General features: G+C 52.9%; 5 protein-coding genes across 5 annotated transcripts; all 5 read left to right on the forward strand.

The window, feature by feature from the left end:
* Positions 1-34,466: 34,466 nt before the first annotated feature.
* On the forward strand, positions 34,467-36,971 carry LOC307049687 (germ cell-less protein-like 1; the record flags this gene model as incomplete). The annotated part of the gene is given in 5 exon segments (XM_079699204.1): positions 34,467-34,577; positions 34,700-35,104; positions 35,644-35,730; positions 35,734-36,562; positions 36,565-36,971. Coding segments are annotated over 5 exon segments (1,839 nt in total).
* A 7,218-nt stretch (positions 36,972-44,189) lies between these two features.
* Positions 44,190-46,954, forward strand: LOC307049688 (germ cell-less protein-like 1; the record flags this gene model as incomplete). The annotated part of the gene is given in 4 exon segments (XM_079699205.1): positions 44,190-44,558; positions 44,931-45,086; positions 45,626-45,712; positions 45,716-46,954. Coding segments are annotated over 4 exon segments (1,851 nt in total).
* Positions 46,955-50,815: 3,861 nt separating this feature from the next.
* On the forward strand, positions 50,816-53,609 carry LOC307049689 (germ cell-less protein-like 1; the record flags this gene model as incomplete). Its single annotated transcript, XM_079699206.1, is given in 5 exon segments — positions 50,816-51,214; positions 51,587-51,742; positions 52,282-52,368; positions 52,372-53,200; positions 53,203-53,609. Coding segments are annotated over 5 exon segments (1,878 nt in total).
* Positions 53,610-53,814: 205 nt separating this feature from the next.
* LOC307049690 (germ cell-less protein-like 1) lies at positions 53,815-55,449 on the forward strand (the record flags this gene model as incomplete). The annotated part of the gene is given in 4 exon segments (XM_079699207.1): positions 53,815-53,823; positions 53,945-54,031; positions 54,035-55,069; positions 55,351-55,449. Coding segments are annotated over 4 exon segments (1,230 nt in total).
* Positions 55,450-55,478: 29 nt separating this feature from the next.
* On the forward strand, positions 55,479-57,112 carry LOC307049691 (germ cell-less protein-like 1; the record flags this gene model as incomplete). The annotated part of the gene is given in 5 exon segments (XM_079699208.1): positions 55,479-55,487; positions 55,609-55,695; positions 55,699-56,490; positions 56,577-56,732; positions 57,014-57,112. Coding segments are annotated over 5 exon segments (1,143 nt in total).
* Positions 57,113-70,336: the final 13,224 nt, after the last annotated feature.

A 70,336-nucleotide genomic window follows, 5' to 3' on the forward strand; every position in this document is an offset into this window, starting at 1 on the left:
GGATGCGTGTGCACAGAGGAAAGGCCAAGTAAGGACAAGGAAGATGAAAGCCATCTTCAAGCCAAGGGAAGAGACCTCAGAGGAAACCAGCCCTGCCGACACCTTGATCTTGGACTTCCAGCCAAACTTCATAGCCAGAACTATGAGAAAATAATTTTCTGTTGTTTAACTTACCAACATGTGGTATTTTATTCTGGCAGCCCTAGCAGACTAATACAGGGTACAAGGAGAAAGACATTTCACATGGCTGGAGAATAAAGAAATTCTTCCTGAAGTCTTTCAAAAACCTATGAACATAGTTGACTAAAAGAGATGTGGCTTCAGTGCTCGAAAGATTTGCAACCACGGTGCTGGCTGAGGGTCACGGGGCAGAAGAGCCTTTGAGACAGAGATGAGAAATTTCACAGATGTGTGTGTATGTGTGTGTGTGCATGTGCATTTGTGGGGCAGTGCATTACAAGAACAAAGGCATGGAGACAGGAGAGCATGGGGTGGGTCAGGGGGCAATGAGAGGTTGGGATTGGTAGGGATGAATAACAGGATTAGGCTGGGGTCACGTTGTGGATACTGCTCCAGTGTGTGCCCATACTTCTTCAGGGCTTGATGAAGATAAGGGATGTGGGAGCCACTGTTTCCCCAGAAGTTACCTGAAGGGGAGGATGCACTGATGGGCGGTCATCTTAGTAGTGACAGTGGGTCTAGACCCCACCTGTGAGATACAGACAGGACAAATCACTGGAGGCCGTTAGGAGCATCAACAAGGAAGGGGTCTGGCACCCCCAAAGGGCATGGGAAACTTAGCAGAGGTTGGCTCCTTGCAAAGAGGACTTGAGCTTGGGGGTGGTTCCTTAGGAAGGAGCAAAGTCGGGGAGATAAACTAATGGAACCAATATCTCCTGAGCAGATTCTGGGTCCCAAATACTCTATAGGCCCTTGATAGGCCCATGATCTCAGCTCCTTCTCACAATGACCCAGTGAGAAGAGTGCCCTTACCCCTACGTTGCAGATGAGGAAACAGGCTCAGAGAGGGCAGTCACATGCCCAAGTTAGAGACTGAGCTATACAACCTAAATGTCCCTGCCTTGCGCCCCTACCCAACCCTGCCTCTGCAGTCATGTTTGCAAGGACAGATTGCCTGGCCAGTGGAGCCACCTGCCCAGTTCTGGTTGACAAGTTTCTCCCCACCCCTGTGGTATGAACAGGCATTGTTCTCCCAGTCAGAGGAGTTTCTCTACCATCTAGGTCTCCCTGGGTTCTCAAGGCCACAAGACCAGCAATCACAGATTCAAAGGAAGCATTTTGGTCCAGGGAAAGCCTCAGGGCTCAGAGACCTATAAGGTTAGGGTTAGGGTTAGGGTTAAGGTTAGGGGGACGGGACAAGTGTGCTTATCATGTTCTCTGAACTCTAGCAGAGGCTGACCTTTCAGAGCACAACTGATGAACTGGAGGATGATTCTTTTCAGCCAGGACCCGTCCAAGCAGAGACAAAGAACAAATTTCACGTGCCCTGCAGCCTGGCGCATAGCACTTTAACCTTCAGCGGCAGGAGGCCTGGGGGAAATTATTTCACTTATTGGTGCTTACGATGCACCCCATGCTCTGCACATACAATCTTGTAGCTTAGAAGCACTAAGGTCAGCTTAGCAGGAGGGCGAAAGCCTTGTCGCATGGGCCAGCGTGTGACACCCCCAGAGACCTGTTGGGTGGACAGAACGTGTGGCGGTTCTCCTGGCTTGTCCCCCGTGACTGTGCTGACAGCATCGCTGGGACAGTTTGAGCACCTGGCGAGGGACAGAACAGCTGAGTTCCCCACGTCATCACTGCCCCTGCCAAGCCTCTTGGATGGTTTCTGCTTTTCTGGCAATTTCAAGCCTTCTCCCCAAGGGCTCAGTGGTTGCCTCTCTCCATTCTGTGAGCATTTTGACTGTGAATTCAGCACAAAATCAAAGGCTTTTCTCCTGGATTTTTCTCCTTTCTTTACTAGGAAATGTTCTGTTTCATTAGAGTAGATTTGAGCAATTGGTCCTCCTCCACCAGAAAGATTTTGTGTGCCCAATGATCCCGCTGGGCCAACTCTCCAGATAGCCCTTATTTTCTGAGCTAGTGGTTCATCGGGGGTGGATTCAAGGGAATGTATTAGTGTGGAACCGCGTCTATTAGTCTTTGTCTCTCAAATCAGTCGGCTCCTCTCCCGCTGGTCTAGATCACAGCCCTATTAACTTCCCAGATACAGCATCCAAGCCTCCTCCTCTCCATCCTTCCCTGTCACTCACCTGGAAAGGCTCGGTGAGCCTGGAGCAGGCAGGATGGGAAAGGCTGCTGCAGAAGTTGGGAGTAAGTGTGTGAAGGGGCCCAGGGTACCACGGGAAAGGGGAGGATAAAACGAGGACCAAGAAGGCTGAGGGGAGGGCCTGGAAGGTATCAGACGAGCCAATTTTCTGAGAACCTGTTACAAGTCAGACACCGCCCTGAGCGTTTCAAGCTCAACATCACAGGCAGGGAGATCCTTCTAAAACATAACTCTGACCTCACTACTCCTCTGCTTAAAACTCTTCGAGGACACTTTGGAACCCATAGAATAAAGGTCCAAATGGCTTCTTATGCCACTGAAGATGCCCCAGCTCTGGACCCTGCCTGGTTTTTGACCATCCGCCCCTCCCTTCTTACTGCATGCAGTTATCCCTGATTGCACACACAGACTGACACTGGCAGTTCCCCAAAGATCCTCTCGCCGCTCTGAGCATCCACGAGATGCTGAGCCCTTTAGCCAGGATGCCCTTCCATGTCTTCATCTGTCAGATAATGCCTATTTGCTCTTTAAGTGTCTCCTCCTATGGGGGCATCCTCTCTTCTCCCCCAGGCTGGGACAATCGCTCTTTGTCTGGATTCTCACATGCCCCATCACAAGTCCCATCCTACACACATTCCCCACATGATAATAATTTGTCTTCTCCACTTGGAGGTGAGCTCCTTGAGGGCTGAACCTGGGTCTTTCAGCCCTGATCCCCAGAACCTTGCATGGTGCTGAGCATGTGGCTGGCCCTCTGAAAATGCCTGTGTATGGATGAATGTCTGGGCCCATTTGCAAATAGGTTGGCAGCATACCAAATTCCTTTCAAAGGCAAACAGTGTCAGAAAGCTCCTCGTAACCAGTTGCTTTTTGGTTCCTATGGAGGTGGCTGGAGCACTCTGGACCATTTGAAGCCAAGAGGGTCATCAGAGGGCTTTAATGGGTACAGGCATGGAGGGACCCACATTTCCAGCAAGTCTAGGAGAGGAAACAAGAAAACCACTGGAAGATCTGGCTTCTAAGCCATTCATGCCCAGGCAACTCAAAAGGCAGCAGAACACTCCAGGCTAAGCCAGGAGTTTATTTATTCTGCCTCTCTCAAGCCAGCATCAATAATCTAATGGCTACAGAACGGCTAGCTTGCCCTTGCTCACTTGTACAAGCCCAGGGCACCCCGTGCCCCAGCATTTAGACTTTCATTCATTCACTTACCAACTCCTTCATTCCCTCAACACATAACCTACGAAGCACCAGCTCTGTGCCAGGCTCTTTGCTAGTGCCTGGCAATTCAGAGATGGGCAGAGACAGTGGACTCTCTGAAGGATGTGGTAAGCAGGTGGTCCATCCAGCATGATGAATGCCACGGTGGATTAAAATACAGAGAAGGGCTCCTCACTTGGTCAGGGGTTCATCCATCTCGGTTTCTCCATCTTGCAGTGGGGGCTTGGGGTGGTACATCTCTGGTATTCTATGCAATTCAAAGAAAACAGGGGCCTGAAATTGTCCTGGACAGCCCAAGTTAAGGCCTTCTCAGGACTCAGAGAGAGGAGATTGAGCCGGTCTGGCTGGGGCAGGCCATGTTCCCTCCATGGAGCACCAGCCCTTCTCAACAGCACCAGCCTGGTCCTTTCTCCCTTGGCTGGCTGAGGCAGCTGCTGGCCTCTGCCTAGTTTCCTGACAGGAGAGGGATGCAGAAGGCACCAGGGCTGAGAGGATCTCTGGCCTTCCTCAGAGGGGGCCTTCCCTATTCTTAACAATCTGGGCTTTGCAAGGTGGCCTTGTCTCTGTCTCTTTCCAAACATGGCCAAGGACTGGTTTATCTTCGGAGAGCACTGAATGCTCAGCTGCAATGAGGGCCATTTTTCACTCTGACACTATCCCCCCCCAGCCTTTTGCTGTGTGAGCTCATGCTTGCTGTCACTGCATCTGCTCTTCAGACCAGGGACCACCATTGGCAGTGGAAAGTCAGTCCTTCCAGGTTGCTGTATCTCCTGCCTCTGACCCAGGTAAAATCCCTCCCCCTGGCCTTTCCCCATCAGAAGGATGCAAGAGTGGCCTTTCCCCATCATAACTAATACCAACTGGCACCAGTTGGGCTTTTGAGATGGGTGAACTCCACCCTACTCCTCACTCAACACTCCCCTGCCTTCACTTGGGGTGTTCTGCCTCCTCTTCATCAGCCAGTCCTCAAGAGCAGGGAGCTGCATTTTCTCCTTCTCTTGCCTTTTGAATTGAGTTCAAAAACAGCAGACACCCAAGGAAAACAATAAATGTCACTTGATTGGCTGAAGTCAGAAGAGCTGGGAGACTTGTAATCAGAGATTGTGGAAAGGTCCTCAGTTTTTCCCACCAATGAGGACTGGAACTTGCCCTTATAGGGGTGAGCTGTGAATGAGTCAGGGACAAGCAATGCAGCCTGGAGGCTGCTGCCTGTGGCATCAGAGAGAAAGTGTGTATTAATCAGAGCTCCCTAGGGAAACAGAACCAACAGGAGATAGATAGATAGATAGGTAGATTTATTATAAGAATTGGCTTATTTGATTATGGAGCCAGACAAACCCCAAGATCTGCAGTGGCCAGCTGGAGACCCAGGAGGGCCAATGGTATAGTCCCAGTCTGAAGGCCAGCAGGCTCAAGACCCAGGAAGAGCGGATATTTCAGTTCCCATTCAAAAGCAGGAAAAAGCTCATGTCCCAGCTCAAAGGCAGTCAGGCAGGAGGAGTTCCCTGTTACTCAGTTTTTTGTTCTATTCATGCCTTCAACTGATTAGATGAGGCCCACCCACACTGGGGAGGGCAATCTGCTTTGCTCAGACTGCTGATTCAAATGCTAATCTCATCCAGAAACACCCTCACATGCACTCCTAGGAAAATGTTTGACAAAATATACAGGCACTTATGGCCCAGTCAAGGTGACACATGGAATTAACCATTACAGGGAGAATTTTGCATTGAATGTCTTTGTTTTGAGTCTCACCACTTTACAGAGTGATTAGCCATTTGATGAGGAAAGCATAGCACTGGACTGTCAGCAATTGTATCCTGGATTTGTCGCTTTCCCTCTGTGCGAACTGGGAAACTTTGTTTAACCTTCTGTGTCTAAGTTATCTCCTCAATAAAGTGGAGCTATAAATAGAAACCACGTGGTGGTATTGTGAATATTGGAAGAGTTGTGACCATGTGAAGCTCGCTTAGCACACTTAACACAGTGTCTGGTGCATAACACATGCACAAAAATTGGTGAGCTATTATTATTGATGTTATTACAAACCTCTCTCCCTTCCCCTCCCCTCCTGACTGTGAGCTAACTCAGTACAGAGAAAAGTGCATGGGGTTTGGATCCAGGGAGACCAAGCTGGCTTGCTTTCTTAGCAGCTGCACATCTTGAGAAAATCACTTATGTTCTCTATGCCTTGTGTCCCTTGTCTGTAAATGGGGATTATGTGACCTCACTAGACTGCTTCAGGGATTAGAAAAGTGTGCATACAGTGTTCAGCCCACGTAAGACACTCAACAGTCGCTGGTTCCTTCTCCACCCCTGAATGGCAGAGACTACCCCATCTTTCCTTAGCGTCCCCAGAGAGCACCTACCATGTAGTAAACATTCACAAAATAGGTTGAAGGCAGTGCCTTTGCCTGATGAGAAACATAACCCCACTTATCCCCAGCGATGCCTTCTAGAGATTGGGCACAACAGACACTAAGTATGGCATCATATCCGCACAGTCTCTGGGAGGGCAGTCAGTGCCACAAGCATTTGTCAAGCTCTTGCTGGTGCCAGGTGGAAGTGAGCTGATGGAAGGCAGGACAGACAGCTGGTGGGAGAAGAGAGAGGCCATCTCTCAACTCTGGGGGCAGATGGAAGTGGACAGACAGAATCAACTGTATTTGAGAATGATTCAGAACAAAGTGGAAGATTATTCCAGGCCCTCTAGCCCAGTTGCCTCCTGCCCTGGAGGAGAATGGGTCCCAGGTGCTGGTGCCATGACTCCGGACACTAGGTCTATTGAGGCCCATGAACCATCACCCCACTGACTAATGGCCTTCTTTATGTCAACCTGGTGTCTTCAGTCTGTAAAGTACCTGCACCTCATCACAGTCCCAAGAGGCAGGCCAGACAGGGGTAATGGCTCCCATTTTTCAGAAGAGTAAACTGAGACTGAGAGAAGTACAGGGATTTGCCCAGGGTCATACAGCTAGTAAGCAGCAGCTCTTCTCATTGTCAGGTTAGTGTTTTTTTCTCCATGAAGACAAAACTAGTGTCCTTTCCAAGTGTCCCTGGTGGCTGGCCAGGCAGAATGCGCAGCCTCACAGCTGTGTTTTGGGCTGGCAGACATCCCCAAGTGACTGGAGATGGAGGATTTCTTCAACAGCAAATTGAATCTAAGTCATTGTGACAGGAGCTGGGCATCTGACTCCAAGTCAGTCCAAGTTGTCAGGACGCATGTCTCACCCTCCAGGTCATTTCTTCCCAGCGCTTGTCAGTCACTCTGTGCCAGGTCTCCTCCCCTCCCCCCTCCTCCCCCCTCTTCCCACCCCTCCCCCCTTCCTCCTCTTTATTATCTGCCCCTTTTCTTCCATCTTATTCCATAATCTCTTTTCTTGATCGGATTGCAACACAAAGTTCATATTTTAATGGACTGTCCTTGGGATAAGGTCACCAATATTCTTAAAAACCAGTCAAGGGTCCTTTTTTTTTTTTTGGTCCCCTTTAGAGTCAGGAATTTTTAACCTGGTGCCATGAATAGTGATTGGCTGTAAAAACAACAGAGAATACGTGAAGTTATATTAAACATTTTTGTAGTTATGATTTTATGTGAATTGAGGATGAGGGTGCATAACACTCATCAAATTCTCAAAATGGTATAAACCCAGAAAGGCAAAGTCCTTTATTATGGCCTTATTGACTCTTACTTAACACACAGTGATAGCAAAGTGGTTTGATGTGGCTTTCTGGTCCATAGCAAAACAGCAGCAACTAAGCAAGGAGGCAACTGCATACAGAGCCAAACAGGCTGGCGTCTAATGAAGAGGATTTTTTGTTGTTGTTGTTGTTCAAAATGAATGCCTCTTTCCCGTTATGGAGAAGCAAAAGCTCTTGGGCTGATGGCCTTTTCCCACTGTCACATCCCAGTTCTGTCCACACAAAGAACCGTGATAAGTATGACCATTAGGAGATACCAACATGTGAGGCTAGTGGGTTTCATTACTAGAGGTCACCTCGTGACTTGAATCAAGATTCAAAATCATAAAGACTTGGGTTCAAATCTGGGCTCTACTACTTGTCAGTTGTACAATTTGGGGCAAGTTTCTTCACTCTGTGCCATTGTCCTTCCTTGAGCATAAAGTGGAGATGAGAAACTTATCACTTGGTTATAATGATTTAACGAGATTTAATGAGACAACCTAAGCCCTCACATGTTAATTCCATTCCTCACCCATGAAAACTTATTTATCTAAAGGCCAGGCTTCAGGGTCCCTTGGCTTTCTGGTACAGAAATCTGAAAGCCTCAGGGAAAAGTCTGGGCATAAACAAAATAGTTGTTACAAAACTCAAGCATTAAACCCTACTCAGAATCTTATTGGGTCCCATTTTACCCACATGTCTAACTAGCCTGATTAGTTTTTCAGCTTCTATTTGATTAGAAGTTGAATTACAATTGGATTAATAAAGGAAAAACTATTATATTCAGGTGTAAGATTGCTAAGAAAAGGCATAGAACAAAGATAAAGAACTAAATCTATACATAACACTAGAGAGGATCAGTGTATTCATTTGCTAGGGCTGTTAAAGCTAAGTACTATAAACCAAACATCTTAAACAACAGAAATGTACTATCTCAGTTCTGGAGGCCAGAAGTCCAAGATCAAAGTGTTGGCAGGGTTGGTTCCTTCTGAGGGCTGTGAGGGAAGGATCTGTTCCATGCTTCTTGTCTAGCTTCTGGTGGTTTATTAGCAGTCTTTGGCTGTAGAAGCACCATCCTGATCTCTACATTATCTCCACATGGCGTTCTCCCTATGTATGTGTCTGTCTCTGAATTTCCCCCTTTTTATAAGGACACCAGTCATATTGGATTACAGGCTCTCCCTACTCCAGCCTGACCTCATCTTAACTAATTTCATCTGCAAAGACCCCTTTTCCAAATAAGGTCACATTCTGAAGTACTGGGGGTTTGGGACTTCAACATATGAATCAGGGGGGAGCACATATTCAACCATAACAGGCAGAATACGGGAGTTACTTAGTTTAAGGGCAAGCAGCCTCTATTCCTGAAAGAAATACTAGATTCAGCCCCCAAACGATAAACGGCACTCAGAATAACAATCCCTAACTCATTACAAAGAGATAGTTTTGTTCAGCAGCTTTTATGAAAATTTCTATTAAAAATGTCTAATGTGAAGGGCTTCCCTGGTGGCGCAGTGGTTGAGAGTCCGCCTGCCGATGCAGGGGACATGGGTTCGTGCCCCAGTCTGTGAGGATCCCACATGCCGTGGAGTGGCTGGGCCCGTGAGCCATGGCCACTGAGCCTGTGCGTCCGGAGCCTGTGCTCCGCAACGGGAGAGGCCACAACAGTGAGAGGCCCGCGTACTGCAAAAAAAAAAAAGTCTAATGTGAAAGAAGCTGGGGGCTCAAATCTCACTCCTGAGGACCCACTGCTCACCAGGCTTGTGAGGGCTGCACAAATGTGGACTATATAGTCTGCATCTCAGGGGGATTCCCAACATAAGCAGACGAGGGCCCAGAAGGGCACAGCATCAGCCTTGTGGTTTTAACCTCAAGCTTTAGGAGCACTTAGTCCGTGCACCTAAAACCCTGAGTGCCACCAGGTCTCTGCTAAGCTGACCTGCAGCCATTCAGATAGGAAATGTGGTGAGCTCTTCCAGTAAGTACAGGGCTTCTGAACTAACCAGGGATGCAGGCCAGGCTCCAATCAGATGCTCGAAGGAGGTTGCCACAAGGTCGCTGGCTATCAGGAATCATTCCTCTCTAGGGAGTGTAATAACATGGATGTTATGAATCGTTTATACTGGGCAGCAAGACACGAAACAAATAACCCCTGTTATCTGCCTCACCTGGCCTGGCATTTACCTAGGGATCAGAAGCAGTCTGAAGGAGTGGGCAGAGCCCTTGGATAATCAGAAAACCCAGGTCCTAGGCCCAGCCTTCTGACTTCCTAGCAGAGTGAGCTCGGCAGGTGCTTCAACTTCTCTAAACGTCAGTTTTGTAATCTGCAAAATAGGGGTGATTTCTACGCAGGTGACTGTAAATATCAAATGGGACGATCGGTGTCCAAGTACCTTGAACACTTTAAGGTGTGAAATCCATGCACTGTGTAGAGCTGGTGAACCCCTCTCCCAGATTTCGTTGAGGGGCAGCTGCACCCATTCCCAGCTGCTGTAGGTGTCGACGGCTAACAGTGCAGACTTGGATCCTTTCTGGGGGATCCAAGATCTGGCCCTGGTTGCTGAGAGCTGCTTTGCCTAGAAATGCCTAATATCTATAGCCAAAATCTGCAGGAGTGACCCATGGCCAATGACGGGTTGATGTGGGGTGTAACTGCCCAGCCCCTGCCTCTGCAGGACAGTCTCTGGGGTGCAGCTTAAGTACCAGAGTTCCCTGTGGGATCCAGTTGAGACTAGACTCTCCCTAAACCACTTCTCCTCCTTCCATATCCCACACTCCTCACCTGCTTTCAGGTTTCTCCTGAGAATATTCCCTCTTTAAATTACTCACACAAGGATCTCCATCTCCAGCTCCATCTCTAGGGAAGCTGAGCTAAGGCAGGGTGCTGTGCAAGTGTCTCTGTGGTATTTCCATCTTGCCTTCTTTTCTCTTTCAGGGATGACACCATCCTGGTTTGACTCCAAGATCTTTGCACTTACGTCTACTCTGCCCTGAATGTTCTTCCCGTAGCTCATCAGCTGGCAGGCTCCTTGTCATTCAGCTGAAATGTCACCTGCGTGGAGATGCCTTCCTAGCTACTGATGTAAAGTGGCCATTTAAATTCCCCGCACTGCTCTCAGCACACTCTGCCTCCTGTGCATCTCTTTGTTTATTATCTCATCCCTCTCCCTTCTCCTCTGGTAAGTGAGCTTTGTTTTTCATCTCTGAGACAGCACATTTGGGCTGAGCAGTCTCTGAGGGCCCCTCTTGTCCTGGTGTTCCACTTTCTATGTGTTGAGATCAAACACGAAGCAGTTAACATTCCAATAAAAACAGCAGACAAATGATAGCATGACAGTTCCATGGCTACCTGATTGTGATTCCCACCACAGACTCCTTCCCTCCCTGGGTCTGTTTCCTCACCTGAGGTAGGGCGAGGTGACCCTCTGCTCTCCGTCCTACCTTCCCAATGACATTTAATATCTATTGTTTCTGGTACCCGGGGACACACTGCTCCTGCAGAATTGTTTGTGTCAAAGCTTCTTTGTTTTCTGTGCTCTCTTTAAAGCAGTAGCAGTTGGCTGACATGAAGGGGTGAAGATGCCTTTTTATTATTTTGGTGTGTATGCCTGGCTTCACTTTATCACCATTAGCCCTGTGTCCCTCAAACCTCGTCTGTTCCGGTCACAGATGCTGAAAAGAAACCTGTTTCTCCATGTTATCCACAGACTCATGGAACAAATAAGATATATTCCCCATACCAGGAAGCTCAGTCCACAGGGAGACTCCCCAGTGAGTGTAATTATAGCACATTGCATTCACCCATTCATTGCTGTGTTAATTCATACACTTATTTAGCAAATATTTGGTGAGAGCCTGTTATCTAGGCTCTGAGGATACAACAGTGAATGAAACAAAAATGCCACCCTCGTGGAGCTTATGTTCTCATGGTACCTGCTGTCACAGAGGTATTTCAGGGTGCTCTCCAAAACTGAAGAGTGAGCAACTAGTTCTCTCCATCCAGATAGATCTTGGAAGTCTTTCCTGAGGAGACAACATTTGGGCTGGGTTTTGAAGAATGACTAGGAGTTCCCTGGGGAAGGCAGGGGTGGCAGGGCATTGTTGTGGCTGAGCTGGAAGGCCGGTGGCAGGGAGGGCTGGGGAGGAGGCCAGAGAAATAGGCAGGCAGGACCGGATAGTGAAGGCTTTGTGAATCACACCAAGTAGCTGCCATTGACCTTGAAGGTGACGGGGAACCACTGAAGGGTTCTGAGCAAGAGAGATACACGATTCAAGCTCTGTGTTAGCCGTCTGCAGTGTGGCCAAGTGTATTCGTCTCCTACGGCAGCCGTAACAAATTGCCACCAACTGGGTGACTGAAAACAACAGAAGTGTGTTCTGTCCCAGCTCTGGAGGTCAGAAATCCAAGATCACAGTGTTGGCAAGGTGGGCTCCTCCTGAAGGGCTTGGAGAGTCTGTTCCATGCGTCTCCCTAAGCTTTTGTAGGTCAGCGGCAAACCTTAGTATGTTGTGGCTTGCAGCTGCATCACTCCCATCTCCACCTCCATCTATCTTCACTGTGTACGTCTCTCCCTGTGCCTCGTTGTCTTCACGTGGAATTCTCCTCTCTGTGACCCTTCTCCTTTTCTTATAAGGACACCAGTCATACTGGATTAGGGCTCACCCAGTATGACCTCATCTTAACTAATTTCAATAAGGTCACATTCTGAGGTACTGGGGGTTAGGACTTCAGTATATCTTTTTTGGGGGGCGGGGGGACACAATTCAACCCACAGTGTTAAGCAACTTGCCTAAGAGCTGAGAGCCAGCATGAGTATATGCTGCAGGGGTGAGGAGCGGGGATACATGTGGTAGACACCCCACTTATAACTGCACCTGAGCAGGAGTGGATGAGGGGCTTGTGGGCAGGGATGTGGGTTTGAGGTGTTTCCGTAGCACTTTATATGGGACCATCAATCGTCCATAACAATGAATGGGGGAAATAGAGGGTGGAGTTATGGGAGATTAAGTCCCACCCTCTGGTCACCCCTGGGGGCCATAGCTGCCTCTCCCATGGATGGTTCCTCCCCTCTGAGAATGCAGGTGGCCACTGGGGGCAACTTGAAGAGCATCTCTGCACTTTTAGCTTCTAAACTATGTGTGATATGGGCCCAGGACAGGCACGCCCACTCCGATGATGATGCACGCTGAGGAAAGCCACACCCACTCGCGTGGACCACACCTAATGCGGCCACCTGCTCCTCCTGAGCTGTGCCCAACCCATGCAAACTGCAGCCCTGTGCACGGCTTAAAGATTCTCTGCTGACTACAGAGTGGGGTAGTGCAGAGCCTTGGGGTCACCACCTCCCCAGGGTCCCAGAGATCCTGGTTCACAGCCAGCTCAGCTGCCCCAAGTCCATCACTTACTCTCCTGTCCCGCTTCTTCCTCTCTGAAAGGAGATGATGCTACTGTGGTTGGTCTCTGGAGAGCAGGTGTGCAGACGCCCTCAGGAAGTCACAGCTCCTTCTCATTAGGAAGGTCAGCCTTGCCTGGCGCCTTCTGGAGAGGTTCCCACAGCACCCGCCAGCCGCATTCAACAGGTCCAGATGGCCCTCGCAACCAAACGCCTCTGTAGGCCTGCTTGTAGGGAGTGAATGAAACATCAGATACACGAAAGTGTTCTGTAAACCCCAGAGCACCCTGCAGAATGTTTGCCCTCACTGTGATTGTGAAAAGCGCTAACGTTATCCACCTCTGGGAGGGTACCCGCTGGGCAGTCTGAGTGCCCAGATCCAGCTCCTGGAAGCTGCAGCCTTCCCACTTTGTTGCATCCACATGCCATCCTGGCACTGGAAAAGAATATTAAATTGGCTTCAGTGTGGCAGACTTTTAAGAGTTTTGTTCTTCTCCCTTTGATCTGCTTTTTCATTACCAGGTGTTGCTTTGGCAATGAAATTGCAACTTGCAAGCTGCTGTATCAGGAGATGGCCTCTGGAGAGACAATGGTGCTGGCTTAGGCTGAGAGCTCCTTTCACTTGTGAGGGAAGGGCTGGTTTAGAGCACGAATATTCTGGTGCCCCAGTGGCTCCCAGCTATGTGAAGCAAAATCTCTCCAGCGCCTTCCATGGCCAGGGGTCTACACTGACATTTCTGCTTGTTTTCCTGTCACTCTGCCCTTCTGAATGGGAGTTTTGTAGGACAGGCTTCCCTTTGAGGAGCTACTTTGGGGTCCCTAGGTTATTCCCTGATGCCCCACACAGCCCACACTCAAACCATTTGGTTGGGACAATCCTGCCCCAGATCCAACAACCCTGGGAGACAAACAGGGTAAACTTAGGGCCCACCCTTCACAGGAGGAAGAACCTAAGAGTCCATCTGGTGAAAACTTCAGTTCCAAGGCAGGTTTCCACTGATAGAAATTGACGGAGAGTTTCTAGTGTTTTGCCACTACAAAAAGAAAGAGTACTACAATAGTTTTTCTTGCATAAACTTCTACATTTTGTGTCATACTTAAATGGGTTTTTCTCCTCTCTGACATAAAAAAAACCCAATATATTTTTAGTACATTTATGGTATTCTTTTTTTAAATGTAAATCTTAGAAAATTTTACTTTGTTAGGAATGTAATTTTTCCCCCAGATGACCTTTCAGCAGCTTCACACTGTTTATTGAAAAATTCATTTTGCACCACTGATTTAAAATGCAACTTTTATCGTATCCTAAATTCTTGTATGTCTTTTGACCTCTTTCTTTACATTCATCTGCTTTTCTATTCATGTACCTGTACCACACTCTTTTAATGACCAATACAACTTTGAACTGGCACAATGAATACAGAGAGTGAATAAATACATTTTTAATAAATCATGTACTTATTAGATGAATAGGACAATTAGATAGCATTGTATTTTTGACTTTCAAGGCATTGGTTTGCTACATGTATATATTTCAGATACAGCATAAGTTTGTGACTATGTCATAAAAGTTAATTTTTTAAAGTATCTCAAAAAATATATAAATGTTTCTCAGTCTCCATGATCCTCTGAGATGCCCTGCTGGAAGATGGCATGATGAGAGAACACAAGGGGCTGATGCCTGAGAAACAGCCCCTAAACACAAGCCCTGTGCAACTGAAAAATGTAGCCCAACAAATGCCAGGCTCAACCAACATCCCTAGAGAAGGGATGGTTCCTACAGCTAGGACTTCATGTTCTTCATTGGTCCACCCTCGGCACTTAGTACTGGGTGTGGCACATAAGAGCTGCTCGATACATTTGTGTTGCTGAATATAATTCCTCCAGGGAAGAAGGAAATCAAGGATGAGAGATTAGGCAGGGTACCCCCTTAGCACTTCCACTAGGGAGGGAATTACTGGTAGAACTTGCTCCTTTTCTGAGGAAATGGGAGACGTGGTCCTGCCCCCTCTCCTTACTTCCAGGTGGTCTTTCTCACCTGACCTGAGGATTAAAGACAAGAGCCTAGTGATAAGTCTCAGTGTATTATGGGCAATTTTCTAGAGTGTATACGGGGAAAGTTAAAACTAGGATGGGTTATCTATTTTATATGTAGTCGTGTGTATCTGTTCATCCCAAACTCCTAATTTATCACTCCCCCCCTCTTCCCCTTTGGCAACCATAAGTTTGTTTTCTCTGTCCATGAGTCTATTTCTATAAGGGAAAAGAATCTGAAAAAGAATAGATAAATATATATGTATAACTGAATCACTTTGCTGTATACCTGAAACTAACACAACATTGTAAACCAGCTATACTTCAATCTTAAAAAAATAGGAAAAAAAACTAGGATGGGAACTGGTCTGAGTATGTTGCTTGCTGATGATCTCACCTGAGACAGGTAAAGCTTGGAGGTCACAAGATTTTGGGAAGTGGTACACAATGCTGAGAGGAAAAATGGGCTCTGGACTCAGAGATGTCTGAGTTAGAAGTCACTTTTGGCCACTTACTAGCTACGTGACCTCGACCTCTGTCTCTCAACCTCTCTTAATCTTTGCTCCTTTGCGGGAAAAATTTTATCAGTTCAATCTGCCTTCTCAGGTTATGGTCGAATGAAATAATCTCCTGTTTGTGAAAAGTTTACCTACTTAGCAGTCACTCAATAAATGCTTGTTCCATAATTCAATGAAACAGACAAGAAATCTTTATCATTCAGGGACTGATTACAAAAAGCATGGGTTTGGAGTTGGATTGACCCCAATTTACACCATATCTGCCATTTATTCACTGTATCCATCAGGATGATTGGAATGATGTCCAACTACACTGAAAAAAAATAAAGGAAATCGATTATCTGACAAAACAGGAAGTCTAGAGGGAGGGCAGGCCTTGGGAGTGGCTGGTTTAACAGCCCAACAATGTCATCAGAAACCCAGCCTCTTTCATCTCTCTGAGGAGCGCTGGCTCCACCCTAATGGGGGCTCCCTCATGCTGGCCAGACGGTTGCCAGCAGAAACTGGGGTCACATCTGGGCAACAGCATCAGCTCAGGAGAACCCCACACAAGCAGCAAGCCCAATGGCATTGCCCTTGAATGCCACGTGCTGCTTGGCTCAGAGACAATGGGACCTGGATCCAGGGATGTGGCCACCTTATCCTGAAGCACATGGGGCCAGAGGGTTACCTGGGTAAGACTGTGGTTCTATTAGGAAGGATGAAGATGGAAATGGATGCCCAAAAGTTTAATCAAGTGTCACTGAAAGCAACTTTAACCTCCCTGAAATTGTTTCCTCGTTTCTTAAAAAAAAAAAAAAAAAAGTGAATCAATCCTACAATTCCTCATGGAGTCTTTGTAATGTCTACAAGAGATCGTATATATAAAGCACTTTGCCCTAGACCTAAGATGTAGAAGGTGTTGAATAAAAAAATCTATGTTTTTATTATTATTTAGGACACTGAATTATAACTCCCAGAGCACTCACATTTCTTAATTTTCCACAGGGGGAAACTAAGGCTCACAGAGATTAAGTGTCCGTAGGCTGCACAGCTGGTAGGCTGCAGCTGACACCAGATTCCTAGACCCCTGGCTCTTGGTGCTATGATCCACGTCCTCCAGCTCCCTCTCCTTTCAAGGACCCCAGGACAGAGAGTGATGCCACCAAAGGGTAAGAGAGGGCTGCTGAAGAGGGCAGGGAAGCCACAGGGTGCCATTTCCTATTTTGTTCCCACAGAGGGTCCAGCGAGGCAGAGGCAGGGACAGCCTGACTTAGCAGCTCTGAGCATCCCTGCCCCTGAAGTCCCAGGCCACCCAGAGCTGCTTACTCAGAAGGGCTGCCCACCCCTTCCAACGCCTGTCCAAGGAAGAAAACCTCCACATAAGCATCTCACTGCTGCCTCCGTGTTTTGCTCAGGAAGTGGCCCTCAGGGAGCAAACTCCAATAAACTACCTTCGGAAAGTGCATGCTGGCGACTGGGGGAGAGGCCACCACACCTCAGGAGGACATGCTGACACTGGGCTTCCTCTGGCAGTGACAGCACCAGCCAGAAACTCCTGAGAGAGGAAGTTGATCTCATCTAATTAAAGATTCCCTTCTGAGGACTGGCTTCCTGTTTCGGGCCAAGCCTGCAATTTCAGAAACTTGACCCTTTCTTGATACCTGCAACTCTTTTCATTATCCTTCATAATCCTAGCTGAGATGTGCCACCTACAAACACTAAGGTGTGCAGGGTGGAAGAAGAACATGGGAACTCGAGTCTCAGACTTGAGATCAAATCTGCTACTTCCTAGCTGTGTGACTGCAGGCAAGTTATTTAACCTTCCTGAGCCTCAGTTTCCTTACCTCTACCATGAAGATAATAAGTCTACCTATTTCAGATGTTGCTACAGATTGAATTGTGTCATCCACCCTGCACCCTGTACCCTGCCACAAATTCATATGTTGAAGCCCTAACCTCTAATGTGGTGGTATTTGGAGTTGAGGCCTTTGGGAGATAATTACGATTAAATGAGGTCATGCAGGTGGGGCCCTCATGATGGGATTCGTGCCCTTATAAGAAGAAACACCAGAGATATCTCTCTTTCATTCTCTCTCTTTATCTCTCTCTCTCTCTCTCTCTCCCTCCCTACCCCATGTGAGCACACAGTGAGAAGGAGGCTGTCTGCCAGCCAAGAAAAGAGCCTGTAACAGATCTTGATTTTGCTGCCACCTAATCTCAGAATTCCAGCCTCCAGAACTACAAGAAAATAAATGTCAGCTGTTTAAACACTCGGTCTGTGCTATTTTGTTATGGCAGCCCTAGCAGACTGACAGGTATATATTGTTTCATGTGGTGCTTATCATTTAGTATGTGCTCATTAAATAGTAGATTTTTTTTAAAAGGAAGTTCAGTATTTGATCTTACAATTCCTATGTGTGTTAGGGATGGGGAAAATCTATTATCAATTCAACAGGTATTTATTAAATGCCTCCTATGGGCCAAGCATTATACTAGTGATTGGGACATTGTGAGCAAACAAGTGTGGACCCTAATCTCATGGAGCTTACAGTCACATGGAGGAGACAGGCATTATTCAAATAAACACCAAGATGTGTATTTTACTAGACAAATACTTACACAGCTCTTGCTATGAGCCAGGTGTCTTTTTAAGTGTTTTCCAGATGTTAACTCATCTGATCCTCAGAAAAATTCCACGGAGAAGTGTTACTAATTCCCCCATTTTACAAATGGGAAAGTGAGGCACAGGTAGATTAAGTAACTTGCCCAAGTTCACCTGAATCATATAATAAACCATTCCCAAATTCAATGGCTTAAAGCAACCTAAAAATTTAGAGTTTCTCATGAGTTGTTGGCTGAATGTTGGCTCTGACCAAGCTGGGCTCAGCTAGGTGGTGCTGCCATTGTCATGTTGTCATTCATGTGCCTATGACCAGCTATGGCTAGCTGGGTCTTGGCTCTGTTCTATGTCTCTCTCCTCTTCTGGGACCAGCAGGCCAGCCCAGGCAATATACTTACCGCTATGGCAGAAGTGCAAGGAAGCAAGTCACAGGCAGGTGACAATCTGATGGGCCCATGTTACCAGGGATGGATGCCTCCAAAGCAATAGCAAGAGAGCTGCTGCCCCCTTTACCAGCTCCGTGGTTTCTGCCCACCTTCAGGGAGTTGTGGCTATTCACCCCTTCCTGTCCCACTTGAGGAGGGGACCCTGCGAGCCAAGCCCTCTTGCACCCAGTTCCAGCCACTCGACCTGGGGACCCACCAGCCCTCTAATCAGGGACACCTGGGCCTCACAGCGGTCTGGTCTTCGCAAGTTCATGGAGGAAAATGGCCAGGCTAGACCACCTTGTTGCTAGTGAAGGGAAACAACAGGAAAACCAAAGCACGTGCTTGGGCAGAGATCCCAGAAAAGTCATCTGTCTACCCACGCAGCCCTGTAAGTCATCCCACTCTTATTACTGAACACCTCCTGCGTGAGGCCAGCTGTAGAGACACGTGTGCAAAGGGCTCTGTTCCCCGCCCCAGGAGCTCTTGATCCACAGGGTGTCATCCAAGCATTCATTCAGTCATTCATCAAACAAACACACCTGGCCCATCTCCACCGTACTGAGGACTGAGCCGTCTGAGGCCACATGAGGCAGGGGGTAGAGCAGACTGTGGTATCACACAGGCTGGGTCGTGGCTTCAGTTGTGCCACACGATGCTCGACTTCACACCGGTAAAATGAGGGCAGTACCAGTGCCTGCAGCTGGAGGTCTGGAGGTAGCGGTTGGTTGCTTGAACCTTTCATTCAGCTCCTTCCCCTCCATGATCCCTGTCCGTGAAGTGGAGTTTGCACACAGAGTACTGAGTCAGATGCCTTTATAAGGCACAGGGCTTCTTGACAAGTTTTGAAAGAAAGTGGTCAGTCCCCAGGTCAGAGTGTAAATCTTCCCTGTGTATTGAAAACTGCAGAGGCTGCAGAGTGGCCTCCCTAGCTTACCTGCCTGGTGGCTGGTAGAAAATTGGGGACCAACATGGCAGAGGCCTGGCTTTCAGCCCCTGGAGCAGGAAAGCAGATATTCTTATTCCAAGCAGACTGTGTGGCCTTGGACAAGTTACTTAACCTCTCTGAGCCTCAGCTTTTCATCACCTAAAGGAAGACGGCTATATGGGCCTCCCTGTGTAGCTGCGAAGACAAAAATAGAAGAGGTGCTATGTGGGGTGGGCCCTTGCCCCGTGCCTCCCACAAACAGGTGCTCAGCAATCCCTCCCTCCCTCTCTCGCCAGAGATGAAGTCAGACCCACAGACTCTGCCCTGACACTCTGTTCCCCTCCTGGGTCCCTCCACTCTTCCTACCGTGCCCCAGTTCTGAGCCTGCTTTCTCTGCTCTGGGCTCATTCCCTCCCGCTCAGATGTAGGCTCCTGGCAGGGGCCCTTCATCTTGTAGATGTTGTAATGAAAGCTCTAATGGCCCCGCTGGCTCCCTGGAGAGGGAACATTCACCAAATAAGAAAATGTGTATTAAGGCTGGGCTGGCGCTCTCATCATTCACCGGCATCATCTGCATTTCGCAAATGGGCTTGGGCTCAGCTCACAGTCTTAATCAGAGACGGGCGGGAACAAAGCAGACAGAGCCTTTGGGCAGCCATCTCAGAGAAGTTTAGCGTGCGGGGTGTTGATTAAAGAGCATCCCTGGGATCATCTCCCATGGGAGGGAGGGAGAGGAAGCAGGAGTGGGCAGAGGAAGAAGGAGAGATGTGATGCAGGCCCACTGAGCACCCACGCCCCTGAGCTAGGTGCTCGCTGCAGCTGAGGCATCACTGGGGGGTTGCTGGGGGCAGGCTGTCTGCAGGCAGCACACCCAGCATTTGGGCAACAAGTCCTTCCGTGAATGGGGTTCTGGGCATTGCATCTCCCAGCGCACGATCCCCCTGACCACAGTAATAACAGTCTTCAACGTCTGTACACAGAACACGTAACATCTTAGAGTGAAGTGGCTGCTATGGATTGTTCAGGGCTACTCCAAGAACACTGGGTAAAACCTGTCCTTATCTCTGCATGGCCAAATGCACTGTTCAGTATGGTAGCTTCTGCAACAAAGTTGGAGTCCTCCCCAAAGACAGATTCCCGTTCCACGCCCAGATCCACCAAGAGCTGGGATATCGGGGTGTTTCTCTCCGAAACTTTGGTTACTCAAGCCAAGTGGGGGGAGGGCTCTATCTACATGGACCCTCTCACTGCATTCCAGTGTGGGTTCTCTTGTCAGGCCAGCTTCCCCCTGGTGGTGGTAACTCCAGGCTTACACCCCATGTTTTAACTCGGGCAAAGAGAGAGGGTTTTTTCCCCAGTAGCGCGCACACCTGTTAAGTTTCATTGGCTCTGATTGGTCTGGCCCCGGTCACGTGCTCATCCCTGAACCAGTCACTGTGGGCAGGGCAGCATGCACTGCTCTGATTGGCTGGCCAGGCATGGTGCTTGGCCCACCTTTGAAGTGGAGGATGGTGGATGGATGCAGATCCGAAAAGATAAATCACGGATTAAAAATGAGGAGGGGTGGTTTCCAGAGGATATTTTGGGGGGCCGACACCAAAAAAGGAGGGAATGGATGCTGAGGAGGCAGATACAAGAGGGTGCCACTCAGTGATTGAACGTTTTCCCTGTGAAGGCAGCCTCAGAACTAGGTGTTCTCCCGGTCCCCCGTTACCCAGGCGGGTCTTCTAGGGCCGCGTTCAGGTCCTGTATGAGCCACCACGGCTCTGGTTTATCCTCACAAGCATCAGTGTTCACCGTGGGCTTCTGGAAGTTCATGCTCTTTCCTGTGAACCCCAAACTTCAAACTACAGCTGGCATTTCTGCTGTGTCTACTAGCTTTCGGTTAGGGAGTAGGTCACTGATTCTGTGGACTTGAGCCACTTTGAAGTGCTAGTTTTCACCCGCAGGTGCACGCATCCCATGAGCCTGTCCTATAGGACTTGTGATTGAGGGAACCCAATCATGCAGTCGGTAACAAAGCCATGTCCCAGGCTCAAGCAAGTGCCTTCACCTTCTGAGCCTTAGTTTCTTTACCTGAACGATTGAATGGATGGGCCCTATGTTACATCAGGTCTGAGATTCTCTGAATTAATGGGCCTCCCAGCTTCAAAGAGATGAAGCTCACATTTAATAAATAGCTGCTATGTATCAGGGACTGTCTACTATCATATGCTTTTCACAGTGGCCCTGGGAGAAAGGTATTTTATCTCCCATTTTGCAGCTAAGGAAGCTAAGACTTAGAACAGTCTAAGCAACCTGCCTTGGGTTATAGAGCCAGCCTTGAACTTGGTGTGTCTGGCTCCAGCCAAGAGAGCACAGGTCCATCTGGAGATGGGGCTCTGTCAACTCTTTTCCCAAAACCTCTCTCTCCAGCCCTTCAGTCTTTGCCCGCTAGAGAGAACTCTGGCAGGAGCTTCTAAGTGGGAGAGATTTATGCCTCCAACCCTCACAGACTGGCTCCTGTCCCTGTCTAGTGACAACCACAATCTTGGCTTTTCCATTTTCCTCCTTGAAGGCAGCCTTGTCATGTACGTTCTCTTGAACACACTCTATTGTTCTCTAGCTCTCTTTTTCACAGTAGCCCTAATCTTGGGCCTTGATAGCTGTAAAACAGTTCATGTGAGTCATGGGAGGAGCCTAAGAGATCAGGTAGTGCCAGCCCCTCCTTTTACTCTCTGTACCTGATAGCCAAGTGCTGGGGGAGAGAGCCTTCCTTATCACACAGCAGGCAGGGGGTAAATGTTCATTGACCGTTGATTGACTGTGGACTGGATCAACTGGTGTCTCCAAAAGCTGTCCTAACTCAATTCAGCCTATTGGAATACAGTTCAGTCAGGTGAGTAAGTGACCAGGCCAGGGTCCACACAGCTGGGATGTCAGAGCAGGGACAGCAGGAGGTCTTCAGGCTCCTAGCATGTAGCATTACACGAGAGGCTGCCCAAGGATCAGAATCATAATCCTCACTCCTACCCTGACATCTTGGCATTTCAGCACAAGAAAGTAATAGACAGAAGAAATGCAGCCATAGACTCCTGACTCAGAGAAGCAAAAGTCAACCCCAAGAACACTCCAGTCTTTCTTCCCAGCATTCACAGGAATGTTCCTGAAGGGAACATAGGTCAAGGGGCTGTCTATCAGAAGGCCAATCAGTTTACCTCCCATTCCCAACTTTCCCTTCTGACCTAACTGGCTTTGCTCATTTCGTTTGCAAAAATGAAGTCACGTGACCCTGACCCCACAACAGCTGATTGGACCAATCATGGAAATGACTCAAGGATGGCTCATCAACTATACTCCAATAAAAATAATTAAAAAAAAAAACCAAAAAGGATGGCTCATTGGTGGTCTGGGCTGAGCCAATTAGACCCTCCTAAGAGGAACTATGTCACAGAGATCCAATGTGGTGGCCATCCACCAAGAAGGTATGGGGGGTCTAGTTGTGTTGACATCTTGGCCAGTTGGGGTTGGCCTTTTGCCCAGCTGGGCAGAGATCATGAGTGACAGAAGATGGTCTGTGGAGAAGAGAGGAGAGGAGAGACGGGCTGAGAGAGAAGCCAAGCTGGGGGACCATGAGGACCCAGGGAGAAGGAGCTGGAGGAAGCCAGAGGACCCGCTGTGCTGCCTGCAGCTCTGTCCGATAAATATGGAAGGCGCTGAGTACATTCAGTGGCCCGTCATTGGGGCTGGTTGACTGCTTCTTATTGTAACCAAGCAAACTTTACCTGGGACAGCCTACCCTGCCTGAGGCCAAGCTAGGCAATGACAGAGACCCTCTCCTTGACCAAACATTAGCTGGGCTGCTCTGACTCCTCTTCTGGACATAGCCTCGACCTGGGTCTCTTGGGTCTGTCCTTGCCAAGTCTAGATTTAGCAGGAATCCTGCTAAGTCAGTTTAGAGAGAATCTCCCATCCTTGATAATTAATCACTCTGGCCTGTTTTCAGCAAGAATCTCACTAAGTTGGTTTAGTAGTTTAGTAAGAATCCCCCTACCCTTGATGTTTCCTTTTGGTATTTTCCCATCCACTGACTCCCCTCACTCCGCTCATTGGCTGTAAAATCCCCCCTTGTCTTGCTGTGTCTGGAGTTGAGCCTGATCTCTCTCCGCCATGGCAATATTGTGAATAAAATCTTCCCTATCATTTAACAAGTGTCAGAATCATGTTTTAACAGCAATAGTTGAGGGATGAAGGCCCTTCCCTTATCACAGTCAATTACTAAATTGTCTTAAATGAGCTGTTTATATGTCCGTCTCAACTGTCACCAACATTACCTATAAGCAACCATAATGCAGAGAAATGTTTTTCAAAGTAAAATGACATACTTATTGTAGTATTTATGTACTTCTTGACAATGTAGCATGTGCAAAACTGTACTATTGTTGTTAATAAGTTCCTACCTTTTCAGAATAGCATTTTTATTTTAGAATAGTTTTAGACTTACCATAAAGTTACAATAATACAGAGAGTTTCTATATACCCCTTGCCCAGCTTCCCTTTTTATTAGCATCTTACATAACTATGATATGTTGGTCACAAATAACCAATCTTGATACCTTAATATAAACTCAAGCCTATACAGATCTTCCTCAACTTACAATAGCGTTAGTCCTGATAAAATGATGTAAATTGAAAATATCATAAGTTGGAACTATCACAGGTCAAAGATGCATTTCATACACTAATCTACTGAACACCATAGTTTAGCCCAGCCTACCTTAACATGCCCAGAACACTCACATTAGCCTACAGTTGGGGAGAATCATCTAACACAAAGCCTAGTTTATAATAAAGTGTTGACTATCTCATGTAATTTATCAAATACTGCACTGGAAGTGAAAAACAGAATGTTTGGGTACAGAATGGTTGTCAGTGTATCAGTCGCTTACCCTCATGATCACGTGGCTGACTGGGAACTGTGTTCACTGCCGCTACCCAGCATCATGAGAGAGGATTGCACTGCGTATCACAAGCCTGGAAAAAAAATCAAAGTTCAAAATTTGAAGTATGGCTTCTACTGAAGGCATACTGCTTTCACACCAGTGTAAAGTCAAAAAATCATAGGTGGCGCTATCATAAGCCAGGTACTGACTGTCCTTCATCTCCTTAGTTTTTACCTAATGTCCTGAGCCCATCCAGGACACTGCATTACATTTTGTCATCATGTCTCCTTAAGTTTCTCTGGTCTGTGACAGATCCCCAGACTTTCCTTGTATTTTTAAAAATTAATTAATTAATTAATTTTTATTTTTGGCTGCATTTCGTGTTTTTTGCTGTGTGCCGGCTTTCTCTAGTTGCGGTGAGTGGGAGCTACTCTTTGTTACAGTGCGCGGGCTTCTCACTATGATGGCTTTTCTTGCTGTGGAGCACGGTGTCTAGGGACACGGGTTTCAGTAGTTGTGGCTTGTGGGCTCTAGAGCTCAGGCTCAGCAGTTGTGGTGCACGGGCTTAGTTGCTCTGTGGCATGTGGGATCTTCCTGGACAAGGGCTCGAACACATGTCCCCTGCATTGACGGGTGGATTCTTAACCACTGTGCCTCCAGGGAAGTCCACTTTCCTTGTTTTTGATGACCTTGTTCGTTTGAGGAGTACTGGCTAGGTATTCCATAGAATATCCCAAATTTTGTGTTTTTCTCATGTTTTTCTCATAGTTAACTGGGATTATTAGTATGGGGAAAGACTACCACAGTGATAAACTGCCATTCTCATCACATTTATAAGTGTTTCATGCTATCAATATGATATCACTGTTGATGTTGACCTTGATCACCAGGCTGAGGTCATGCTTGTCAGGTTTCTCCCCTGTAAAGTTACTCTCCTTCCCCCCAGCACTTCCATACTGTCATCTTTGGAAGGAAGTTACTATGCACAGCCTGCCTTTAGAGGTGGAGGATCTACATAGACTATTTGCATTTTTCTGCATGGAAGACTTGACTATTCTCTCCCATTTATTTATTCAGTGATGTATTTATATCAGTATGGACCCATGGATATTGATTTTATACTTTGGGTTATAATCCAACACTCAGTATTTATTTTGTTGTTCAGATTGTTCCAGCTTTGCCTCTTTCGCTTGGCTCCTGTGTCCCTTTGGCATACCCCCATCGTCATGAGCTTTGTGAGCACATCCTTACTTTCTGTCACTATAAGATGCTCCAGGCTCATCTTACATATGTCCAGCCCTAGGCCTAGCATCAGCCATTTCTCCAAGGAGCCCTGGTTACTTTTACTGGAGAACGGTATGAGAAACCAAGATCTGGCTACTGTGTGCTGATGGAATATCTGCTGCTTCAAGATCCTCTTAGCTGACAGATAAAGGAAATAGACGTGTGTATACTAACTTGTGTATATATACATATCTATAAATATGAGTTCATTCTGATGGCTCCAACTCTAATCCATTCCACATGGATCATTCTAAGATTTCTCCCCTTGTTTACCTCTAACTTCTGTCTCCAACAGTTAGAAATCTGCCTCTTACCATCTGCCATTGGTTTCTTTAATTGTTCAATTCCAGTGTACCTGCGTGGGAGTTGCAGAAATTCTAAGCCGTACCCCTGTGGGAAACAACATTATCAATCAGAGCACTGTGCTAAGGACTTTACTTTTTTATTCATTCATTTTACAAACATCAGTTGAGCACCTGCTTTGTTCCAGAGATGTTCTAAAAATGAAAGACCTATGGTGACTAAGATAGCCAAGTCCCTGCCCAGTGGAAGTCACATTATAATCAAGTGCTTATGTACGAAATCTACCCCTGGCCAGGCACATGGTGGTGGCTGGTGAAAGCTTTTATAGTGAGGGGTGGCAGTCACATTAAAAGAGAATTCAGGTAGGGGCGGGAGTGCAATTGAGGGGCCAGCTGGGAGCCTGCTGCAGTCTTCCTGGGATCCAAGGACACAGGACGGACACACGACACATGTCAGAGTGATGACAAAGGCAGAACTGATGGGTATTGCAACTGATTGCATATGGGGCATCTGGGGCAGGGAGGAGGCCAAGGTGCTGCTGAGGCCAATGCAGGAGTGGAATAAGGGTGAGGTGAGTGGGGCTGGTCGTGTGAGGCAGGGTGAGATCCTGTCTTCATTTAAAGTTTTTAATATTTTGTTCATTTTGGGGTTTTGCATTATTTTGGATTTTTAAAAATATTGTATTAAAATGATATTTATCTTGATTAAGACTTTTTTATAGCACCCCTTCATCTTTTGCACCTAGTGCAAGGGAGCCACTTGCCTGGCCCAGGCCCTTGGCTGGTAAGAGTAGTCATCAAAATGGTCCAAGGGCTTCCCTGGTGGCACAGTGGTTGAGAGTGTGCCTGCCGATGCAGGGGACAGGGGTTTGTGCCCCGGTCCGGGAAGATCCCACATGCCATGGAGCGGCTGGGCCCGTGAGCCATGGCCGCTGAGCCTGCGTGTCCAGAGCCTGTGCTCCACAACGGGAGAGGCCACAACAGTGAGAGGCCCGCGTACCGAAAAAAAAAAAAAGGGGGGGGGGATTGGGTTAGGATATGATTAAGAAATCCAGAAGTGCTCTCTAACTTCTACAATTCTGCAAATTAGATTTTATTTCTCCCAAAGATAGTATCAGGACTATTATAGTGACTGAAGTTTAATGGCTGAAATCAACCTCAGCAGAGGACAAACCGTGCTCTGGGCAGCCTGTTCTCCGAGGACCTGGCATCTTATTTGTGGGCCTGTAAAGAAGATGTCGTCTGTGGCTTGGGCCCCAATTAAAGTATTTCCAGGTGGCTGTGGGGAAAAGAGGCCCCGAGGCTATGTCCTTGGATGAGTCTGCTGAAGTCACACATGCTCACTGTCACATAATGTCCCCACATCCTTGTCCCCCAGCTCCAATGGGTGGTGCTCACACTGGTTAGAATTGCAAGGGTGGCTGGAGCATCTCGCACAGGGCAGACGTGATGTGGCCAATGGAATTCCCAGCAGACACTAAGCACATGGAAGTATAATGCACGTTTAGGTCCAGGGAGAAGTGGGCTGGACACTGTCATTTTTCAGAACAAGTGGCCAGGTGTCAGGGACTTTAGGTTTAAGTACAGGGTCTTCAGACATCCTAGTGCTGCCACAGAAAGGCTGTGTGTGAGAAGGACGAAGGAATACAGGCCTTCAAGACAGACATGTGGGTTTAAATCCAAATGCTGATTCTCACTGACTGCACATCCACAGGCAAGTTATTGGCCTCTGTGAGCCTCATTTTTCTCATCTGTAAAATGGGGAATTCTCCTCTCCCTTCTGGGTTGTGGTAATAATCACAAAGGATGTGAGTCAAACTCCCAGCTCAGCTGGCAGATGTTCCATCAAGTGCAACCATATGTCAGCAGCAGCGACCAAAAGTCACTCTGTTTGCCTGAAGTACGTGGTGTGGGAAGGAGAATAGGAAGATGGGGTTGAAAACAGAGTTGGGGGTACTTCGTCCATTCAGTATTTATTTATTTATTTATTCATTCATTCTTTCATTCTTTCATTCATCCATCCATTCATTCATTCAATATATATTTTTCAGATACTGACCATGTGCCAGGTAGCATATGGGCTAGGGCCAGGTTCATGCAGGTGACAAATACAATCCTTGTCCCCAGGCACTTTTTAAAAAAGAAACCTCTCCTTCATGCTAAGAAAATATTTTTCTTTTTCTTTTTTTTTTTTTTTTACGGTACGCAGGCCTTTCACTGTTCCAGCCTCTCGCGTTGCGGAGCACAGGCTCCAGACGCACAGGCCCAGCGGCCAAGGCCCACAGGCCAGCCGCTCCACGGCATGTCGGATCCTCCCGGACCGGTGCATGCATCAGCAGGTGGACTCCCAACCACTGCGCCACCAGGGAAGCCCCTCATTTTTTTTTTAATAATTTTTTTTTAACTTATTGGCTGCATGGCATGTGGGATCTTAGTTCCCCGGCCAGGGATTGAACCCGTGCCCCTTGCATTGGAAACTTGGAGTCTTAACCACAGGACTGCCAGAGAAGTCCTAAGGAAATCCTTTTCTATTTCTCGTTTGCCAAGGGTTTTTAAAAAATCATAAATAGCAATAGAACGTTATAGAATGCTTTTTCTCATCTTATTGAGTTGGATATATATTTTCTCCTTTAACTTTTAAAACTAAATTCTCATACACAGAATCTTTGGGTTAAAGAGGTTAAACGTTTACAATGTTGAGACATTTGGCTAAACTGTCCTTCGCAAAAGTTTCTTCTGTTTACCTCTCCAACCCCAGGGTAGTAGAGGGGCGTGCCAACTTCAACACACCCTCTGTACCAATTCTCTCTTATTTTCATTGTTCCCATCTGATAGTGGAAACGTGGGGTGTGTGTCAGTTTGGGTCCTCCAAGAAGCAGATGTCAAGATGGGATTAGACATTCAAAAGAGTTCTTGTGGGGGGAATGCGGAGGAGCCGTCAGATGCCCACTCCGGGCTGACTCCATGAAGGACAGAAGAAGAAAGCAGGGCTGGGAGGCAGAGTCTAAGATTCAAGAAAGTGTTTAGAAAGTTTCAGCCAGGCCGGTGGGGTCGTCAAGACAAAGTCGCCCTCAGAGGAGTTTCCTTCATACTGGAAGGGGCTGCACTAGCACCTCTGCCAGCTAAACTCATGGGTAGGCAAGAAGCCCTAGGAAGTGCGGCCTGGGGACAGATGAAGTGGTGAATTCAGAGCACAGCCAGGGCTGTCTATCAGTTACACCACTCCTCCCACCAGCAGGAGAGCCGAGTACACAGTCTTATGGCTGCCACAGGCTGTTTATTTTATTCTTAATAATTTGTATATTAGGTATATTATGTATATTAACCCTTGTGAACATTGCAGATATTTCCCACCATTTATTGAATGTCTTATGATCTCTTGGGACAGAGAACGGAAGGCTGTCATAAAGGAAGGAAATTCTAAATATTTACACAGAAAAATATAACCATTTTCTAAACAGCTTTTAGGTTATGTTTTTCTTTCTTTTCTTGAGGCATTCTTGGAAGGCTTTTCTCTCCACCCCACACATTTAAAAAATATTCACTCATCAGTACAGACTAAGCCATACAGACTCAACTGAACTGAAATGCCAGTTTGCAGGAAACACAGTGGATGGAGGGACATGTTCAATGACACCAGGGGATGTAGCTGGCCGAATCCAGACTGTGGGAAACTGCAGGACCAGAGACCCTGACTCTTCATCAGAGAAATTGCAAGGATGGAGAAAAAAGAGTTGAAGGTGGGGAACTAGTGGGTTAGAAGAGACTTGAGAGCACGGTCAAACAACCTCAATAAATGGACCCCTCCCCAAAAGTGGGACAAACAGGGAAGTTTGAAAACGCATTGAATATTTGCTCTGAAGAAATTATTTTTTTAGAGTGATGATGGAACTGTGGTTATGTTTGAAGAAAAATGTTTCTGTCTTTTACAACCAGAGGCAGAAATACTTTCACCTGAAGTGATGTGCAGTCTGGGATCTGTTTCAAAGTCACCCAAGGAGAACAGAAATGGGTGGGGCTACAAATGAAGTGGGATTGTTTATGACGACTCTTTCGAGTGGGTGGTACGTCCTTGGAGACTCTCTGTACTATTCTTTCTACTTCTGTATTCATGTAAGCTTTTCCCAAAATAAAACGTTTAAAAATGTTATCTATCAGAAAAACACACATGTGCACGAACATACAGACACACACACACACACACACATGGAGAAAAAAGCAAGCAAGGACTCTGGAGTCAGAATTTCGGTGTTTAAACATCATTTTCACACTGATTACCTGGATGGCCTTTGGGGACTTATCTAACCTCTTTGTGGCTCTGTTTCTCAACAGCAAAATATGGAAACTATTATTCCCTATCTCGTAGTCCTGACAGAAGGATTAACTGAGATAAGACATACAGAACACTTTATGGAGAACCTGGCACATTGCATATCGATTCTACAAATGTTTATTGGATGCCTCAAATACACCAGACACTGTACCCAATGTAGGGATGAGCTAGTGTTGTTTTATTTTTATTGATACTATCACAGTAGTCATCTTGTGATTCTATCTCTTATATGTCCATTTTTTAACCATCTGGAATTTATTTTGATATAAGGAAGAACACTGGGAACTTTTTAAAGATGTTTTGCCAATTATCCATCTTATTCATTAAATATTCCTTTCTTCCTCCACTGAGATGAAATTCTCGTATTAAATTCATATGTTTATTTCTGGACTCCCTGTATCCTTTGATACTCTTCTAATGATTTTTTTTTTTTTTTTTTGTCTAGTAGCCTTTATAAATCTGTTTTTAATTCTTGGCAAGTTTAGGGAAGAAAAATAGGAATATTTTAAATGTTTGGGTTTTTTTTCTAATTTAAGAAAGCATAATATTTTTGTTTCTGTTTTACTTATCAAGGACTTTTGCTTTCTGTCCATCAGGTCCCTCAATAAAGGACAGAGCAGCTTGTACGATGATCTGCCAAACTCAGGACAACGGACGAACAGGGATTTCGTCCTCATGGCTGATCGGTAGGCAGGAGGGGGAGGACCTGGCATCCTTTGGGGACACCAAGTCAGGGTGCCTTCAGTCAGAACCAGGGTCTGGGCCTCCTGCATCTTCGCCCAAGTTCCTTTCCACTTTCTGACTGTAATAGTTAGGTCCACATCTTATGTTATTTAAAATATCAGGGCAGTACATCCCAGAGTTGTTTTAACCACTGTTTAGAAAACATGCAACTCTGGACATATATACACTAGAAAACGTAAAGTACATAGCTAGTGGGAAGCAGCCGCATAGCACAGGGAGATCAGCTCGGTGCTTTGTGACCGCCGAGAGGGGTGGGATAGGGAGGGTGGGAGGGAGGGCGATGCAAGAGGGAAGAGATATGGGGATATATGTATATGTATAAGTGATTCACTTTTTTATAAAGCAGAAATTAACCGCCCCCCAAAAAAAGATGCAGACATAAAGAATGGACTTGAGGACACAGGGCGGGTGAAGGGGAAGCTGGGGTAAAGTGAGAGTAGCATGGACATATACACACTACCAAATGTAAAATAGATAGCTAGAGGGAAGCAGCCACATAGCGCAGGGAGATCAGCTCGGTGCTTTGTAACCACCTAGAGGGGTGGGATAGGGAGGGTGGGAGGGAGGGAGATGCAAGAGGGAAGAGATATGGGGATATATGTATGCATAGGGCTGATTCACTTTGTTGTACAACGGAAACTAGCACAGCACTGTGAAGCAATTATACTCCAATAAAAATGTATTGAAAAAACAAAACAAACAAACAAACAAAACATGCAACTCTAATTTTTACGTACTTGGTGCTGAGGATCTAAAATTTCTGTGCGTACTCATGATGAGCAATTTTTACCTTTTTTTTGGTGAAACCCTTGGAGTGGATAAAGTTGACATTTATTGAGTGCCTATTATAAGAAAGATACTTTATATGTGTTGACTGCCTTTTCCCCTCTTCTGCCTCCTTTGGATGGGCTCAAGCTTTCTTGGTTACTGCAAGGGGCATGAGAGTAGTTGAGCCAGCAAAACACTGCAACTGCGCCAAACCACAGCAACCACACAAGCTCATAAGCCATGAACACCAAGAACTCTGCCTGCCCCAGCCCAAGACCCACTGCAGGGACAAGATAAGCAGGGCACAGGAGGCAACGCAAGGTTAGGAGCGTGTAGCTATTCTTTCTTTTTTTCCAGTTTGAAACCATCCCACAGGAGAATGAACAGGCAAGTTCACGATGCTCTCAGACACGCAGTCCAACGCTCTCTCACTCTGAGTGCATGTGTGTACCAGTCTGTCTCTCAAGGATCTCCCTTCCCCAAACAATGTCCTTTTTCATCTTCTATCAAATGCCACTCAAGCTCGGCTCCAATGCCCCTTCCAAGGGGGATCTCCTAAGACCGTGTGTTCCTCTCTGTCTCTGTCACTGTTTACTTCTTCGCATGAGGATGGACCCCACACCAGGGTGGTTACCCACACACCTGGCCTAAAGCAGACCCTTGAGTACCTTGGTTGACATCCCCTGGAGGCCACAGGGATTTGAGCCTCCTCGTCTTCCTTTCTTGCCTAAGTTCCCTTACATCTTACTGACCATGACATCACCTCACCCCCAACTCAGCACTTGATCTTCCTGCTGCCATCGCACACAAAGTGTTTCCAAACAGACATGTTACGCGTCACGTGATTTTCCACCTTTTTGACTAACTGAACCCATTCGAACTAAATGTATTTCTCTCTTCCGGTTCAGTAGGTTTCTTTCCCGCTCAGAACTACCCAAAACGGTGTATTGTTTCACTGAACCAACACTCACTTTGCAAGGTGCAAAGGGGAAAAATGAGAGAGCTTAATTCAATTACCAGAGTCCCACGTGATACACAGCAAAACCAGGATCCGAGTGTACAGATCTCTGACTATGAATCTCACCCTCTTCTCCTCCAGGGCTCTGCCTCTCTTTCCTGATGCCCCTGCCACCTACGTTCCCACAGGATGATGTAAAGGGCCCAGGATCAGGGTTTGGGAATTCAGAAACATGGCTTGGGTTTTACTCTTTATATTGGTGTCCGCTGGGGGAGGTGTTGTGAATCTTCTGAAAAATCGCAGGGAAATTTGATCAACGGAGCTTATCCTAAATATTACTATTCAGAGAAGTCCTTGAAATACTAAATATAATCCTGTAGCTGAAAAAATTCCCTCATTAAAGAGATTTTGAATTATGGACCAAGACGTCAGATAACAGATCTATAGGGAGATGAATGTATGACAGGATTTCACCTTATTTATTCATTCATTTCTTTAAGAAACAGAAATGCACAATTATTTTCTCCTTAGTATTCTTTTAGTAACTCTAGCTGAACAGGGACTGGGCAGATGAAGACAAGTAGAAGGCACCAACCTGTGTTTGGGCTCAGGAGGCACAGGAGAGTTTACATTTGGGGGAATATCCTTAGTATGTGACAGAAATTCATTAGGTACATAAGAAGAGCACAGTGATTTGATAGGGAAGAATGGTGTTTCTTTCTAGAAAACTGGGCACCAACCTCAATAACTCACTCTCTCCTGCTCATTCCTTTGGTACAAAGCTTAGTAAAATGCAGCCTAAGAGGTGAACAAGTGCTTACCTTTAAGCTGGATTAGGGACCCGGGCATCAGAGAAGCCATCTAAGATGGGCACTGTGACAAAAAAGCTCCAAGATCTGAGGCAGGTCCCCTCCTCTCACTGTCCCCATGGAGTTGTTTCCTGTGGCTGCCATAACAAATGGGTGATTCCAAACAAGAGAAGTATACTTCGTCCCAGTTCAGGAGGCCAGAAGCCCCAAATCAAGATGCCGACAGGGTTGGTTCCTTGTGACGGCTCCGGGGAGAATCTATTCTCTGCCTTCTTCTTCACTTCGTTGGTGTTGCCTGCAATCCTGGGTGTTTCTGGACATGTAGGCACAACGCTCCAGTCTCTGCCTTCACATGCTTTCTTCCCTGTTTCCAGGTCTCTGTGTGCAAATTTCCCTCTTCTTACGAGGACACTCACCTAATCCAGGTTGACCTCATCTTAATTGATTATATCCACAAAGACCCTATCTCGGGTGGCTTAGCGTGGCGTCCTCTCGCGAGACCGTTAGAGCAAACGCCATAGTACTCAGCAGCACTCTGGGCTGAGCTCGTGCCCGGAGCAACGGCGCCTGGAGGGGAAGCTTGTCCACTGCACCACTGAGTTATAGGCCATGGGAGCACGAAGCAGTCGGATGCCATGGCACTGGTGGGGGCATGCCCCAGAGAAGCCAGGTGCCACTGGTGGGGAGGAGGAGGCTGAGGAGGCAGTAGTGGCAGAGAGAAAGGAACGGAAGGAGAGTGAAGAGGCCAGACCCGCCGCCCGTCAGGGGAGCGGCAAGCGGAAGAGAGGCCCAGGGGGGCCGCTCACAAAAAAGCCCCGCCGGAAACGTGCTCAAGATCGTTCAGGGTCCGTTTAGGAGGCACTCTTCCTGAGAGGAGAACAGAGCGACGTGCGGATCCGCGCTCTGGGAGAGGAGTGGAACGTGCATAGGGTCTACTTGTGCCAGTCAAGGTACTTTGCTAGCATGTTCAGGGGCGCTTGGCGGGAGACAAACATGGATACTATCGAGTTGCAGATGCCTGACGAGAACATTGATCGCGAGGCACTGCACGAGGCTTTCGGTGCCCTGTACCGAGGCTCCATTTTCATCCCACCCGGTCGAGTTGTAGCCATCCTGGCCACAGCCAGCATGCTGCAGCTGGACGAGGTGATTCGGCAGTGCGGGGAGGTCATGAAGGTGACTGTCCGTGCCCAGACCGTGTGCAGCTACGACTAGTCTGCTGAAAGCTACAGACTCCAGACCGTCAGGACCATGTGTCTTCGGTGGCTGCTGGACAACATGATGACCCAGTGTAGTGACAAGCTATTGCGAGAAGTCAGCCTGGATCTCATGAAAGAGGTCATTGCCTCTTCAGAGCTCTTGGTGATGGGGGTGGAGATGGACGTGTACACCATGCTGAAAAAGTGGATGTTCTTGCAGCTGCAGCCGACATGGAGGGGCCCGCGCAGGGCCCTATTGCCTGACACCGACTCATGGTTTGCCAGGTCCAGGAGCGATTCGGAGAGCACCCGTTTCGTGGAGACCGAGCAGGGCAGAGCCTTCGTGCCAGTGTCCAGCAGCTGCGGTTTGCCTACATAATCTGCGACCCGACATCAGCACGCGTCATCCACCAGGATGCGCTGATCCCTGCCGCTTGGTTGTGTCCAGTGTACAAAGAGTGTTTTCTTGGCCCCCTCCGGGCTAAGCAGACCAGAGAGCTGTGGCCCGTGGACGTCTACGTGTCCGAACCCCAGGGAAAAAGCATGCGGTGCGGGGTCCAGCTCCACAAGCAAAAGCAGTGCAGCTGGCCGTGGGAAGGCTTCAGCTTCAGCTGGGACCTGGTGGTGTGCTACGCCAACCAGCACATCATTTTCTGGTACAGCGCGCCAAACAAGTCCTACAGCCTTGGGGTCAGCCTACTCGAGCAGAGAAAGTTCGCGTTCCGCCTGCGCCTGTCCTCCTTGGACAGGGATGGGAGAGCCGTTTTCAGGAAGGACACAGGATACCAGAGGCTTTCCCTGAGAGAGGATCAAGAGCTAGAGGTAATGAACCTGGAAAACCAATACGTGGTTTTCCCCATCCATGTGGCCTGTAACTTCCTGTACCTCCACTGAGACGGGTGCTGCCCAGAGTGAGGACCCCTGAAGTATCTCAGGTGGCTTGGCGTGGCGTCCTCTCGCGAGACCGTTAGAGCAAACGCCATAGTACTCAGCAGCACTCTGGGCTGAGCTCGTGCCCGGAGCAACGGCGCCTGGAGGGGAAGCTTGTCCACTGCACCACTGAGTTATAGGCCATGGGAGCACGAAGCAGTCGGATGCCATGGCACTGGTGGGGGCGTGCCCCAGAGAAGCCAGGTGCCACTGGTGGGGAGGAGGAGGCTGAGGAGGCAGTAGTGGCAGAGAGAAAGGAACGGAAGGAGAGTGAAGAGGCCAGACCCGCCGCCCGTCAGGGGAGCGGCAAGCGGAAGAGAGGCCCAGGGGGGCCGCTCACAAAAAAGCCCCGCCGGAAACGTGCTCAAGATCGTTCAGGGTCCGTTTAGGAGGCACTCTTCCTGAGAGGAGAACAGAGCGACGTGCGGATCCGCGCTCTGGGAGAGGAGTGGAACGTGCATAGGGTCTACTTGTGCCAGTCAAGGTACTTTGCTAGCATGTTCAGGGGCGCTTGGCGGGAGACAAACATGGATACTATCGAGTTGCAGATGCCTGACGAGAACATTGATCGCGAGGCACTGCACGAGGCTTTCGGTGCCCTGTACCGAGGCTCCATTTTCATCCCACCCGGTCGAGTCGTAGCCATCCTGGCCACAGCCAGCATGCTGCAGCTGGACGAGCTGATTCGGCAGTGCGGGGAGGTCATGAAGGTGACTGTCCGTGCCCAGACCGTGTGCAGCTACGACTACTCTGCTGAAAGCTACAGACTCCAGACCGTCAGGACCATGTGTCTTCGGTGGCTGCTGGACAACATGATGACCCAGTGTAGTGACAAGCTATTGCGAGAAGTCAGCCTGGATCTCATGAAAGAGGTCATTGCCTCTTCAGAGCTCTTGGTGATGGGGGTGGAGATGGACGTGTACACCATGCTGAAAAAGTGGATGTTCTTGCAGCTGCAGCCGACATGGAGGGGCCCGCGCAGGGCCCTATTGCCTGACACCGACTCATGGTTTGCCAGGTCCAGGAGGGATTCGGAGGGCACCCCTTTCGTGGAGACCGAGCAGGGCAGAGCCTTCGTGCCAGTGTTCCAGCAGCTGCGGTTTGCCTACATAATCTGCGACCCGACGTCAGCACGCATCATCCACCAGGATGCGCTGATCCCTGCCGCTTGGCTGTGTCCAGTGTACAAAGAGTGTTTTCTTGGCCCCCTCCGGGCTAAGCTACCAGAGAGCTCTGGCCCGTGGACGTCTACGTGTCCGAACCCCAGGGCAAAAGCATGCGGTGCGGGGTCCAGCTCCACAAGCAAAAGCACTGCAGCTGGCCGTGGGAAGGCTTCAGCTTCAGCTGGGACCTGGTGGTGTGCTACGCCAACCAGCACATCATTTTCTGGTACAGCGCGCCAAACAAGTCCTACAGCCTCGGGGTCAGCCTACTCGAGCAGAGAAAGTTCGCGTTCCGCCTGCGCCTGTCCTCCTTGGACAGGGATGGGAGAGCCGTTTTCAGGAAGGACACAGGATACCAGAGGCTTTCCCTGAGAGAGGATCAAGAGCTAGAGGTAATGAACCTGGAAAACCAATACGTGGTTTTCCCCATCCATGTGGCCTGTAACTTCCTGTACCTCCACTGAGACGGGTGCTGCCCAGAGTGAGGACCCCTGAAGTATCTCAGGTGGCTTGGCGTGGCGTCCTCTCGCGAGACCGTTAGAGCAAACGCCATAGTACTCAGCAGCACTCTGGGCTGAGCTCGTGCCCGGAGCAACAGCGCCTGGAGGGGAAGCTTGTCCACTGCACCACTGAGTTATAGGCCATGGGAGCACGAAGCAGTCGGATGCCATGGCACTGGTGGGGGCGTGCCCCAGAGAAGCCAGGTGCCACTGGTGGGGAGGAGGAGGCTGAGGAGGCAGTAGTGGCAGAGAGAAAGGAACGGAAGGAGAGTGAAGAGGCCAGACCCGCCGCCCGTCAGGGGAGCGGCAAGCGGAAGAGAGGCCCAGGGGGGCCGCTCACAAAAAAGCCCCGCCGGAAACGTGCTCAAGATCGTTCAGGGTCCGTTTAGGAGGCACTCTTCCTGAGAGGAGAACAGAGCGACGTGCGGATCCGCGCTCTAGGGGAAGAGTGGAACGTGCATAGGGTCTACTTGTGCCAGTCAAGGTACTTTGCTAGCATGTTCAGGGGCGCTTGGCGGGAGACAAACATGGATACTATCGAGTTGCAGATGCCTGACGAGAACATTGATCGCGAGGCACTGCACGAGGCTTTAGGTGCCCTGTACCCAGGCTCCATTTTCATCCCACCTGGTCGAGTCGTAGCCATCCTGGCCACAGCCAGCATGTTGCAGCTGGACGAGGTGATTCGGCAGTGCGGGGAGGTCATGAAGGTGACTGTCCGTGCCCAGACCGTGTGCAGCTACGACTACTCTGCTGAAAGCTACAGACTCCAGACCGTCAGGACCATGTGTCTTCGGTGGCTGCTGGACAACATGATGACCCAGTGTAGTGAGAAGCTATTGCGAGAAGTCAGCCTGGATCTCATGAAAGAGGTCATTGCCTCTTCAGAGCTCTTGGTGATGGGGGTGGAGATGGACGTGTACACCATGCTGAAAAAGTGGATGTTCTTGCAGCTGCAGCCGACATGGAGGGGCCCGCGCAGGGCCCTATTGCCTGACACCGACTCATGGTTTGCCAGGTCCAGGAGGGATTCGGAGGGCACCCCTTTCGTGGAGACCGAGCAGGGCAGAGCCTTCGTGCCAGTGTTCCAGCAGCTGCGGTTTGCCTACATAATCTGCCACCCGACGTCAGCACGCATCATCCACCAGGATGCGCTGATCCCTGCCGCTTGGTTGTGTCCAGTGTACAAAGAGTGTTTTCTTGGCCCCCTCCGGGCTAAGCAGACCAGAGAGCTCTGGCCCGTGGACGTCTATGTGTCCGAACCCCAGGGCAAAAGCATGCGGTGCGGGGTCCAGCTCCACAAGCAAAAGCACTGCAGCTGGCCGTGGGAAGGCTTCAACTTCAGCTGGGACCTGGTGGTGTGCTACGCCAACCAGCACATCATTTTCTGGTACAGTGTGCCAAACAAGTCCTACAGCCTCGGGGTCAGCCTACTCGAGCAGAGAAAGTTCATGTTCCGCCTGCGCCTGTCCTCCTTGGACAGGGATGGGAGAGCCGTTTTCAGGAAGGACACAGGATACCAGAGGCTTTCCCTGAGAGAGGATCAAGAGCTAGAGGTAATGAACCTGGAAAACCAATACGTGGTTTTCCCCATCCATGTGGCCTGTAACTTCCTGTAACTCCACTAAGACGGGTGCTGCCCAGAGTGAGGACCCCTGAAGTATCTCAGGTGGCTTAGCGTGGCGTCCTCTTGCGAGACCGTTAGAGCAAACGCCATAGTACTCAGCAGCACTCTGGGCTGAGCTCGTGCCCGGAGCAACGGCGCCTGGAGGGGAAGCTTGTCCACTGCACCACTGAGTTATAGGCCATGGGAGCACGAAGCAGTCGGAAGCCATGGCACTGGTGGGGGCGTGCCCCAGGGAAGCCAGGTGCCACTGGTGGGGAGGAGGAGGCTGAGGAGGCAGTAGTGGCAGAGAGAAAGGAACGGAAGGAGAGTGAAGAGGCCAGACCCGCCGCCCGTCAGGGGAGCCGCAAGCGGAAGAGAGGCCCAGGGGGGCCGCTCACAAAAAAGCCCCGCCGGAAACGTGCTCAAGATCGTTCAGGGTCCGTTTAGGAGGCACTCTTCCTGAGAGGAGAACAGAGCGACGTGCGGATCCGCGCTCTGGGGGAGGAGTGGAACTTGCATAGGGTCTACTTGTGCCAGTCAAGGTACTTTGCTAGCATGTTCAGGGGCGCTTGGCGGGAGACAAACATGGATACTGTCGAGTTGCAGATGCCTGACGAGAACATTGATCGCGAGGCACTGCACGAGGCTTTATGTGCCCTGTACCGAGGCTCCATTTTCATCCCACCTGGTCGAGTCATTGCCATCCTGGCCACAGCCAGCATGCTGCAGCTGAACGAGGTGATTCGGCACTGCGGGGAGGTCATGAAGGTGACTGTCCGTGCCCAGACCGTGTGCAGGTACGACAACTCTGCGGAAAGCTATGGACTCCAGACCGTCAGGACCATGTGTCTTCAGTGGCTGCTGGACAACATGATGACCCAGTGTAGTGAGAAGCTATTGCGAGAAGTCAGCCTGGATCTCATGAAAGAGGTCATTGCCTCTTCAGAGCTCTTGGTGATGGGGGTGGAGATGGACGTGTACACCATGCTGAAAAAGTGGATGTTCTTGCAGCTGCAGCCGACATGGAGGGGCCCGCGCAGGGCCCTATTGCCTGACACCGACTCATGGTTTGCCAGGTCCAGGAGGGATTCGGAGGGCACCCCTTTCGTGGAGACCGAGCAGGGCAGAGCCTTCGTGCCAGTGTTCCAGCAGCTGCGGTTTGAGTACATAACCTGCGACCCGACGTCAGCACGTGTCATCCACCAGCATGCGCTGATCCCTGCCGCTTGGTTGTGTCCAGTGTACAAAGAGTGTTTTCTTGGCCCCCTCCGGGCTAAGCAGACCAGAGAGCTCTGGCCCGTGGACGTCTATGTGTCCAAACCCCAGGGCAAAAGCATGCGGTGCGGGGTCCAGCTCCACAAGCAAAAGCACTGCAGCTGGCCGTGGGAAGGCTTCAACTTCAGCTGGGACCTGGTGGTGTGCTACGCCAACCAGCACATCATTTTCTGGTACAGTGTGCCAAACAAGTCCTACAGCCTCGGGGTCAGCCTACTCGAGCAGAGAAAGTTCGCGTTCCGCCTGCGCCTTTCCTCCTTGGACAGGGATGGGAGAGCCGTTTTCAGGAAGGACACAGGATACCAGAGGCTTTCCCTGAGAGAGGATCAAGAGCTAGAGGTAATGAACCTGGAAAACCAATACGTGGTTTTCCCCATCCATGTGGCCTGTAACTTCCTGTAACTCCACTAAGACGGGTGCTGCCCAGAGTGAGGACCCCTGAAGTATCTCAGGTGGCTTAGCGTGGCGTCCTCTCGCGAGACCGTTAGAGCAAACGCCATAGTACTCAGCAGCACTCTGGGCTGAGCTCGTGCCCGGAGCAACGGCGCCTGGAGGGGAAGCTTGTCCACTGCACCACTGAGTTATAGGCCATGGGAGCACGAAGCAGTCGGATGCCATGGCACTGGTGGGGGCGTGCCCCAGGGAAGCCAGGTGCCACTGGTGGGGAGGAGGAGGCTGAGGAGGCAGTAGTGGCAGAGAGAAAGGAACGGAAGGAGAGTGAAGAGGCCAGACCCGCCGCCCGTCAGGGGAGCGGCAAGCGGAAGAGAGGCCCAGGGGGGCCGCTCACAAAAAAGCCCCGCCGGAAACGTGCTCAAGATCGTTCAGGGTCCGTTTAGGAGGCACTCTTCCTGAGAGGAGAACAGAGCGACGTGCGGATCCGCGCTCTGGGAGAGGAGTGGAACGTGCATAGGGTCTACTTGTGCCAGTCAAGGTACTTTGCTAGCATGTTTAGGGGCGCTTGGCGGGAGACAAACATGGATACTATCGAGTTGCAGATGCCTGACGAGAACATTGATCGCGAGGCACTGCACGAGGCTTTCGGTGCCCTGTACCGAGGCTCCATTTTCATCCCACCCGGTCGAGTCGTAGCCATCCTGGCCACAGCCAGCATGCTGCAGCTGGACGAGCTGATTCGGCAGTGCGGGGAGGTCATGAAGGTGACTGTCCGTGCCCAGACCGTGTGCAGCTACGACTACTCTGCTGAAAGCTACAGACTCCAGACCGTCAGGACCATGTGTCTTCGGTGGCTGCTGGACAACATGATGACCCAGTGTAGTGAGAAGCTATTGCGAGAAGTCAGCCTGGATCTCATGAAAGAGGTCATTGCCTCTTTAGAGCTCTTGGTGATGGGGGTGGAGATGGACGTGTACACCATGCTGAAAAAGTGGATGTTCTTGCAGCTGCAGCCGACATGGAGGGGCCCGCGCAGGGCCCTATTGCCTGACACCGACTCATGGTTTGCCAGGTCCAGGAGGGATTCGGAGGGCACCCCTTTCATGGAGACCGAGCAGGGCAGAGCCTTCGTGCCAGTGTTCCAGCAGCTGCGGTTTGCCTACATAATCTGCGACCCGACGTTAGCACGCATCATCCACCAGGATGCGCTGATCCCTGCCGCTTGGCTGTGTCCAGTGTACAAAGAGTGTTTTCTTGGCCCCCTCCGGGCTAAGCTACCAGAGAGCTCTGGCCCGTGGACGTCTACGTGTCCGAACCCCAGGGCAAAAGCATGCGGTGCGGGGTCCAGCTCCACAAGCAAAAGCAGTGCAGCTGGCCGTGGGAAGGCTTCAGCTTCAGCTGGGACCTGGTGGTGTGCTACGCCAACCAGCACATCATTTTCTGGTACAGCGCGCCAAGCAAGTCCTACAGCCTCGGGGTCAGCCTACTCGAGCAGAGAAAGTTCGCGTTCCGCCTGCGCCAGTCCTCCTTGTACAGGGATGCGAGAGCCGTTTTCAGGAAGGACACAGGATACCAGAGGCTTTCCCTGAGAGAGGATCAAGAGCTAGAGGTAATGAACCTGGAAAACCAATACGTGGTTTTCCCCATCCATGTGGCCTGTAACTTCCTGTACCTCCACTGAGACGGGTGCTGCCCAGAGTGAGGACCCCTGAAGTATCTCAGGTGGCTTGGCGTGGCGTCCTCTCGCGAGACCGTTAGAGCAAACGCCATAGTACTCAGCAGCACTCTGGGCTGAGCTCGTGCCCGGAGCAACGGCGCCTGGAGGGGAAGCTTGTCCACTGCACCACTGAGTTATAGGCCATGGGAGCACGAAGCAGTCGGATGCCATGGCACTGGTGGGGGCGTGCCCCAGAGAAGCCAGGTGCCACTGGTGGGGAGGAGGAGGCTGAGGAGGCAGTAGTGGCAGAGAGAAAGGAATGGAAGGAGAGTGAAGAGGCCAGACCCGCCGCCCGTCAGGGGAGCGGCAAGCGGAAGAGAGGCCCAGGGGGGCCGCTCACAAAAAAGCCCCGCCGGAAACGTGCTCAAGATCGTTCAGGGTCCGTTTAGGAGGCACTCTTCCTGAGAGGAGAACAGAGCGACGTGCGGATCCGCGCTCTGGGGGAAGAGTGGAACGTGCATAGGGTCTACTTGTGCCAGTCAAGGTACTTTGCTAGCATGTTCAGGGGCGCTTGGCGGGAGACAAACATGGATACTGTCGAGTTGCAGATGCCTGACGAGAACATTGATCGCGAGGCACTGCACGAGGCTTTCGGTGCCCTGTACCGAGGCTCCATTTTCATCCCACCCGGTCGAGTTGTAGCCATCCTGGCCACAGCCAGCATGCTGCAGCTGGACGAGGTGATTCGGCAGTGCGGGGAGGTCATGAAGGTGACTGTCCGTGCCCAGACCGTGTGCAGCTACGACTACTCTGCTGAAAGCTACAGACTCCAGATCGTCAGGACCATGTGTCTTCGGTGGCTGCTGGACAACATGATGACCCAGTGTAGTGACAAGCTATTGCGAGAAGTCAGCCTGGATCTCATGAAAGAGGTCATTGCCTCTTCAGAGCTCTTGGTGATGGGGGTGGAGATGGACGTGTACACCATGCTGAAAAAGTGGATGTTCTTGCAGCTGCAGCCGACATGGAGGGGCCCGCGCAGGGCCCTATTGCCTGACACCGACTCATGGTTTGCCAGGTCCAGGAGGGATTCGGAGAGCACCCGTTTCGTGGAGACCGAGCAGGGCAGAGCCTTCGTGCCAGTGTTCCAGCAGCTGCGGTTTGCCTACATAATCTGCGACCCGACGTCAGCACGCGTCATCCACCAGGATGCGCTGATCCCTGCCGCTTGGTTGTGTCCAGTGTACAAAGAGTGTTTTCTTGGCCCCCTCCGGGCTAAGCAGACCAGAGAGCTCTGGCCCGTGGACGTCTATGTGTCCGAACCCCAGGGCAAAAGCATGCGGTGCGGGGTCCAGCTCCACAAGCAAAAGCACTGCAGCTGGCCGTGGGAAGGCTTCAACTTCAGCTGGGACCTGGTGGTGTGCTACGCCAACCAGCACATCATTTTCTGGTACAGTGTGCCAAACAAGTCCTACAGCCTCGGGGTCAGCCTACTCGAGCAGAGAAAGTTCATGTTCCGCCTGCGCCTGTCCTCCTTGGACAGGGATGGGAGAGCCGTTTTCAGGAAGGACACAGGATACCAGAGGCTTTCCCTGAGAGAGGATCAAGAGCTAGAGGTAATGAACCTGGAAAACCAATACGTGGTTTTCCCCATCCATGTGGCCTGTAACTTCCTGTAACTCCACTAAGACGGGTGCTGCCCAGAGTGAGGACCCCTGAAGTATCTCAGGTGGCTTAGCGTGGCGTCCTCTCGCGAGACCGTTAGAGCAAACGCCATAGTACTCAGCAGCACTCTGGGCTGAGCTCGTGCCCGGAGCAACGGCGCCTGGAGGGGAAGCTTGTCCACTGCACCACTGAGTTATAGGCCATGGGAGCACGAAGCAGTCGGATGCCATGGCACTGGTGGGGGCGTGCCCCAGAGAAGCCAGGTGCCACTGGTGGGGAGGAGGAGGCTGAGGAGGCAGTAGTGGCAGAGAGAAAGGAACGGAAGGAGAGTGAAGAGGCCAGACCCGCCGCCCGTCAGGGGAGCGGCAAGCGGAAGAGAGGCCCAGGGGGGCCGCTCACAAAAAAGCCCCGCCGGAAACGTGCTCAAGATCGTTCAGGGTCCGTTTAGGAGGCACTCTTCCTGAGAGGAGAACAGAGCAACGTGCGGATCCGCGCTCTGGGGGAGGAGTGGAACTTGCATATGGTCTACTTGTGCCAGTCAAGGTACTTTGCTAGCATGTTCAGGGGCGCTGGGCGGGAGACAAACATGGATACTGTCGAGTTGCAGATGCCTGACGAGAACATTGATCGCGAGGCACTGCACGAGGCTTTAGGTGCCCTGTACCGAGGCTCCATTTTCATCCCACCTGGTCGAGTCATTGCCATCCTGGCCACAGCCAGCATGCTGCAGCTGAACGAGGTGATTCGGCAGTGCGGGGAGGTCATGAAGGTGACTGTCCGTGCCCAGACCGTGTGCAGGTACGACAACTCTGCGGAAAGCTACGGACTCCAGACCGTCAGGACCATGTGTCTTCAGTGGCTGCTGGACAACATGATGACCCAGTGTAGTGAGAAGCTATTGCGAGAAGTCAGCCTGGATCTCATGAAAGAGGTCATTGCCTCTTCAGAGCTCTTGGTGATGGGGGTGGAGATGGACGTGTACACCATGCTGAAAAAGTGGATGTTCTTGCAGCTGCAGCCGACATGGAGGGGCCCGCGCAGGGCCCTATTGCCTGACACCGACTCATGGTTTGCCAGGTCCAGGAGGGATTCGGAGGGCACCCCTTTCGTGGAGACCGAGCAGGGCAGAGCCTTCGTGCCAGTGTTCCAGCAGCTGCGGTTTGCCTACATAATCTGCCACCCGACGTCAGCACGCGTCATCCACCAGGATGCGCTGATCCCTGCCGCTTGGTTGTGTCCAGTGTACAAAGAGTGTTTTCTTGGCCCCCTCCGGGCTAAGCAGACCAGAGAGCTCTGGCCCGTGGACGTCTACGTGTCCGAACCCCAGGGCAAAAGCATGCGGTGCGGGGTCAAGCTCCACAAGCAAAAGCAGTGCAGCTGGCCGTGGGAAGGCTTCAGCTTCAGCTGGGACCTGGTGGTGTGCTACGCCAACCAGCACATCATTTTCTGGTACAGCGCGCCAAACAAGTCCTACAGCCTCGGGGTCAGCCTACTCGAGCAGAGAAAGTTCGCGTTCCGCCTGCGCCAGTCCTCCTTGGACAGGGATGGGAGAGCCGTTTTCAGGAAGGACACAGGATACCAGAGGCTTTCCCTGAGAGAGGATCAAGAGCTAGAGGTAATGAACCTGGAAAACCAATACGTGGTTTTCCCCATCCATGTGGCCTGTAACTTCCTGTACCTCCACTGAGACGGGTGCTGCCCAGAGTGAGGACCCCTGAAGTATCTCAGGTGGCTTAGCGTGGCGTCCTCTCGCGAGACCGTTAGAGCAAACGCCATAGTACTCAGCAGCACTCTGGGCTGAGCTCGTGCCCGGAGCAACGGCGCCTGGAGGGGAAGCTTGTCCACTGCACCACTGAGTTATAGGCCATGGGAGCACGAAGCAGTCGGATGCCATGGCACTGGTGGGGGCGTGCCCCAGAGAAGCCAGGTGCCACTGGTGGGGAGGAGGAGGCTGAGGAGGCAGTAGTGGCAGAGAGAAAGGAACGGAAGGAGAGTGAAGAGGCCAGACCCGCCGCCCGTCAGGGGAGCGGCAAGCGGAAGAGAGGCCCAGGGGGGCCGCTCACAAAACAGCCCCGCCGGAAACGTGCTCAAGATCGTTCAGGGTCCGTTTAGGAGGCGCTCTTCCTGAGAGGAGAACAGAGCGACGTGCGGATCCGCGCTCTGGGAGAGGAGTGGAACGTGCATAGGGTCTACTTGTGCCAGTCAAGGTACTTTGCTAGCATGTTCAGGGGCGCTTGGCGGGAGACAAACATGGATACTATCGAGTTGCAGATGCCTGACGAGAACATTGATCGCGAGGCACTGCACGAGGCTTTAGGTGCCCTGTACCGAGGCTCCATTTTCATCCCACCCGGTCGAGTTGTAGCCATCCTGGCCACAGCCAGCATGCTGCAGCTGGACGAGGTGATTCGGCAGTGCGGGGAGGTCATGAAGGTGACTGTCCGTGCCCAGACCGTGTGCAGCTACGACTACTCTGCTGAAAGCTACAGACTCCAGACCGTCAGGACCATGTGTCTTCGGTGGCTGCTGGACAACATGATGACCCAGTGTAGTGACAAGCTATTGCGAGAAGTCAGCCTGGATCTCATGAAAGAGGTCATTGCCTCTTCAGAGCTCTTGGTGATGGGGGTGGAGATGGACGTGTACACCATGCTGAAAAAGTGGATGTTCTTGCAGCTGCAGCCGACATGGAGGGGCCCGCGCAGGGCCCTATTGCCTGACACCGACTCATGGTTTGCCAGGTCCAGGAGGGATTTGGAGGGCACCCCTTTCGTGGAGACCGAGCAGGGCAGAGCCTTCGTGCCAGTGTTCCAGCAGCTGCGGTTTGCCTACATAATCTGCGACCCGACATCAGCACGCGTCATCCACCAGGATGCGCTGATCCCTGCCGCTTGGTTGTGTCCAGTGTACAAAGAGTGTTTTCTTGGCCCCCTCCGGGCTAAGCAGACCAGAGAGCTGTGGCCCGTGGACGTGTACGTGTCCGAACCCCAGGGAAAAAGCATGCGGTGCGGGGTCCAGCTCCACAAGCAAAAGCAGTGCAGCTGGCCGTGGGAAGGCTTCAGCTTCAGCTGGGACCTGGTGGTGTGCTACGCCAACCAGCACATCATTTTCTGGTACAGCGCGCCAAACAAGTCCTTCAGCCTTGGGGTCAGCCTACTCGAGCAGAGAAAGTTCGCGTTCCGCCTGCGCCTGTCCTCCTTGGACAGGGATGGGAGAGCCGTTTTCAGGAAGGACACAGGATACCAGAGGCTTTCCCTGAGAGAGGATCAAGAGCTAGAGGTAATGAACCTGGAAAACCAATACGTGGTTATCCCCATCCATGTGGCCTGTAACTTCCTGTACCTCCACTGAGACGGGTGCTGCCCAGAGTGAGGACCCCTGAAGTATCTCAGGTGGCTTGGCGTGGCGTCCTCTCGCGAGACCGTTAGAGCAAACGCCATAGTACTCAGCAGCACTCTGGGCTGAGCTCGTGCCCGGAGCAACGGCGCCTGGAGGGGAAGCTTGTCCACTGCACCACTGAGTTATAGGCCATGGGAGCACGAAGCAGTCGGATGCCATGGCACTGGTGGGGGCGTGCCCCAGAGAAGCCAGGTGCCACTGGTGGGGAGGAGGAGGCTGAGGAGGCAGTAGTGGCAGAGAGAAAGGAACGGAAGGAGAGTGAAGAGGCCAGACCCGCCGCCCGTCAGGGGAGCCGCAAGCGGAAGAGAGGCCCAGGGGGGCCGCTCACAAAAAAGCCCCGCCGGAAACGTGCTCAAGATCGTTCAGGGTCCGTTTAGGAGGCACTCTTCCTGAGAGGAGAACAGAGCGACGTGCGGATCCGCGCTCTGGGAGAGGAGTGGAACGTGCATAGGGTCTACTTGTGCCAGTCAAGGTACTTTGCTAGCATGTTCAGGGGCGCTTGGCGGGAGACAAACATGGATACTATCGAGTTGCAGATGCCTGACGACAACATTGATTGCGAGGCACTGCACGAGGCTTTAGGTGCCCTGTACCGAGGCTCCATTTTCATCCCACCCGGTCGAGTTGTAGCCATCCTGGCCACAGCCAGCATGCTGCAGCTGGACGAGGTGATTCGGCAGTGCGGGGAGGTCATGAAGGTGACTGTCCGTGCCCAGACCGTGTGCAGCTACGACTACTCTGCTGAAAGCTACAGACTCCAGACCGTCAGGACCATGTGTCTTCGGTGGCTGCTGGACAACATGATGACCCAGTGTAGTGAGAAGCTATTGCGAGAAGTCAGCCTGGATCTCATGAAAGAGGTCATTGCCTCTTCAGAGCTCTTGGTGATGGGGGTGGAGATGGACGTGTACACCATGCTGAAAAAGTGGATGTTCTTGCAGCTGCAGCCGACATGGAGGGGCCCGCGCAGGGCCCTATTGCCTGACACCGACTCATGGTTTGCCAGGTCCAGGAGGGATTCGGAGGGCACCCCTTTCGTGGAGACCGAGCAGGGCAGAGCCTTCGTGCCAGTGTTCCAGCAGCTGCGGTTTGCCTACATAATCTGCCACCCGACGTCAGCACGCGTCATCCACCAGGATGCGCTGATCCCTGCCGCTTGGTTGTGTCCAGTGTACAAAGAGTGTTTTCTTGGCCCCCTCCGGGCTAAGCAGACCAGAGAGCTCTGGCCCGTGGACGTCTATGTGTCCGAACCCCAGGGCAAAAGCATGCGGTGCGGGGTCCAGCTCCACAAGCAAAAGCACTGCAGCTGGCCGTGGGAAGGCTTCAACTTCAGCTGGGACCTGGTGGTGTGCTACGCCAACCAGCACATCATTTTCTGGTACAGTGTGCCAAACAAGTCCTACAGCCTCGGGGTCAGCCTACTCGAGCAGAGAAAGTTCGTGTTCCGCCTGCGCCTGTCCTCCTTGGACAGGGATGGGAGAGCCGTTTTCAGGAAGGACACAGGATACCAGAGGCTTTCCCTGAGAGAGGATCAAGAGCTAGAGGTAATGAACCTGGAAAACCAATACGTGGTTTTCCCCATCCATGTGGCCTGTAACTTCCTGTAACTCCACTAAGACGGGTGCTGCCCAGAGTGAGGACCCCTGAAGTATCTCAGGTGGCTTGGCGTGGCGTCCTCTCGCGAGACCGTTAGAGCAAACGCCATAGTACTCAGCAGCACTCTGGGCTGAACTCGTGCCCGGAGCAACGGCGCCTGGAGGGGAAGCTTGTCCACTGCACCACTGAGTTATAGGCCATGGGAGCACGAAGCAGTCGGATGCCATGGCACTGGTGGGGGCGTGCCCCAGAGAAGCCAGGTGCCACTGGTGGGGAGGAGGAGGCTGAGGAGGCAGTAGTGGCAGAGAGAAAGGAACGGAAGGAGAGTGAAGAGGCCAGACCCGCCGCCCGTCAGGGGAGCGGCAAGCGGAAGAGAGGCCCAGGGGGGCCGCTCACAAAAGAGCCCCGCCGGAAACGTGCTCAAGATCGTTCAGGGTCCGTTTAGGAGGCACTCTTCCTGAGAGGAGAACAGAGCGACGTGCGGATCCGCGCTCTGGTGGAGGAGTGGAACTTGCATAGGGTCTACTTGTGCCAGTCAAGGTACTTTGCTAGCATGTTCAGGGGCGCTTGGCGGGAGACAAACATGGATACTGTCGAGTTGCAGATGCCTGACGAGAACATTGATCGCGAGGCACTGCACGAGGCTTTAGGTGCCCTGTACCGAGGCTCCATTTTCATCCCACCTGGTCGAGTCATTGCCATCCTGGCCACAGCCAGCATGCTGCAGCTGAACGAGGTGATTCGGCAGTGCGGGGAGGTCATGAAGGTGACTGTCCGTGCCCAGACCGTGTGCAGGTACGACTACTCTGCGGAAAGCTACGGACTCCAGACCGTCAGGACCATGTGTCTTCAGAGGCTGCTGGACAACATGATGACCCAGTGTAGTGAGAAGCTATTGCGAGAAGTCAGCCTGGATCTCATGAAAGAGGTCATTGCCTCTTCAGAGCTCTTGGTGATGGGGGTGGAGATGGACGTGTACACCATGCTGAAAAAGTGGATGTTCTTGCAGCTGCAGCCGACATGGAGGGGCCCGCGCAGGGCCCTATTGCCTGACACCGACTCATGGTTTGCCAGGTCCAGGAGGGATTCGGAGGGCACCCCTTTCGTGGAGACCGAGCAGGGCAGAGCCTTCGTGCCAGTGTTCCAGCAGCTGCGGTTTGAGTACATAAACTGCGACCCGACGTCAGCACGTGTCATCCACCAGCATGCGCTGATCCCTGCCGCTTGGTTGTGTCCAGTGTACAAAGAGTGTTTTCTTGGCCCCCTCCGGGCTAAGCAGACCAGAGAGCTCTTACCCGTGGACATCTACGGGTCCGACCCCCAGGGGAACAGCATGCGGTGCGGGGGCCAGCTCCACAGGCACAAGCAGTGCAGCTGGTGTTGGGAAGGCTTAAACTTCAGCTGGGACCTGGTGGTGTGCTACGCCAACCAGCACATCAATTTCTGGTACAGCGCGCAAAACAAATCCTATAGCCTCAGGATCAGCCTACTCGAGCAGAGGAAGCTCGCGTTCTGCCTGCGCCTGTCCTCCTTGGACAGGGATGGGAGAGCAGTTTTCAGGAAGGACACAGGATACCAGATGCTTTCCCTAAGAGAAGATCAAGAGCTAGAGGTAATGAACCTGGAAAACCAATACGTGGTTTTCCCCATCCATGTGGCCTGTAACTTCCTGTACCTCCACTGAGACGGGTGCTGCCAAGAGTGAGGACCCCTGAAGTATCTCAGGTGGCTTAGCGTGGCGTCCTCTCGCGAGACCGTTAGAGCAAACGCCATAGTACTCAACAGCACTCTGGGCTGAGCTCGTGCCCGGGACGACGGCGCCTGGAGAGGAAGCTTGTCCACTGCACCACTGAGGTATAGGCCATGGGAGCACGAAGCAGTCAGATGCCATGGCATTCGTGGAGGCGTGCCCCAGAGGAGCCAGGTGCCACGGGTGGGGAGGAGGAGCCTGAGGAGGCAGTAGTGGCAGAGAGAAAGGAACGGAAGGAGCGTGAAGAGGCCAAACCCGCCGCCTGTCAGGGGAGCCGCAAGCGGAAGAGAGGCCCAGGGGAGCCGCTCACAAAAAAGCCCCGCCGGAAACGTGCTCAAGATCGTTCAGGGTCCGTTTAGGAGGCACTCTTCCTGAGAGGAGAACAGAGCGACGTGCGGATTCGCGCTCTGGGGGAAGAGTGGAACTTGCATAGGGTCTACTTGTGCCAGTCAAGGTACTTTGCTAGCATGTTCAGGGGCGCTTGGCGGGAGACAAACATGGATACTGTCGAGTTGCAGATGCCTGACGAGAACATTGATCGCGAGGCACTGCACGAGGCTTTAGGTGCCCTGTACCGAGGCTCCATTTTCATCCCACCTGGTCGAGTCATTGCCATCCTGGCCACAGCCAGCATGCTGCAGCTGAACGAGGTGATTCGGCAGTGCGGGGAGGTCATGAAGGTGACTGTCCGTGCCCAGACCGTGTGCAGGTACGACAACTGTGCGGAAAGCTACGGACTCCAGACCGTCAGGACCATGTGTCTTCAGTGGCTGCTGGACAACATGATGACCCAGTGTAGTGAGAAGCTATTGCGAGAAGTCAGCCTGGATCTCATGAAAGAGGTCATTGCCTCTTCAGAGCTCTTGGTGATGGGGGTGGAGATGGACGTGTACACCATGCTGAAAAAGTGGATGTTCTTGCAGCTGCAGCCGACATGGAGGGGCCCGCGCAGGGCCCTATTGCCTGACACCGACTCATGGTTTGCCAGGTCCAGGAGGGATTCGGAGGGCACCCCTTTCGTGGAGACCGAGCAGGGCAGAGCCTTCGTGCCAGTGTTCCAGCAGCTGCGGTTTGAGTACATAACCTGCGACCCGATGTCAGCACGTGTCATCCACCAGCATGCGCTGATCCCTGCCGCTTGGTTGTGTCCAGTGTACAAAGAGTGTTTTCTTGGCCCCCTCCGGGCTAAGCAGACCAGAGAGCTCTGGCCCGTGGACGTCTATGTGTCCGAACCCCAGGGCAAAAGCATGCGGTGCGGGGTCCAGCTCCACAAGCAAAAGCACTGCAGCTGGCCGTGGGAAGGCTTCAACTTCAGCTGGGACCTGGTGGTGTGCTACGCCAACCAGCACATCATTTTCTGGTACAGTGTGCCAAACAAGTCCTACAGCCTCGGGGTCAGCCTACTCGAGCAGAGAAAGTTCGTGTTCCGCCTGCGCCTGTCCTCCTTGGACAGGGATGGGAGAGCCGTTTTCAGGAAGGACACAGGATACCAGAGGCTTTCCCTGAGAGAGGATCAAGAGCTAGAGGTAATGAACCTGGAAAACCAATACGTGGTTTTCCCCATCCATGTGGCCTGTAACTTCCTGTAACTCCACTAAGACGGGTGCTGCCCAGAGTGAGGAGCCCTGAAGTATCTCAGGTGGCTTAGCGTGGCGTCCTCTCGCGAGACCGTTAGAGCAAACGCCATAGTACTCAGCAGCACTCTGGGCTGAGCTCGTGCCCGGAGCAACGGCGCCTGGAGGGGAAGCTTGTCCACTGCACCACTGAGGTATAGGCCATGGGAGCACGAAGCAGTCGGATGCCATGGCACTGGTGGGGGCGTGCCCCAGGGAAGCCAGGTGCCACTGGTGGGGAGGAGGAGGCTGAGGAGGCAGTAGTGGCAGAGAGAAAGGAACGGAAGGAGAGTGAAGAGGCCAGACCCGCCGCCCGTCAGGGGAGCGGCAAGCGGAAGAGAGGCCCAGGGGGGCCGCTCACAAAAAAGCCCCGCCGGAAACGTGCTCAAGATCGTTCAGGGTCCGTTTAGGAGGCACTCTTCCTGAGAGGAGAACAGAGCGACGTGCGGATCCGCGCTCTGGGGGAGGAGTGGAACGTGCATAGGGTCTACTTGTGCCTGTCAAGGTACTTTGCTAGCATGTTCAGGGGCGCTTGGCGGGAGACAAACATGGATACTATCGAGTTGCAGATGCCTGACGAGAACATTGATCGCGAGGCACTGCACGAGGCTTTAGGTGCCCTGTACCGAGGCTCCATTTTCATCCCACCCGGTCGAGTCGTAGCCATCCTGGCCACAGCCAGCATGCTGCAGCTGGACGAGGTGATTCGGCAGTGCGGGGAGGTCATGAAGGTGACTGTCCGTGCCCAGACCGTGTGCAGCTACGACTACTCTGCTGAAAGCTACAGACTCCAGACCGTCAGGACCATGTGTCTTCGGTGGCTGCTGGACAACATGATGACCCAGTGTAGTGACAAGCTATTGCGAGAAGTCAGCCTGGATCTCATGAAAGAGGTCATTGCCTCTTCAGAGCTCTTGGTGATGGGGGTGGAGATGGACGTGTACACCATGCTGAAAAAGTGGATGTTCTTGCAGCTGCAGCCGACATGGAGGGGCCCGCGCAGGGCCCTATTGCCTGACACCGACTCATGGTTTGCCAGGTCCAGGAGGGATTCGGAGGGCACCCCTTTCGTGGAGACCGAGCAGGGCAGAGCCTTCGTGCCAGTGTTCCAGCAGCTGCGGTTTGCCTACATAATCTGCGACCCGACGTCAGCACGCATCATCCACCAGGATGCGCTGATCCCTGCCGCTTGGCTGTGTCCAGTGTACAAAGAGTGTTTTCTTGGCCCCCTCCGGGCTAAGCTACCAGAGAGCTCTGGCCCGTGGACGTCTACGTGTCCGAACCCCAGGGCAAAAGCATGCGGTGCGGGGTCCAGCTCCACAAGCAAAAGCACTGCAGCTGGCCGTGGGAAGGCTTCAGCTTCAGCTGGGACCTGGTGGTGTGCTACGCCAACCAGCACATCATTTTCTGGTACAGCGCGCCAAACAAGTCCTACAGCCTCGGGGTCAGCCTACTCGAGCAGAGAAAGTTCGCGTTCCGCCTGCGCCAGTCCTCCTTGGACAGGGATGGGAGAGCCGTTTTCAGGAAGGACACAGGATACCAGAGGCTTTCCCTGAGAGAGGATCAAGAGCTAGAGGTAATGAACCTGGAAAACCAATACGTGGTTTTCCCCATCCATGTGGCCTGTAACTTCCTGTACCTCCACTGAGACGGGTGCTGCCCAGAGTGAGGACCCCTGAAGTATCTCAGGTGGCTTAGCGTGGCGTCCTCTCGCGAGACCGTTAGAGCAAACGCCATAGTACTCAGCAGCACTCTGGGCTGAGCTCGTGCCTGGAGCAACGGCGCCTGGAGGGGAAGCTTGTCCACTGCACCACTGAGTTATAGGCCATGGGAGCACGAAGCAGTCGGATGCCATGGCACTGGTGGGGGCGTGCCCCAGAGAAGCCAGGTGCCACTGGTGGGGAGGAGGAGGCTGAGGAGGCAGTAGTGGCAGAGAGAAAGGAACGGAAGGAGAGTGAAGAGGCCAGACCCGCCGCCCGTCAGGGGAGCGGCAAGCGGAAGAGAGGCCCAGGGGGGCCGCTCACAAAAAAGCCCCGCCGGAAACGTGCTCAAGATCGTTCAGGGTCCGTTTAGGAGGCGCTCTTCCTGAGAGGAGAACAGAGCGACGTGCGGATCCGCGCTCTGGGAGAGGAGTGGAACGTGCATAGGGTCTACTTGTGCCAGTCAAGGTACTTTGCTAGCATGTTCAGGGGCGCTTGGCGGGAGACAAACATGGATACTATCGAGTTGCAGATGCCTGACGAGAACATTGATCGCGAGGCACTGCACGAGGCTTTAGGTGCCCTGTACCGAGGCTCCATTTTCATCCCACCTGGTCGAGTTGTAGCCATCCTGGCCACAGCCAGCATGCTGCAGCTGGACGAGGTGATTCGGCAGTGCGGGGAGGTCATGAAGGTGACTGTCCATGCCCAGACCGTGTGCAGCTACGACTACTCTGCTGAAAGCTACAGACTCCAGACCGTCAGGACCATGTGTCTTCGGTGGCTGCTGGACAACATGATGACCCAGTGTAGTGACAAGCTATTGCGAGAAGTCAGCCTGGATCTCATGAAAGAGGTCATTGCCTCTTCAGAGCTCTTGGTGATGGGGGTGGAGATGGACGTGTACACCATGCTGAAAAAGTGGATGTTCTTGCAGCTGCAGCCGACATGGAGGGGCCCGCGCAGGGCCCTATTGCCTGACACCGACTCATGGTTTGCCAGGTCCAGGAGGGATTTGGAGAGCACCCCTTTCGTGGAGACCGAGCAGGGCAGAGCCTTCGTGCCAGTGTTCCAGCAGCTGCGGTTTGCCTACATAATCTGCGACCCGACATCAGCACGCGTCATCCACCAGGATGCGCTGATCCCTGCCGCTTGGTTGTGTCCAGTGTACAAAGAGTGTTTTCTTGGCCCCCTCCGGGCTAAGCAGACCAGAGAGCTGTGGCCCGTGGACGTCTACGTGTCCGAACCCCAGGGAAAAAGCATGCGGTGCGGGGTCCAGCTCCACAAGCAAAAGCAGTGCAGCTGGCCGTGGGAAGGCTTCAGCTTCAGCTGGGACCTGGTGGTGTGCTACGCCAACCAGCACATCATTTTCTGGTACAGCGCGCCAAACAAGTCCTTCAGCCTCGGGGTCAGCCTACTCGAGCAGAGAAAGTTCGCGTTCCGCCTGCGCCTGTCCTCCTTGGACAGGGATGGGAGAGCCGTTTTCAGGAAGGACACAGGATACCAGAGGCTTTCCCTGAGAGAGGATCAAGAGCTAGAGGTAATGAACCTGGAAAACCAATACGTGGTTATCCCCATCCATGTGGCCTGTAACTTCCTGTACCTCCACTGAGACGGGTGCTGCCCAGAGTGAGGACCCCTGAAGTATCTCAGGTGGCTTGGCGTGGCGTCCTCTCGCGAGACCGTTAGAGCAAACGCCATAGTACTCAGCAGCACTCTGGGCTGAGCTCGTGCCCGGAGCAACGGCGCCTGGAGGGGAAGCTTGTCCACTGCACCACTGAGTTATAGGCCATGGGAGCACGAAGCAGTCGGATGCCATGGCACTGGTGGGGGCGTGCCCCAGAGAAGCCAGGTGCCACTGGTGGGGAGGAGGAGGCTGAGGAGGCAGTAGTGGCAGAGAGAAAGGAACGGAAGGAGAGTGAAGAGGCCAGACCCGCCGCCCGTCAGGGGAGCGGCAAGCGGAAGAGAGGCCCAGGGGGGCCGCTCACAAAAAAGCCCCGCCGGAAACGTGCTCAAGATCGTTCAGGGTCCGTTTAGGAGGCACTCTTCCTGAGAGGAGAACAGAGCGACGTGCGGATCCGCGCTCTGGGAGAGGAGTGGAACGTGCATAGGGTCTACTTGTGCCAGTCAAGGTACTTTGCTAGCATGTTCAGGGGCGCTTGGCGGGAGACAAACATGGATACTATCGAGTTGCAGATGCCTGACGAGAACATTGATCGCGAGGCACTGCACGAGGCTTTCGGTGCCCTGTACCGAGGCTCCATTTTCATCCCACCCGGTCGAGTCGTAGCCATCCTGGCCACAGCCAGCATGCTGCAGCTGGACGAGGTGATTCGGCAGTGCGGGGAGGTCATGAAGGTGACTGTCCGTGCCCAGACCGTGTGCAGCTACGACTACTCTGCTGAAAGCTACAGACTCCAGACCGTCAGGACCATGTGTCTTCGGTGGCTGCTGGACAACATGATGACCCAGTGTAGTGACAAGCTATTGCGAGAACTCAGCCTGGATCTCATGAAAGAGGTCATTGCCTCTTCAGAGCTCTTGGTGATGGGGGTGGAGATGGACGTGTACACCATGCTGAAAAAGTGGATGTTCTTGCAGCTGCAGCCGACATGGAGGGGCCCGCGCAGGGCCCTATTGCCTGACACCGACTCATGGTTTGCCAGGTCCAGGAGGGATTCGGAGGGCACCCCTTTCGTGGAGACCGAGCAGGGCAGAGCCTTCGTGCCAGTGTTCCAGCAGCTGCGGTTTGCCTACATAATCTGCGACCCGACGTCAGCACGCATCATCCACCAGGATGCGCTGATCCCTGCCGCTTGGCTGTGTCCAGTGTACAAAGAGTGTTTTCTTGGTCCCCTCCGGGCTAAGCTACCAGAGAGCTCTGGCCTGTGGACGTCTACGTGTCCGAACCCCAGGGCAAAAGCATGCGGTGCGGGGTCCAGCTCCACAAGCAAAAGCAGTGCAGCTGGCCGTGGGAAGGCTTCAACTTCAGCTGGGACCTGGTGGTGTGCTACGCCAACCAGCACATCATTTTCTGGTACAGCGCGCCAAACAAGTCCTTCAGCCTCGGGGTCAGCCTACTCGAGCAGAGAAAGTTCGCGTTCCGCCTGCGCCTGTCCTCCTTGGACAGGGATGGGAGAGCCGTTTTCAGGAAGGACACAGGATACCAGAGGCTTTCCCTGAGAGAGGATCAAGAGCTAGAGGTAATGAACCTGGAAAACCAATACGTGGTTTTCCCCATCCATGTGGCCTGTAACTTCCTGTACCTCCACTGAGACGGGTGCTGCCCAGAGTGAGGACCCCTGAAGTATCTCAGGTGGCTTGGCGTGGCGTCCTCTCGCGAGACCGTTAGAGCAAACGCCATAGTACTCAGCAGCACTCTGGGCTGAGCTCGTGCCCGGAGCAACGGCGCCTGGAGGGGAAGCTTGTCCACTGCACCACTGAGTTATAGGCCATGGGAGCACGAAGCAGTCGGATGCCATGGCACTGGTGGGGGCGTGCCCCAGAGAAGCCAGGTGCCACTGGTGGGGAGGAGGAGGCTGAGGAGGCAGTAGTGGCAGAGAGAAAGGAACGGAAGGAGAGTGAAGAGGCCAGACCCGCCGCCCGTCAGGGGAGCGGCAAGCGGAAGAGAGGCCCAGGGGGGCAGCTCACAAAAAAGCCCCGCTGGAAACGTGCTCAAGATCGTTCAGGGTCCGTTTAGGAGGCACTCTTCCTGAGAGGAGAACAGAGCGACGTGCAGATCCGCGCTCTAGGGGAAGAGTGGAACGTGCATAGGGTCTACTTGTGCCAGTCAAGGTACTTTGCTAGCATGTTCAGGGGCGCTTGGCGGGAGACAAACATGGATACTATCGAGTTGCAGATGCCTGACGACAACATTGATCGCAAGGCACTGCACGAGGCTTTAGGTGCCCTGTACCGAGGCTCCATTTTCATCCCACCCGGTCGAGTTGTAGCCATCCTGGCCACAGCCAGCATGCTGCAGCTGGACGAGGTGATTCGGCAGTGCGGGGAGGTCATGAAGGTGACTGCCCGTGCTCAGACCGTGTGCAGCTACGACTACTCTGCTGAAAGCTACAGACTCCAGACCGTCAGGACCATGTGTCTTCGGTGGCTGCTGGACAACATGATGACCCAGTGTAGTGACAAGCTATTGCGAGAAGTCAGCCTGGATCTCATGAAAGAGGTCATTGCCTCTTCAGAGCTCTTGGTGATGGGGGTGGAGATGGACGTGTACACCATGCTGAAAAAGTGGATGTTCTTGCAGCTGCAGCCGACATGGAGGGGCCCGCGCAGGGCCCTATTGCCTGACACCGACTCATGGTTTGCCAGGTCCAGGAGGGATTCGGAGGGCACCCCTTTCGTGGAGACCGAGCAGGGCAGAGCCTTCGTGCCAGTGTTCCAGCAGCTGCGGTTTGCCTACATAATCTGCCACCCGACGTCAGCACGCGTCATCCACCAGGATGCGCTGATCCCTGCCGCTTGGTTGTGTCCAGTGTACAAAGAGTGTTTTCTTGGCCCCCTCCGGGCTAAGCAGACCAGAGAGCTCTGGCCCGTGGACGTCTATGTGTCCGAACCCCAGGGCAAAAGCATGCGGTGCGGGGTCCAGCTCCACAAGCAAAAGCACTGCAGCTGGCCGTGGGAAGGCTTCAACTTCAGCTGGGACCTGGTGGTGTGCTACGCCAACCAGCACATCATTTTCTGGTACAGTGTGCCAAACAAGTCCTACAGCCTCGGGGTCAGCCTACTCGAGCAGAGAAAGTTCGTGTTCCGCCTGCGCCTGTCCTCCTTGGACAGGGATGGGAGAGCCGTTTTCAGGAAGGACACAGGATACCAGAGGCTTTCCCTGAGAGAGGATCAAGAGCTAGAGGTAATGAACCTGGAAAACCAATACGTGGTTTTCCCCATCCATGTGGCCTGTAACTTCCTGTAACTCCACTAAGACGGGTGCTGCCCAGAGTGAGGACCCCTGAAGTATCTCAGGTGGCTTGGCGTGGCGTCCTCTCGCGAGACCGTTAGAGCAAACGCCATAGTACTCAGCAGCACTCTGGGCTGAACTCGTGCCCGGAGCAACGGCGCCTGGAGGGGAAGCTTGTCCACTGCACCACTGAGTTATAGGCCATGGGAGCACGAAGCAGTCGGATGCCATGGCACTGGTGGGGGCGTGCCCCAGAGAAGCCAGGTGCCACTGGTGGGGAGGAGGAGCCTGAGGAGGCAGTAGTGGCAGAGAGAAAGGAACGGAAGGAGAGTGAAGAGGCCAGACCCGCCGCCCGTCAGGGGAGCGGCAAGCGGAAGAGAGGCCCAGGGGGGCCGCTCACAAAAAAGCCCCGCCGGAAACGTGCTCAAGATCGTTCAGGGTCCGTTTAGGAGGCACTCTTCCTGAGAGGAGAACAGAGCGACGTGCGGATCCGCGCTCTGGTGGAGGAGTGGAACTTGCATAGGGTCTACTTGTGCCAGTCAAGGTACTTTGCTAGCATGTTCAGGGGCGCTTGGCGGGAGACAAACATGGATACTGTCGAGTTGCAGATGCCTGACGAGAACATTGATCGCGAGGCACTGCACGAGGCTTTAGGTGCCCTGTACCGAGGCTCCATTTTCATCCCACCTGGTCGAGTCATTGCCATCCTGGCCACAGCCAGCATGCTGCAGCTGAACGAGGTGATTCGGCAGTGCGGGGAGGTCATGAAGGTGACTGTCCGTGCCCAGACCGTGTGCAGGTACGACTACTCTGCGGAAAGCTACGGACTCCAGACCGTCAGGACCATGTGTCTTCAGAGGCTGCTGGACAACATGATGACCCAGTGTAGTGAGAAGCTATTGCGAGAAGTCAGCCTGGATCTCATGAAAGAGGTCATTGCCTCTTCAGAGCTCTTGGTGATGGGGGTGGAGATGGACGTGTACACCATGCTGAAAAAGTGGATGTTCTTGCAGCTGCAGCCGACATGGAGGGGCCCGCGCAGGGCCCTATTGCCTGACACCGACTCATGGTTTGCCAGGTCCAGGAGGGATTCGGAGGGCACCCCTTTCGTGGAGACCGAGCAGGGCAGAGCCTTCGTGCCAGTGTTCCAGCAGCTGCGGTTTGAGTACATAAACTGCGACCCGACGTCAGCACGTGTCATCCACCAGCATGCGCTGATCCCTGCCGCTTGGTTGTGTCCAGTGTACAAAGAGTGTTTTCTTGGCCCCCTCCGGGCTAAGCAGACCAGAGAGCTCTTACCCGTGGACATCTACGGGTCCGACCCCCAGGGGAACAGCATGCGGTGCGGGGGCCAGCTCCACAGGCACAAGCAGTGCAGCTGGTGGTGGGAAGGCTTAAACTTCAGCTGGGACCTGGTGGTGTGCTACGCCAACCAGCACATCAATTTCTGGTACAGCGCGCAAAACAAATCCTATAGCCTCAGGATCAGCCTACTCGAGCAGAGGAAGCTCGCGTTCTGCCTGCGCCTGTCCTCCTTGGACAGGGATGGGAGAGCAGTTTTCAGGAAGGACACAGGATACCAGATGCTTTCCCTAAGAGAAGATCAAGAGCTAGAGGTAATGAACCTGGAAAACCAATACGTGGTTTTCCCCATCCATGTGGCCTGTAACTTCCTGTACCTCCACTGAGACGGGTGCTGCCAAGAGTGAGGACCCCTGAAGTATCTCAGGTGGCTTAGCGTGGCGTCCTCTCGCGAGACCGTTAGAGCAAACGCCATAGTACTCAACAGCACTCTGGGCTGAGCTCGTGCCCGGGGCGACGGCGCCTGGAGAGGAAGCTTGTCCACTGCACCACTGAGGTATAGGCCATGGGAGCACGAAGCAGTCAGATGCCATGGCATTCGTGGAGGCGTGCCCCAGAGGAGCCAGGTGCCACGGGTGGGGAGGAGGAGCCTGAGGAGGCAGTAGTGGCAGAGAGAAAGGAACGGAAGGAGAGTGAAGAGGCCAGACCCGCCGCCTGTCAGGGGAGCCGCAAGCGGAAGAGAGGCCCAGGGGAGCCGCTCACAAAAAAGCCCCGCCGGAAACGTGCTCAAGATCGTTCAGGGTCCGTTTAGGAGGCACTCTTCCTGAGAGGAGAACAGAGCGACGTGCGGATCCGCGCTCTGGGGGAAGAGTGGAACTTGCATAGGGTCTACTTGTGCCAGTCAAGGTACTTTGCTAGCATGTTCAGGGGCGCTTGGCGGGAGACAAACATGGATACTGTCGAGTTGCAGATGCCTGACGAGAACATTGATCGCGAGGCACTGCACGAGGTTTTAGGTGCCCTGTACCGAGGCTCCATTTTCATCCCACGCACTCGAGTCGTAACCATCCTGGCCACAACCAGCATGCTGCAGCTGGACGAGGTGATTCGGCAGTGTGGGGAGGTCATGAAGGTGACTGTCCGTGCCCAGACCGTGTGCAGCTACGACTACTCTGCTGAAAGCTACGGACTCCAGACCGTCAGGACCATGTGTCTTCAGTGGCTGCTGGACAACATGATGACCCAGTGTAGTGAGAAGCTATTGCGAGAAGTCAGCCTGGATCTCATGAAAGAGGTCATTGCCTCTTCAGAGCTCTTGGTGATGGGGGTGGAGATGGACGTGTACACCATGCTGAAAAAGTGGATGTTCTTGCAGCTGTAGCCGACATGGAGGGGCCCGCGCAGGGCCCTATTGCCTGACACCGACTCATGGTTTGCCAGGTCCAGGAGGGATTCGGAGGGCACCCCTTTCGTGGAGACCGAGCAGGGCAGAGCCTTCGTGCCAGTGTTCCAGCAGCTGCGGTTTGCCTACATAATCTGCGACCCGACGTCAGCACGCATCATCCACCAGGATGCGCTGATCCCTGCCGCTTGGCTGTGTCCAGTGTACAAAGAGTGTTTTCTTGGCCCCCTCCGGGCTAAGCTACCAGAGAGCTCTGGCCCGTGGACGTCTACGTGTCCGAACCCCAGGGCAAAAGCATGCGGTGCGGGGTCAAGCTCCACAAGCAAAAGCAGTGCAGCTGGCCGTGGGAAGGCTTCAGCTTCAGCTGGGACCTGGTGGTGTGCTACGCCAACCAGCACATCATTTTCTGGTACAGCGCGCCAAACAAGTCCTACAGCCTCGGGGTCAGCCTACTCGAGCAGAGAAAGTTCGCGTTCCGCCTGCGCCAGTCCTCCTTGGACAGGGATGGGAGAGCCGTTTTCAGGAAGGACACAGGATACCAGAGGCTTTCCCTGAGAGAGGATCAAGAGCTAGAGGTAATGAACCTGGAAAACCAATACGTGGTTTTCCCCATCCATGTGGCCTGTAACTTCCTGTACCTCCACTGAGACGGGTGCTGCCCAGAGTGAGGACCCCTGAAGTATCTCAGGTGGCTTAGCGTGGCGTCCTCTCGCGAGACCGTTAGAGCAAACGCCATAGTACTCAGCAGCACTCTGGGCTGAGCTCGTGCCCGGAGCAACGGCGCCTGGAGGGGAAGCTTGTCCACTGCACCACTGAGTTATAGGCCATGGGAGCACGAAGCAGTCGGATGCCATGGCACTGGTGGGGGCGTGCCCCAGAGAAGCCAGGTGCCACTGGTGGGGAGGAGGAGGCTGAGGAGGCAGTAGTGGCAGAGAGAAAGGAACGGAAGGAGAGTGAAGAGGCCAGACCCGCCGCCCGTCAGGGGAGCGGCAAGCGGAAGAGAGGCCCAGGGGGGCCGCTCACAAAAAAGCCCCGCCGGAAACGTGCTCAAGATCGTTCAGGGTCCGTTTAGGAGGCGCTCTTCCTGAGAGGAGAACAGAGCGACGTGCGGATCCGCGCTCTGGGAGAGGAGTGGAACGTGCATAGGGTCTACTTGTGCCAGTCAAGGTACTTTGCTAGCATGTTCAGGGGCGCTTGGCGGGAGACAAACATGGATACTATCGAGTTGCAGATGCCTGACGAGAACATTGATCGCGAGGCACTGCACGAGGCTTTAGGTGCCCTGTACCGAGGCTCCATTTTCATCCCACCTGGTCGAGTTGTAGCCATCCTGGCCACAGCCAGCATGCTGCAGCTGGACGAGGTGATTCGGCAGTGCGGGGAGGTCATGAAGGTGACTGTCCGTGCCCAGACCGTGTGCAGCTACGACTACTCTGCTGAAAGCTACAGACTCCAGACCGTCAGGACCATGTGTCTTCGGTGGCTGCTGGACAACATGATGACCCAGTGTAGTGACAAGCTATTGCGAGAAGTCAGCCTGGATCTCATGAAAGAGGTCATTGCCTCTTCAGAGCTCTTGGTGATGGGGGTGGAGATGGACGTGTACACCATGCTGAAAAAGTGGATGTTCTTGCAGCTGCAGCCGACATGGAGGGGCCCGCGCAGGGCCCTATTGCCTGACACCGACTCATGGTTTGCCAGGTCCAGGAGGGATTCGGAGGGCACCCCTTTCGTGGAGACCGAGCAGGGCAGAGCCTTCGTGCCAGTGTTCCAGCAGCTGCGGTTTGCCTACATAATCTGCCACCCGACGTCAGCACGCGTCATCCACCAGGATGCGCTGATCCCTGCCGCTTGGTTGTGTCCAGTGTACAAAGAGTGTTTTCTTGGCCCCCTCCGGGCTAAGCAGACCAGAGAGCTCTGGCCCGTGGACGTCTATGTGTCCGAACCCCAGGGCAAAAGCATGCGGTGCGGGGTCCAGCTCCACAAGCAAAAGCACTGCAGCTGGCCGTGGGAAGGCTTCAACTTCAGCTGGGACCTGGTGGTGTGCTACGCCAACCAGCACATCATTTTCTGGTACAGTGTGCCAAACAAGTCCTACAGCCTCGGGGTCAGCCTACTCGAGCAGAGAAAGTTCGTGTTCCGCCTGCGCCTGTCCTCCTTGGACAGGGATGGGAGAGCCGTTTTCAGGAAGGACACAGGATACCAGAGGCTTTCCCTGAGAGAGGATCAAGAGCTAGAGGTAATGAACCTGGAAAACCAATACGTGGTTTTCCCCATCCATGTGGCCTGTAACTTCCTGTAACTCCACTAAGACGGGTGCTGCCCAGAGTGAGGACCCCTGAAGTATCTCAGGTGGCTTAGCGTGGCGTCCTCTCGCGAGACCGTTAGAGCAAACGCCATAGTACTCAGCAGCACTCTGGGCTGAACTCGTGCCCGGAGCAACGGCGCCTGGAGGGGAAGCTTGTCCACTGCACCACTGAGTTATAGGCCATGGGAGCACGAAGCAGTCGGATGCCATGGCACTGGTGGGGGCGTGCCCCAGAGAAGCCAGGTGCCACTGGTGGGGAGGAGGAGGCTGAGGAGGCAGTAGTGGCAGAGAGAAAGGAACGGAAGGAGAGTGAAGAGGCCAGACCCGCCGCCCGTCAGGGGAGCGGCAAGCGGAAGAGAGGCCCAGGGGGGCCGCTCACAAAAAAGCCCCGCCGGAAACGTGCTCAAGATCGTTCAGGGTCCGTTTAGGAGGCACTCTTCCTGAGAGGAGAACAGAGCGACGTGCGGATCCGCGCTCTGGTGGAGGAGTGGAACTTGCATAGGGTCTACTTGTGCCAGTCAAGGTACTTTGCTAGCATGTTCAGGGGCGCTTGGCGGGAGACAAACATGGATACTGTCGAGTTGCAGATGCCTGACGAGAACATTGATCGCGAGGCACTGCACGAGGCTTTAGGTGCCCTGTACCGAGGCTCCATTTTCATCCCACCTGGTCGAGTCATTGCCATCCTGGCCACAGCCAGCATGCTGCAGCTGAACGAGGTGATTCGGCAGTGCGGGGAGGTCATGAAGGTGACTGTCCGTGCCCAGACCGTGTGCAGGTACGACTACTCTGCGGAAAGCTACGGACTCCAGACCGTCAGGACCATGTGTCTTCAGAGGCTGCTGGACAACATGATGACCCAGTGTAGTGAGAAGCTATTGCGAGAAGTCAGCCTGGATCTCATGAAAGAGGTCATTGCCTCTTCAGAGCTCTTGGTGATGGGGGTGGAGATGGACGTGTACACCATGCTGAAAAAGTGGATGTTCTTGCAGCTGCAGCCGACATGGAGGGGCCCGCGCAGGGCCCTATTGCCTGACACCGACTCATGGTTTGCCAGGTCCAGGAGGGATTCGGAGGGCACCCCTTTCGTGGAGACCGAGCAGGGCAGAGCCTTCGTGCCAGTGTTCCAGCAGCTGCGGTTTGAGTACATAAACTGCGACCCGACGTCAGCACGTGTCATCCACCAGGATGCGCTGATCCCTGCCGCTTGGTTGTGTCCAGTGTACAAAGAGTGTTTTCTTGGCCCCCTCCGGGCTAAGCAGACCAGAGAGCTCTTACCCGTGGACATCTACGGGTCCGACCCCCAGGGGAACAGCATGCGGTGCGGGGGCCAGCTCCACAGGCACAAGCAGTGCAGCTGGTGGTGGGAAGGCTTAAACTTCAGCTGGGACCTGGTGGTGTGCTACGCCAACCAGCACATCAATTTCTGGTACAGCGCGCAAAACAAATCCTATAGCCTCAGGATCAGCCTACTCGAGCAGAGGAAGCTCGCGTTCTGCCTGCGCCTGTCCTCCTTGGACAGGGATGGGAGAGCAGTTTTCAGGAAGGACACAGGATACCAGATGCTTTCCCTAAGAGAAGATCAAGAGCTAGAGGTAATGAACCTGGAAAACCAATACGTGGTTTTCCCCATCCATGTGGCCTGTAACTTCCTGTACCTCCACTGAGACGGGTGCTGCCAAGAGTGAGGACCCCTGAAGTATCTCAGGTGGCTTAGCGTGGCGTCCTCTCGCGAGACCGTTAGAGCAAACGCCATAGTACTCAACAGCACTCTGGGCTGAGCTCGTGCCCGGGGCGACGGCGCCTGGAGAGGAAGCTTGTCCACTGCACCACTGAGGTATAGGCCATGGGAGCACGAAGCAGTCAGATGCCATGGCATTCGTGGAGGCGTGCCCCAGAGGAGCCAGGTGCCACGGGTGGGGAGGAGGAGCCTGAGGAGGCAGTAGTGGCAGAGAGAAAGGAACGGAAGGAGAGTGAAGAGGCCAGACCCGCCGCCTGTCAGGGGAGCCGCAAGCGGAAGAGAGGCCCAGGGGAGCCGCTCACAAAAAAGCCCCGCCGGAAACGTGCTCAAGATCGTTCAGGGTCCGTTTAGGAGGCACTCTTCCTGAGAGGAGAACAGAGCGACGTGCGGATCCGCGCTCTGGGGGAAGAGTGGAACTTGCATAGGGTCTACTTGTGCCAGTCAAGGTACTTTGCTAGCATGTTCAGGGGCGCTTGGCGGGAGACAAACATGGATACTGTCGAGTTGCAGATGCCTGACGAGAACATTGATCGCGAGGCACTGCACGAGGTTTTAGGTGCCCTGTACCGAGGCTCCATTTTCATCCCACGCACTCGAGTCGTAACCATCCTGGCCACAACCAGCATGCTGCAGCTGGACGAGGTGATTCGGCAGTGTGGGGAGGTCATGAAGGTGACTGTCCGTGCCCAGACCGTGTGCAGCTACGACTACTCTGCTGAAAGCTACGGACTCCAGACCGTCAGGACCATGTGTCTTCAGTGGCTGCTGGACAACATGATGACCCAGTGTAGTGAGAAGCTATTACGAGAAGTCAGCCTGGATCTCATGAAAGAGGTCATTGCCTCTTCAGAGCTCTTGGTGATGGGGGTGGAGATGGACGTGTACACCATGCTGAAAAAGTGGATGTTCTTGCAGCTGTAGCCGACATGGAGGGGCCCGCGCAGGGCCCTATTGCCTGACACCGACTCATGGTTTGCCAGGTCCAGGAGGGATTCGGAGGGCACCCCTTTCGTGGAGACCGAGCAGGGCAGAGCCTTCGTGCCAGTGTTCCAGCAGCTGCGGTTTGCCTACATAATCTGCCACCCGACGTCAGCACGCGTCATCCACCAGGATGCGCTGATCCCTGCCGCTTGGTTGTGTCCAGTGTACAAAGAGTGTTTTCTTGGCCCCCTCCGGGCTAAGCAGACCAGAGAGCTCTGGCCCGTGGACGTCTATGTGTCCGAACCCCAGGGCAAAAGCATGCGGTGCGGGGTCCAGCTCCACAAGCAAAAGCACTGCAGCTGGCCGTGGGAAGGCTTCAACTTCAGCTGGGACCTGGTGGTGTGCTACGCCAACCAGCACATCATTTTCTGGTACAGTGTGCCAAACAAGTCCTACAGCCTCGGGGTCAGCCTACTCGAGCAGAGAAAGTTCGTGTTCCGCCTGCGCCTGTCCTCCTTGGACAGGGATGGGAGAGCCGTTTTCAGGAAGGACACAGGATACCAGAGGCTTTCCCTGAGAGAGGATCAAGAGCTAGAGGTAATGAACCTGGAAAACCAATACGTGGTTTTCCCCATCCATGTGGCCTGTAACTTCCTGTAACTCCACTAAGACGGGTGCTGCCCAGAGTGAGGACCCCTGAAGTATCTCAGGTGGCTTAGCGTGGCGTCCTCTCGCGAGACCGTTAGAGCAAACGCCATAGTACTCAGCAGCACTCTGGGCTGAGCTCGTGCCCGGAGCAACGGCGCCTGGAGGGGAAGCTTGTCCACTGCACCACTGAGTTATAGGCCATGGGAGCACGAAGCAGTCGGATGCCATGGCACTGGTGGGGGCGTGCCCCAGAGAAGCCAGGTGCCACTGGTGGGGAGGAGGAGGCTGAGGAGGCAGTAGTGGCAGAGAGAAAGGAACGGAAGGAGAGTGAAGAGGCCAGACCCGCCGCCTGTCAGGGGAGCGGCAAGCGGAAGAGAGGCCCAGGGGGGCCGCTCACAAAAAAGCCCCGCCGGAAACGTGCTCAAGATCGTTCAGGGTCCGTTTAGGAGGCACTCTTCCTGAGAGGAGAACAGAGCGACGTGCGGATCCGCGCTCTGGGGGAGGAGTGGAACGTGCATAGGGTCTACTTGTGCCTGTCAAGGTACTTTGCTAGCATGTTCAGGGGCGCTTGGCGGGAGACAAACATGGATACTATCGAGTTGCAGATGCCTGACGAGAACATTGATCGCGAGGCACTGCACGAGGCTTTAGGTGCCCTGTACCGAGGCTCCATTTTCATCCCACCCGGTCGAGTCGTAGCCATCCTGGCCACAGCCAGCATGCTGCAGCTGGACGAGGTGATTCGGCAGTGCGGGGAGGTCATGAAGGTGACTGTCCGTGCCCAGACCGTGTGCAGCTACGACTACTCTGCTGAAAGCTACAGACTCCAGACCGTCAGGACCATGTGTCTTCGGTGGCTGCTGGACAACATGATGACCCAGTGTAGTGACAAGCTATTGCGAGAAGTCAGCCTGGATCTCATGAAAGAGGTCATTGCCTCTTCAGAGCTCTTGGTGATGGGGGTGGAGATGGACGTGTACACCATGCTGAAAAAGTGGATGTTCTTGCAGCTGTAGCCGACATGGAGGGGCCCGCGCAGGGCCCTATTGCCTGACACCGACTCATGGTTTGCCAGGTCCAGGAGGGATTCGGAGGGCACCCCTTTCGTGGAGACCGAGCAGGGCAGAGCCTTCGTGCCAGTGTTCCAGCAGCTGCGGTTTGCCTACATAATCTGCGACCCGACGTCAGCACGCATCATCCACCAGGATGCGCTGATCCCTGCCGCTTGGCTGTGTCCAGTGTACAAAGAGTGTTTTCTTGGCCCCCTCCGGGCTAAGCTACCAGAGAGCTCTGGCCCGTGGACGTCTACGTGTCCGAACCCCAGGGCAAAAGCATGCGGTGCGGGGTCAAGCTCCACAAGCAAAAGCAGTGCAGCTGGCCGTGGGAAGGCTTCAGCTTCAGCTGGGACCTGGTGGTGTGCTACGCCAACCAGCACATCATTTTCTGGTACAGCGCGCCAAACAAGTCCTACAGCCTCGGGGTCAGCCTACTCGAGCAGAGAAAGTTCGCGTTCCGCCTGCGCCAGTCCTCCTTGGACAGGGATGGGAGAGCCGTTTTCAGGAAGGACACAGGATACCAGAGGCTTTCCCTGAGAGAGGATCAAGAGCTAGAGGTAATGAACCTGGAAAACCAATACGTGGTTTTCCCCATCCATGTGGCCTGTAACTTCCTGTACCTCCACTGAGACGGGTGCTGCCCAGAGTGAGGACCCCTGAAGTATCTCAGGTGGCTTAGCGTGGCGTCCTCTCGCGAGACCGTTAGAGCAAACGCCATAGTACTCAGCAGCACTCTGGGCTGAGCTCGTGCCCGGAGCAACGGCGCCTGGAGGGGAAGCTTGTCCACTGCACCACTGAGTTATAGGCCATGGGAGCACGAAGCAGTCGGATGCCATGGCACTGGTGGGGGCGTGCCCCAGAGAAGCCAGGTGCCACTGGTGGGGAGGAGGAGGCTGAGGAGGCAGTAGTGGCAGAGAGAAAGGAACGGAAGGAGAGTGAAGAGGCCAGACCCGCCGCCCGTCAGGGGAGCGGCAAGCGGAAGAGAGGCCCAGGGGGGCCGCTCACAAAAAAGCCCCGCCGGAAACGTGCTCAAGATCGTTCAGGGTCCGTTTAGGAGGCGCTCTTCCTGAGAGGAGAACAGAGCGACGTGCGGATCCGCGCTCTGGGAGAGGAGTGGAACGTGCATAGGGTCTACTTGTGCCAGTCAAGGTACTTTGCTAGCATGTTCAGGGGCGCTTGGCGGGAGACAAACATGGATACTATCGAGTTGCAGATGCCTGACGAGAACATTGATCGCGAGGCACTGCACGAGGCTTTAGGTGCCCTGTACCGAGGCTCCATTTTCATCCCACCTGGTCGAGTTGTAGCCATCCTGGCCACAGCCAGCATGCTGCAGCTGGACGAGGTGATTCGGCAGTGCGGGGAGGTCATGAAGGTGACTGTCCGTGCCCAGACCGTGTGCAGCTACGACTACTCTGCTGAAAGCTACAGACTCCAGACCGTCAGGACCATGTGTCTTCGGTGGCTGCTGGACAACATGATGACCCAGTGTAGTGACAAGCTATTGCGAGAAGTCAGCCTGGATCTCATGAAAGAGGTCATTGCCTCTTCAGAGCTCTTGGTGATGGGGGTGGAGATGGACGTGTACACCATGCTGAAAAAGTGGATGTTCTTGCAGCTGCAGCCGACATGGAGGGGCCCGCGCAGGGCCCTATTGCCTGACACCGACTCATGGTTTGCCAGGTCCAGGAGGGATTTGGAGAGCACCCCTTTCGTGGAGACCGAGCAGGGCAGAGCCTTCGTGCCAGTGTCCAGCAGCTGCGGTTTGCCTACATAATCTGCGACCCGACATCAGCACGCGTCATCCACCAGGATGCGCTGATCCCTGCCGCTTGGTTGTGTCCAGTGTACAAAGAGTGTTTTCTTGGCCCCCTCCGGGCTAAGCAGACCAGAGAGCTGTGGCCCGTGGACGTCTACGTGTCCGAACCCCAGGGAAAAAGCATGCGGTGCGGGGTCCAGCTCCACAAGCAAAAGCAGTGCAGCTGGCCGTGGGAAGGCTTCAGCTTCAGCTGGGACCTGGTGGTGTGCTACGCCAACCAGCACATCATTTTCTGGTACAGCGCGCCAAACAAGTCCTTCAGCCTCGGGGTCAGCCTACTCGAGCAGAGAAAGTTCGCGTTCCGCCTGCGCCTGTCCTCCTTGGACAGGGATGGGAGAGCCGTTTTCAGGAAGGACACAGGATACCAGAGGCTTTCCCTGAGAGAGGATCAAGAGCTAGAGGTAATGAACCTGGAAAACCAATACGTGGTTATCCCCATCCATGTGGCCTGTAACTTCCTGTACCTCCACTGAGACGGGTGCTGCCCAGAGTGAGGACCCCTGAAGTATCTCAGGTGGCTTGGCGTGGCGTCCTCTCGCGAGACCGTTAGAGCAAACGCCATAG

The sequence above is a fragment of the Hyperoodon ampullatus genome, assembly GCF_949752795.1.
Source record: "Hyperoodon ampullatus genome assembly, chromosome: 3".
Lineage (NCBI taxonomy): Eukaryota > Metazoa > Chordata > Mammalia > Artiodactyla > Ziphiidae > Hyperoodon > Hyperoodon ampullatus.